At 46.7% G+C, this 72,089-nt stretch overlaps 1 protein-coding gene across 1 annotated transcript; it reads right to left on the bottom strand.

The window, feature by feature from the left end:
- Positions 1 to 13,628: 13,628 nt before the first annotated feature.
- LOC137521481 (indolethylamine N-methyltransferase-like) lies at positions 13,629 to 58,281 on the bottom strand. Its single transcript, XM_068240803.1, has 3 exons — positions 58,061 to 58,281; positions 16,542 to 16,749; positions 13,629 to 14,399 (listed from the first exon to the last, which is right to left on the bottom strand). Exons 1-3 carry the CDS (start codon positions 58,209 to 58,211, stop codon positions 13,967 to 13,969), a joined length of 792 nt encoding a protein of 263 aa, XP_068096904.1. The 5' UTR covers positions 58,212 to 58,281; the 3' UTR covers positions 13,629 to 13,966.
- Positions 58,282 to 72,089: the final 13,808 nt, after the last annotated feature.

Raw genomic sequence — 72,089 nt, 5'->3', positions numbered from 1 at the left:
TAAAAACACGACAACGAAAAAAGTCCTTTATTGTTCTAAATTAACCAGGGATACTTACCTTGCGAAAATCCTACGCCAGTATCCTTAGGAGTGGTCCCACGCCAGTATCCTCTTAGGATATCTCACCACCCTTCCACACCGACGAACTCCCGCCACTGGATGGTCACAGTCAGCCTCTGTATCTGTATAGCAGAGGCTGAGAACACGAAAATGTTGCCTTTGAAACAAGAAATTTCGGCAAACAGTGATGCGATCAAAATGGCCACTGGGAAATTCCGGAACGCTGGAGGCCACACTAGAGTGGCGAAAGCAGGCATTTTTCACATAGATGGTGGGTCCAGGTGACCAGAGCAAGAGGTGCCCTGGTCCCCTGGACCCACCTATTTATGTGAAATAACGCTCAATCTGACACTCTGAGGTGGCCTCCGGGGAACGGGGATTCCCCAGAAGCCATTTTGTTTGCTGAAAATTCTTGTTTTAGCAAACAATTTTCGTGTTTCTAGCTTATGCAAAACAGATTGCAGAGGCTGTCTATAGCCATTCAGCCCCGGGAGTTGGGCGAGTGTGTGGGACCACTCCTGAAGATACTGGCGTGGGACCACTCCTGAGGATACTGGCGTGGGACCACTCCTGAGGATACTGGCGTGTGATTATTGCAAGGTAAGTATCCCTGGTTAATTTAGAATAATAAAGGACTTTTTTCGTTGTCGTGTTTTTATTTCTTTTTTTAACTCTCTGCTGAAATGGGTAAGGGGTACCGTGTACCCCTATACATATTTCTCCTGGGGAGGGGGCGGCTTCCGGAGTCTGCTTGTTAAAGGGGACCCCCGGATGGCACCATGAACCCCCCAGGACGTCGGCGGCCCCCACCTCCTCCTGGGGCATCGGAGGTGGGGAAGAGCCCCTTGTCCATGGATTGGACAAGGGCTCTGGGGGAGAGGGGGAGGTTGGCCGCCCCTCTCCTCCAGAGCCCCCCCATACCATGGACCATGTGGGCTGGTATAGCTCAGGGTGCGAAGCCCCAGTCGGCCGGGGCTCCGCATTCTGGCTATCCCAGCCTGCATGGGGGACAAGGGGTTAAGGAGGCTTGGGAGGAGGGACCCCATGCTGTCTGTTTTCATGAAATGTATACAATATGTATACAGAACTCGGAATGCAGTAACCTGTACTGCAGCACTGTCATTTTACACAGTTTAAAAAACATTTTTCCTATGAAACTTTAAAATCGTTTATTTCAAAAACTATAAGGTCTTTTCACAATTTTTTTTTTTTACCATGTTCCTACTCATCTGCTTAATACGCATGCCAAATGATAGCATGTAAGGGGGCGGAATTTAGCACTATTGACTTCAATGTAAATGCGAATTCGGTACTCGGAATTGCTGAATTTTCGAGTTTCGAGTGCTTACTCGGAACTGCCAAATTCCGATGGCAAACTCGAAATTCAGAATCCGAGAGCTCAGCCCTAACCACAGCACCCAGCATGGCATTACAGCACAGTAATGGGGGGGTGGGGTATGCTGGGTGCAATGGTGCCTCTATGAGGGCATGCTGGTTGCTTTGATGCCATGCTAGGTGCTGTGATGCCTTTATGGGGGAATTCGAGGAGCTGTAGTTCTTCTATGGGGACATGCTGGGAGTTGTGCTGGGGTGGAAACATGGGAGGGGGTCCACTAGAAAGTCAGGGAATTATATTTTGTATTAATGGAGAGGAGGGCTTCATCCAACATTTTGCTGGGCAGGCCTACTTTGACCGCTGTTAAGTTCATGTACATTTGGCTCCACCCATGACCACACCCACATTCCTGTGCATGGCCACACCCATTTTTCGACTGGAGTGCACAAAAGTGCTCCCCGATCACTTAGGATTCTAGCAACGCCCCTGCTCAAAGATGTTTTTTGAAAGCCTAGCTTCAGGCTGGAGATACACAGCCATTTCAATAACTTTTCCCAGAAAGTGGTGGTTGAAGGCAGGTCTGTAGCAGCTCAAAATATTCATATGTAATTGAGTAGAGACCTGATGATTGCTTCTTTCAGGCACGTAGGAAACTGCCCTGTTAGCAGTTTACTTTTCTATGAAATGTTGGATTGCAGGTAGTCTGGTGAAGGTTTAGAACGATATTAGAAGGTTTAGAAGGATATTTGAGATATCTTCTTTGGTAATTACCTTCTAGCCAGACCATGGCATTAGGTTGTTTTTACATCCATTATGAAACTCTACATTGGTTTTTGGTGTGTTATAGGCTAGACTTGTATATTGATTGTATATAAAGTATGTGTGTGCTTGGTTAGTTAGTTAGGTTTTCTGTGGTCTATAGTTTCACCAAATGTTTGCTGTGTTTTCCCTTACATCTATTTGAAAATAGTGCACTATCATTAAGAAACCCCTTTTCACTACTTCTGTGTCTGGTCTTCTCTATTTGCTGCAAATAGGGGTTATCTGGTTTGTATCTGTGCAACCTGTGACACCTGTGATGTCCACTTGACTCTGTTCACCGACTCAGCTTATAAATCTATAGGCAGAGGTGCCCATTGTGTGGATTGTGATCTACCAGTAGATCACAAAAAACTTTTGTGTGCAAGTGATGTACATGTTGTACTCTGTCTGTTCCAGGGCCGGGCCGAGGCAGAGGCTAAAGAGTGTCTGGCCTCAGGGCGCAGTGTAGGAGGGGGCGCACAACTCACTCAGCTATCATTCCCCTATTGAATTTGAAGCAGAGATAAATAAGAAAAGAGGATACATGGCAGTGACTGCAAGCCAGATAACTTGAGATTAAGGTGTTGTGGGCCCTGTGGCCCTCTTAGTCTAATAGCAATCAGTGTGTGACAGCTGAGGTGGGAGGGTGGAGGGGCGCACTTTGGTGTCTCAGCCTTGGATGCTGGAGGACCTTGGGATATCCTGTCCTGAAGTTTTGTACAGCAGTGTAGAGGATTATGAGCTAGGTGGGGAGCTACACATTTAGAAGCATTATGCTGCTGAACATGATATTGTGACTCTGGTCAAGCATTGTTCTATTTGGTATAAGCAAAGAGGATGCTATGATATGCATTAAATCAACTAGCGGCTTGTAGGAATCACCGATGGACTGCCGCTGAGCATGTGCTGCAGTTGTGGCTTGCATCTGCGGGTAGATTTTACCTGGTATATAATTTTCAATTGGTAATTTTCAAAGTAGCTCAAAAGCTGAAAAAGTGTGGGCACCTCTGCTATAACCTCTATGATATTGTGTTTGTCAGAGAACACCCTCTAGTGACAGTTAATTGCATTGCACTTATATGAGAGAATTCTGTGAATTCAAAATGCAATGCATTGGCAGATGAAGCAGCTAAGCAAGCTTCTTACACATGGTGACATCATTCCCTTTCCAAATCATCCTTATTCAGCAATGCTGAGAGGAAAAGAAAGAGTGGTACTATTTAAGGGACACCTGAAGCGAGAGGGATATGGAGGCTCCCATATTTATTTCCTTTTAAAGGACATCCGAGGTGAAAATAAACTGATGAAAAAAACAATTGTATCTATCCTCCTTCTCCTAAATATGACTTTTTTTTAGATATCCCACAGTTTTATTTTATATTTACATCTAATTTTTTAAGTTTTTACTGTTTTATTGTCTCTGCTCAATGACACCTTCATTGAAGTATGCTGGAGCTCAAATCTATGAATTTTTGCCCCTTTTTATCTCGTTCCTGCTCAAGGAAGCCATTTACTGACAGGAAAGTATTTTATGGCTGTGATTACTTATCGGTGAGGGTTATGCTATAGTCTGACCCAGTCCGACCAGGTCCTGACCCAGATCGAGACTGTCAGTTGCATACCTGATTTTTATCTCTTTCAGGCAGAGAAGGAATTAAAGGAACACAGCCTAGTTATTTGTGTGCTTGGCGCTGTACATACACATGTCTATCTCATCAGGTCACATGTCACCTTGGTTGTCCTTTATCCATTTCTGCCGCCCGGACGTGATGCTCACGTCCAGGCGGCTGCTCTGCTGCGGTGCCGCGCTTCGGCACGCTCCCGCGCACCCGTGCTGTCCCCGGTAGCCCTGGGATCAGTGAACGGGAACATGGCTGGGAACGTGTCCCCAGCAAAAAAAACGAAGCGCTCTTACAAGAGGCTTCAGTCTTTCTGCATGTAAAATCTTCCGCGTCCCCCTTGTGCTTCCAGTGATCGAGAAGCACAAGGAGAAAAAAATAAACTCAAGGTGGCCATCTTGTGGCCAAATAGTAAAACTACATCTACATATTTTTTACATTACAATTTACACATATAAAGCACATTGCATGGACTTGCCTGCATAGGCAGTGTTTGTTAATAATCAGTGTGGATTGCAGCCACACTGTATTTGCTTTTTCTCCTGTGGTGTGGTTCAATCCTCTATTTTGCCCTATGTTGTGCATTTAAGGGATTTTGGATAGATTTGTATTAATTAACCCCCTTGGCGTTATGATTCTTTATGGATTTTAGGGTCTAAAAGTGGTGCAATTTTTTTGCACCCTTTCAGACCCTAAAACCTGGGAAAAATCATTCTGCCAGGGAGATCTGCAGCAGTTCTGCATTCACTCACCTCCCTGGCTCCAGCGCTGCAGTTAGGCCTCCATCCTCCGGGTGGCGCTGCAACTCCAAAGTGAAATTGCGGGCTGTCGTCATGATGACAGCTGGCGATCTCACCAGCAGGAAGCAGAGCCCCAGAGGAGAGGAAGAAGAATGCCGGCCGACGTCGGGATCCACGGGAGGTATGTAGAAACGCTCCCGCTGCGCGCATTGCTCTGCATTCAGCCTCCCGGCAGCTACCCTGAGCAGAGGTCGGGATTACCGCTCTTAGCTGCGGTTTTCTGCCCCGACCCTAGCTCGGGATAACTGCCAAGGAGGTTAATGAATTTTAAATGTTTATGAATAAATTTGTATTTTTTTATATATACCTCCATGCACCCAAGAGCCAATTCTTTTTCTTATTGTTCTGTGATCCATTAAAGGAGGTCTGGAAGGAGCAGCCAGAAAGGTAGGAAGAGAACCAGGTCAGAGTCGAGTCACAGATACCGCTGAGTGTAGGATTTGGAGCAGGGGGGATGGTTGGTAGAGGAGAGGTACCCTTCAGCCTTAGTTACTTGCTCCTTTGGCAAATGTGGATATTTTATTATATATATGTTGCTAGAATTCTTTAAGGTTCTTCTCCAGGACTCTCATTTTGATCTACTGCCTGATTGGCTGTTGATTGTAGTCTGGCACCTTTTGTACTGACTGCCATCATGTCTGATTGCTTGAGTAGACACTAGAAGTAGTACCCATGCTCTTCATGCACTCCTAAGCAGCTACTGTACCTCCAGTGGTGTCACTTCACTGCATCACCCAGCTGAGTTTATCAACATAGATGGAGCCAAACACTCTTGAGGTTTCTCCTTGCTCATTATTAGCTGGAGGCTGAGCTACTATAGCTTTGAGGTGGGGTGGGTTTCTTGCTTTTTGAAGAGCTGAACATTGGAAAGATTTGAGCCCTGTGGTAACTGAGCCAAAAGGCTTAGACTTAATGGGCAGTGCTAATTCACATTGCCTCATATGTTAATTAAGTCTTACGTAATGTTAGTCAGAATTCAGAAATGCAGTGGGTTGTGTTATCGTGTTTTAACTACTTTACAACCGCCTCATGCCAATGGGCGTCAAGTCCTGGGGCTGCAGTTTCCCAGGGAACGGCCACGCGCATGCGCGATCGTTCCCTGCCGCTTCACGGAACGGAGTTCCGTGAATAGCCTGCTAGCCGCCAATCGCGGCTAGCAGGCTGCTTGTAAACGTAAGGGGAAAGAAATCCCTTTTGTTTACAAGCGTACAGCGCTGCTGGGGGTCGCATCGCTGTATGAGATCGGCGATCCACGACCTCTGATTGGCCAGGGAGCGCCCTCTTCTCATAGGCTGATGCCTATGAGAGGCGGAACAGGATGAATCGCTGTCCTGTTCCAATCCTAGTTCACGGAGGGAAGGAGGGAAGGGGAGGAAGGGGGACGGGGAGAGAGAGAGAGCCTCGCTGAGGCATGTGAAAAAAAAAAAAAATAAACAAAGCCTGCAGCGATCGGACCCCTCCGGCGGCATGTCCCCTAAGGGACAAAAAAAGGAGGTGAGTCCGATCGCTGGGCACCTGAGCTGGGCTGTGCAGAAGGCTGAAAAGCCTGCACAGCCCAGCAATGCAAAAATGAGCCTGGTCTTTAGGGGGGTTACCACTGTGGTCGTCAAGTGGTTAATAAATGTGCAGTGTATCGCAGCTCACTGCAAAATTTGGAAATCAATCCAAATGGTGCTGGATATAGACCATTGTGCCCCTGGGCTGGTCTTTCTCCCCTGCTACGAGCCCCCCAACTCCTCCCCCCCTCCCCACACTACATACGCAACAATGTTCATTCTCTATGCCATGTAAATTTGTCTTATGTTCTAGTCTGTCTTTATCTCATGTACTACTGCCATTGCCATGTATACCACCAATTCCAGTCAGCGTACGAGGTGAATAGAGATGGCCCGAACAATTCGCCGGCGAACGGTTCCAGGCAAACTTTCGGTGGTTCGCGTTCGCCAGCGAAGGCGAACTTTTGCAGAAGTTCGGTTTGCCCCCATAGTGCGCCATTAGTGTCAACTTTGACCCTCTACATCACAGTCAGCAGGCACATTGTAGCCAATTAGGCTACACTCTCTCCTGAAGCCACTCCCTCCCTTATAAAAGGCAGGCAGCGCTGGCTATTACACTCACTCGTGCACCTGCAGTAATTAGTGAAGGGACAGCTGCTGGCAGACTCTCACAGGGAAAGATTTGTTAGGCTCTTGTCAAAGCATTTTCTTCAGTCTTGAGGTGTTCTTTAGGATGGGAAGGATGGTAGAACCGTGATTCTCTAGAAATATCCATTCATTATTACCAAGGATTACTGCCAAGCATGCCTTTACTTTACTCACAGTAATGCTCATAGGGTAACTTTCTGGTTAGAAACTAGTATACAGCTCCACCACTCTGCTACCTCTTCTAGCTTGTTCTATTCCCCCCTCCCCCATTGTTTCCTGTACAGCTGGTGCAGGCCCGGATTTACAACACAGGAGCCTATAGGCACAGATGACCCCGCCCTCCATGAACCTACAAACACCCGGCGAACTGCAAGTGTGCTGGCTGTCCAAGCTGTCACTTCTCCCTTTACTTTCCTTGCCCATCTACAGCTACAGGTGCCCCTTAGTATTATGTAGACAGAGCTATCCTCATTATTAAGTAGCTAGAGGTGCCCCAAAGTATTAGGTAGCTAGAGGTGGCCTTGACTAAAGGGAGATCTGGTCAGTGGAATGCTGAGAACTGGGTGAGTAACCTCTCTTTTACACTCAACTCGGGATCTTGCATAAGGAAGGAGGGAGGTTTTTTTCAAAACGACCTTATAGTTTTTGAGAAAATCGCTTTTAAAGTTTCAAAGGAAAAAAAATACACATTTAAAAACCCGCCGACTTTAACGGTTAATAGCAAATCCACCTTAAATGCTAGAAACCCTACATTTGCAGGTTATGTTAAGGAGATCATTGGGAATAAACAATTTTTCACAAAGACCTCTTAGTTTTTGAGAAAATCGATTTTAAAGTTTCAAAGGAAAAAAGTACACTTTTAAATGCGGTAAATGTCACTTTTAGTAACAAACCTAACAGTAGTGTAATTTTACATGCAACAAAAGAAAGAGCAATACATTTCCTGGCGGGGTTTCCAGGGGGTCCATACGCAGCTGCAGCGTTGGCCAGGGATCGCTATACAGCCGCAATATGGCTGTATGAAGATCCCTGGCATTTTTTCCTTTTTTCCACATTTTTTTTTATGTTTAGAGTGGGGGAATTTAAAAAAAAAATTATGTGGGGTCCCCCCTCCTGAAACTTTTTAACCCCTTGTCCCCCATGCAGGCTGGGGTAGCCAAAATGTGGAGCTCCGACCGATTGGGGCTTCACAACCTGACTATACTAGCTGCAAAAAAGGTCCCTTAACCACTTGAGGACCGCCCCCAGCCGATGGGCGGCGGCAAAGACTGGGCCCAAACGACCGCAATACGCCCATCGGCGGGGGCGGCTGCGGGAGTGGCTATGCGGCGATCGCGTCATTCGTGACGCGATCAGCCGCCGGGGACTGGCTCCGCCCACCGCTCGTAGTAACCCGCCGGCCGTTCGGAAGCGCCGGCAGATTACTAGCACCCGGATCGCCGCATGTACTTAGTATAATAGGCTTTGTAATGTATACAAAGCCTATTATACTGGCTGCCTCCTGCCCTGGTGGTCCCAGTGTCCGAGGGACCACCAGGGCAGGCTGCAGCCACCCTAGTCTGCACCAAAGCACACTGATTTCCCCCCCCCTGCCCCCTGATCGCCCACAGCATCCCTCAGACCCCCCCCTTCCCACCCCCCAGACCACTGTTTGCACCCAGTCACCCCCCTAATCACCCATCAATCACTCCCTGTCACTATCTGTCAACGCTATTTTTTTTTATCCCCCCCCCTGCCCACTGCCCCCTCCTGATCACCCCCCACCCCTCAGATTCTCCCCAGACCCCCCCCCCAGACCCCCCCCCCCGTGTACTGTATGCATCTATCCCCCCTGATCACCTGTCAATCACCTGTCAATCACCTGTCAATCACCCGTCAATCACCCATCAATCACCCGTCAATCACCCCCTGTCACTGCTACCCATCAATCAGCCCCTAACCTGCCCCTTGCGGGCAATCTGATCACCCACCCACACCAATAGATCGCCCGCAGATCCGACATCAGATCACCTCCCAAGTGCAGTGTTTACATCTCTTCTCTCCTCTAAACACCCACTAATTACCCATCAATCACCCATCAATCACCCCCTATCACCACCTGTCACTGTTACCCATCAGATTAGACCCTAATCTACCCCTTGCGGGCACCCAATCACCCGCCCACACGCTCAGATTGCCCTCAGACCCCCCTTTATCAATTCGCCAGTGCAATATTTACATCTGTTATTCCCTGTAATAACCCACTGATCACCTGTCAATCACCTATCAATCACCCCCTGTCACTGCCACCCATCAATCACCCCCTGTCACTGCCACCCATCAATCAGCCCCTAACCTGCCCCTTGCGGGCAATCTGATCACCCACCCACACCAATAGATCGCCCGCAGATCCGACATCAGATCACCTCCCAAATCCATCAATTACATCTATTCTCTCCTCTAAACACCCACTAATTACCCATCAATCACCCCCTATCACCACCTGTCACTGTTACCCATCAGATTAGACCCTAATCTGCCCCTTGCGGGCACCCAATCACCCGCCCACACGCTCAGATTGCCCTCAGACCCCCCTTTATCAATTCGCCAGTGCAATATTTACATCTGTTATTCCCTGTAATAACCCACTAATCACCTGTCAATCACCTGTCAATCACCCCCTGTCACTGCCACCCATCAATCATCCCCTGTCACTGCCACCCATCAATCAGCCCCTAACCTGCCCCTTGCGGGCAATCTGATCACCCACCCACACCAATAGATCGCCCGCAGATCCGACATCAGATCACCTCCCAAGTGCAGTGTTTACATCTCTTCTCTCCTCTAAACACCCACTAATTACCCATCAATCACCCCCTATCACCACCTGTCACTGTTATCCATCAGATTAGACCCTAATCTGCCCCTTGCGGGCACCCAATCACCCGCCCACACACTCAGATTGCCCTCAGACCCCCCCTTATCAATTCGCCAGTGCAATATTTACATCTGTTATTCCCTGTAATAACCCACTGATCATCTGTCAATCACCTATCAATCACCCCCTGTCACTGCCACCCATCAATCACCCCCTGTCACTGCCACCCATCAATCAGCCCCTAACCTGCCCCTTGCGGGCAATCTGATCACCCACCCACACCAATAGATCGCCCGCAGATCCGACATCAGATCACCTCCCAAGTGCAGTGTTTACATCTCTTCTCTCCTCTAAACACCCACTAATTACCCATCAATCACCCCCTATCACCACCTGTCACTGTTATCCATCAGATTAGACCCTAATCTGCCCCTTGCGGGCACCCAATCACCCGCCCACACACTCAGATTGCCCTCAGACCCCCCCCTTATCAATTCGCCAGTGCAATATTTACATCTGTTATTCCCTGTAATAACCCACTGATCATCTGTCAATCACCTATCAATCACCCCCTGTCACTGCCACCCATCAATCACCCCCTGTCACTGCCACCCATCAATCAGCCCCTAACTTGCCCCTTGCGGGCAATCTGATCACCCACCCACACCAATAGATCGCCCGCAGATCCGACATCAGATCACCTCCCAAGTGCAGTGTTTACATCTCTTCTCTCCTCTAAACACCCACTAATTACCCATCAATCACCCCCTATCACCACCTGTCACAGTTACCCATCAGATTAGACCCTAATCTGCCCCTTGCGGGCACCCAATCACCCGCCCACACCTCCTGATCACCTCGCTAGTGCATTGCTTGCATCTATTTTCCCCCTCTAATCACACCTTGAGACACCCATCAATCACCTCCTGTCACCCCCTAGCACACCTACCCATCAGATCAGGCCCTAATTTGCCCCGTGTGGGCTCCTGATCACTCGGCCAAACCCTCAGATCCCCCTCAGACCCCCTTCCGATCACCTCCCCAGTGCATTGATTGCATCTATTTTTCCCTCTAACCGCCCCCTGAGACACCCATCAATCACCTCCTGTCACCCCCCTAGCACTCCTATCCATCAGATCAGGCCCAAAACATCCTGTCATCTAAGAGGCCACCCTGCTTATGACCGGTTCCACAAAATTTGCCCCCTCATAGACCACCTGTCATCAAAATTTGCAGATGCTTATACCCCTGATCAGTCATTTTGAGAAATTTGGTTTCCAGACTACTCACAGTTTTGGGCCCGTAAAATGCCAGGGCAGTATAGGAACCCCACAAGTGACCCCATTTTAGAAAGAAGACACCCCAAGGTATTCTGTTAGGTGTATGATGAGTTCATAGAAGATTTTATTTTTTGTCACAAGTTAGTGGAAATTGGATTTTTATTGTTTTTTTCACAAAGTGTCATTTTTCACTAACTTGTGACAAAAAATAAAATCTTCTATGAACTCACCATACCGCTAACGGAATACCTTGGGGTGTCTTCTTTCTAAAATGGGGTCACTTGTGGGGTTCCTATACTGCCCTGGCATTTTAGGGGCCCTAAACCGTGAGGAGTAGTCTAGAAAACAAATGCCTCAAAATGACCTGTGAATAGGACGTTGGGCCCCTTAGCGCACCTAGGCTGCAAAAAAGTGTCACACATGTGGTATCGCCATACTCAGGAGAAGTAGTATAATGTGTTTTGTGGTGTATTTTTACACATACCCATGCTGGGTGGGAGAAATCTCTCTGTAAATGGACAATTGTGTGTAAAAAAAATCAAAAATGTGTCATTTACAGAGATATTTCTCCCACCCAGCATGGTTATATGTAAAAATACACCACAAAACACATTATACTACTACTTCTGAGTACGGCGATACCACATGTGTGACACTTTTTTGCAGCCTAACTGTGCTAAGGGGCCCAAAGTCTAATGAGTACTTTTAGGATTTCACAGGTCATTTTGAGACATTTGGGTTCAAGACTACTCCTCACGGTTTAGGGCCCCTAAAATGCCAGGGCAGTATAGGAACCCCACAAGTGACCCCATTTTAGAAAGAAGACACCCCAAGGTATTCTGTTAGGTGTATGATGAGTTCATAGAAGATTTTATTTTTTGTCACAAGTTAGCGGAAATTGATATGTATTGTTTTTTTTTTCACAAAGTGTCATTTTCCGCTAACTTGTGACAAAAAAAAAATCTTCTATGAACTCACCATACTCCTAACAGAATACCTTGGGGTGTCTTCTTTCTAAAATGGGGTCACTTGTGGGGTTCCTATACTGCTCTGGCATTTTAGGGGCCCTAAACCGTGAGCAGTAGTCTAGAATCCAAATGCCTCAAAATGACCTGTGAATAGGACGTTAGGCCCCTTAGCGCACCTAGGTTGCAAAAAAGTGTCACATGTGGTATCGCCGTACTCAGAAGAAGTAGTATATTGTGTTTTGGGGTGTATTTTTACACATACCCATGCTGGGTGGGAGAAATATCTCTGTAAAAGGACAATTGTGTGTAAAAAAAAATCAAACAATTGTCATTTACAGAGATATTTCTCCCACCCAGCATGGGTATGTGTAAAAATACACCCCAAAACACATTATACTACTTCTCCTGAGTACGGCGGTACCACATGTGTGGCACTTTTTTGCACCCTAAGTGCGCTAAGAGGCCCAAAGTCCAATGAGTACCTTTAGGATTTCACAGGTCATTTTGCGACATTTGGTTTCAAGACTACTCCTCACGGTTTAGGGCCCCTAAAATGCCAGAGCAGTATAGGAACCCCACAAATGACCCCATTTTAGAAAGAAGACACCCCAAGATATTCCGTTAGGAGTATGGTGAGTTCATAGAAGATTTTATTTTTTGTCACAAGTTAGCGGAAAATGACACTTTGTGAAAAAAAACAATTAAAATCAATTTCCGCTAACTTGTGACAAAAAAAAAAAATCTTCTATGAACTCACCATCCTCCTAACGGAATACCTTGGGGTGTCTTCTTTCTAAAATGGGGTAATTTGTGGGGTTCTTATACTGTCCTGGCATTTTAGGGGCCCTAAAGCGTGAGGAGTAGTCTTGAAACTAAATTTCTCAAAATGACCTGTGAAATCCTAAAGGTACTCATTGAACTTTGGGCCCCTTAGCGCAGTTAGGGTGCAAAAAAGTGCCACACATGTGGTATCGCCATACTCAGGAGAAGTAGTATAATGTGTTTTGGGGTGTATTTTTCCACATACCCATGCTGAGTGGGAGAAATATCTCTATAAATAGACAATTGTGTGTAAAAAAAATAAAACAATTGTCATTTACGGAGATATTTCTCCCACCCAGCATAGGTATGTGTAAAAATACACCCCAAAACACATTATACTACTTCTCCTGAGTACGGCAATACCACATGTGTGGCACTTTTTTGCAAACTAACTGCGCTAAGGGGCCAAAAGTCCAATGAGCATCTTTAGGCTTTACAGGGGTGCTTACAATTAGGCACCCTCCAAAATGCCAGGACAGTGAACACACCCCACAAATGACCCCATTTTGGAAAGTAGACACTTCAAGGTATTCAGAGAGGAGCATAGTGAGTCCGTGGCAGATTTCATTTTTTTTTGTCGCAAGTTAGAAGAAATGGAAACTTTTTCTTTTTCTTTTTTTTGTCAGAAAGTGTCATTTTCCGCTAACTTGTGACAAAAAATAAAATCTTCTATGAACTCACCATGCCTCTCACTGAATACTTTGGGATGTCTTCTTTCCAAAATGGGGTCATTTGGGGGGTATTTGTACTATCCTGGAATTTTAGCCCCTCATGAAACCTGACAGGTGCGCAGAAAAGTCAGAGATGCTTGAAAATGGGAAAATTCACTTTTGGCACCATAGTTTGTAAACGCTATAACTTTTACCCAATCTAATAAATATACACTGAATGGTTTTTTTTTAATCAAAGACATGTAGCAGAATAACTTTCGCGCTCAAATGTATAGGAAATTTTACTTTATTTGAAAAATGTCAGCACAGCAAGTTAAAAAAGTCATTTTTTTGCCAAAATTCATGTCTTTTTTGATGAATATAATAAAAACTAAAACTCGCAGCAGCAATCAAATAGCAGCAAAAGAAAGCTGTATTAGTGACAAGAAAAGGAGGTAAAATTCATTTAGGTGGTAGGTTGTATGACCGAGCAATAAACCGTGAAAGCTGCAGTGGTCTGAATGGAGAAAAAGGCTCTGGTCCTTAAGGGGCGAAAAGACTGTGGTCCTGAAGTGGTTAATGCCGATTTTTGTTCCGGCCCTGTCCAGGACCTAACTATATATACTTCCTCAACTGCATGGTTTTCGGCCATGAACATAATAATAACTACCAAAGTCAGTGACATCCATACTGAGCTTTTTAAGACGTGGAGCCACCTTCACTTTCACTATCTCATAGCCAGCCTCTTTAAATGCTCTCTCCAGTTCTTCCCTAGTTAGGGACAGACAGGAAAACTGCTTCTGACCAATGTAGTAGAACCGGCAATTCAGTACACTCTGAATAACTATGTGACCTCCTGGCTTAATGAAGTCTTTCAGTTTCCTTAGAACATCAGTGAAGGATTCCACATCTTTGCAAGGTGCCTCCAAGCAGAGACAGCTGATTAAGCAATCAGCCTGAGGCATCTCCACAGGATCAAATGGATTACTTTTCAGTGCATCACATTTCAGAACTTTAGATACAGTTCTTCTTAACTTTTCTTCTTTTTTCTCCAAATTTTCACTGTCAATAGAGGTTGAAACTAGGTTATTTTTATTCCAATGCTATCACACTTATAAACATGGCCTACAGAATGAGATTTATACCTTAGCAGCAAGCAAGAAATCAGTCTAATGTTATGCTGGGCATACACGGAGCGTTTTATGCGCCGGATCGAGCCAGCGGCTCGATGCCGGCGCGTCACTGCTCGTCCGCGCGCGTGGATCGATCCCCGCTCGTCTCTGCGGGCATGCCTTATCAGCCGCTCGATTCCCTGCTATTGTCCGCCCGCGGTGATCGAGCAGGGAATCTATCCAGCAGGTCATCGGACCTGTCAGATATTATCAATCGAGCCATCAGCGGCTTGAATGATAAGGAAGAAACTGCTCGTGTATGCCTAGCATTACACACTTTGATATTGTGGGTCTCACCATCATCACCATCATCAACTAGCGGAAGTAGGACTAGGACATACCATTACTGCAAGATGTTAGGTAGTACTATGATAATGACTCTGTGTACTTTTATTGTCAGAGGATCAACACTATAGTCAAGTAACAAATGTTTTCAGAAATAAGTCAATATCTTCTACAGTTCTCTCCTGACAGGTGTATGTCAAAATGTCAAAATCCCATTCAGACACATGGTTTATTAGGTACAGACTAACCAGCAAGCTCATGGTGACCCAGAACTCATTGGAGTGTGTAAGGGACTACAATGGTCCTAAAAGCTTTTATCTGAACCAGGGCGCCTCTTTCCCTCCATTGTGCATAGTACACCCCCATACATATTCTGTCCGAGGGGTGGAGACAGAACATCTGTTGGTTCTACCATGGTAGATATTGGTCCCTTTTACAGATATCTACCATGGAGAGAAACTGCAGCGAGGTCCTTTCAGGACCACCGCGAGTGGAGTCGGGTTTATGGTCTCCACCTGCTTCCTGTGGTCGGTTGCCCATTGCAACCCCCCTTTGTGAGTAGCATTTCATCTATTTCTCCAAACACCAACTGACATACTGCACTACTGGGCTCCCATCTTTTGTTTCCTGTGTCTTTCTCTATAGGGTGCCAAGAAACCCCTACCACAAGCCTACGGTAGAGATTAGATTCTGAGCCCTCTGAGGGACGGTTAAGAAATAAGACAGTATACTCTGTACAGAGCTATGGAAGATGTCGGCGCTATATAAATACTAAATAATGATAATTATAACATTTCTGGCGATCAATCTGGTATCCGTCTTCGAAATGGGCCTAATTGACTACTAGAGTATAACTCATTAGAAATGATTTTGCGTCAGCAGAGATTGCTGGTGAATCCCTGTCCTTTCTTCATGGATCACATCACTGCAGTCCCCATATCCCTAATTTGACTGAAGATATTTTTTTAATCTTCACTTTAAAATAACTTTTCAGCATTTTGCTACTGAAAATGTACCAAAAAGTAGGTGAGAAAATACTATCAAAATTATTTTAAGCATTTTCTTGCTTGCTGGTGGCTAAAAAGGCATTTTATTGACACCTAGGAAAAAGTTCTCGAGAAAAAGGGACTTGCATATGGGCCCAGGAGAAAAACTGTGAATTATAAGATACATTGGTATGACTCAATCCCTATGTAACTATAATAAAGCTGTTACACAAATGCATATATATATATATATATATATATATATATATATATATATATATATATATATATATATATATATATATAGTTTGGTTGCTAAAACCTAATCAGGAGACACCCCCCCTTATTCAAATAACTTGTTCTCCTGAGTTCATGTTACATCTTATCTTAAAATAACTATTTAGCATTTGACAATTGAAAAAGATTAAAAAGTAGGTACAAAAGTAGTATTACACTTATGTAAGTATCTTCTTGCATGGTGGGAGCTGTAAGATTATTTTATTAGTAAGGTTTGAAAATATCTCTTTTGAAAAAAACTTAGGAGAAAAGTTTTCTCCTAGGAGATAATGTTTCCTATTCTGTTTAAAATAACTTTTCAGCACTCGCAATTGAAAAAGTACAAACAAGTAGGTGGAGAAGTATTGTCAAAATGATTCTGACTATTTTCTTGCTTTCTGGTGTATTAAAAAGCATTTTATTGATAAGATGTGAAAATATCACCTAGGAGAAAACTTAGGAGAAAGCACGGTCTTGTAACATACCTGTTACCCTCCAGCTCACACACAAACTTGACAATATGAGTCCAGTCCAAGGCATCAGGATCTTTCCTTAGCCACTTTTGTAGCTGTATTCGATTTTGCTCAAGGAAATCAGAGGTGATAATATTGCTGAATACTTCACAAGCAGACAGAAGATGGTAAATTGTGGGTCCAGCTCCAAAATCAATTAGTAAATCTCCTTTAATTTCACCTAGTGTAAAAAAATAAAAATAAAAAAAAATAATAAAGTCAAACACACTTCCAATACTTCCTACATCATCCCCTACCTGCTCCAGAAGTTACAGGAGATGGAATGACTAATGACAGGCTATAATACAAAGACTGAGTGACTGATGACTGACTATAGGTAGATTAACTATTGTCTTGTTAAAAAAAATTATTATGGGCTTTACATGTTACAGGAAGACTCTTTGACCTCACCGGTTACAGGCAAATTCAGTAACAAATGATTTCATGGCAGAACTGATGGCTGACATGTTTGCAGTAGTTCGGCAAGTTGCATTAGTTCACAATTGCATTCGTTCAGCAAGATTCAGGTGAGAGGGTTTGGTCAGACATAATCGTAGACTATATCACGAGCAGGGGGCACCACGTGCAGATTTACCTCTTACATTGCCCTCCTCCCTAACCACTTACCTTCATCTGAATACTGGAAGCTGCAAAAAAAGAAATGTAAAACCACAAACACTGATGCACAAGAGAGATGGGGGCTCCAGGCTCCACCACCGGCTGTGACCCCCAAATCCCCATGTGACACCAAGAGGGAGAGTGCAGAGAAGCCCCGGTACTCCCACCACCAGGAGATTCACCCACACTACCTCTAGCTAAAAGCTGAATGCAAAACCCACGAGAAGCAAATACTCACTCCCACCAAGCAATCTTCCATTTAATACGGCCAACAAACAGCCTGTCAGCCAATCAAGTGTAATGGTATACACCCGTGTCTGCAGTTTCAAATCTAGCAGGAATTGCATAAGTTCAGCAACATTCAGGTGAGAGGGTTCAATCAGACATAATCATAGATTATGTCACCAATAGGGGGAACCACTGTCACTGGCCAGGACCCCCAAATCCCTATGCGACACCAAGAGGGGGAGTACAGTGCAGGTAAGCAATGATACTCCCACCACCATGTTATAGAAAAGCACAGCTTTCTTATAAAAGGATGTACTAAGCTCACATGTCATGATAAGTTGACACAACCCCAGAAATGTTATGATGGATAGAGTGACTGCTGACTAGAACCCATAAAAAAGCCATTAGGAGTTGCTACTTTTTCCTTTGGGATGAAATGGGCAAATAAGTTATTTTTACTGTAATTCACTAGGTTTAGTTAGCTAGAGACAGGCACATGCACATGGGGTGCATGAAGGGCCGGTTCAAGGGGCCCTGAGGCCCTGGGGCAAACTACAGCATTGGGCCCCCGCACACACCGCCACCCCAAACCCCCCCCCCCCCCCCCGGCCACTACTGTTCTGCTCCCCGGGGCCCCAGCAGCACCGACCTTCTCTATGACCCGGCGCGTCATGTGTAACACACGCCGGGTCATAGAGTGGGATGGAGACAGCGTGTCTCCGAGTGCAGCCACGGCCCGCCCGCTCATCCGCCGGCACTAAAAGGTAATTGTGGCTGTTCATATCCTTTCAGCAGGGCCCGGGGAGTGGGGGGAGCAAAAAATATAGCAGGGTCGGCGCTGCTGGGGCCCCAAATGCCCCTTTTGCCTCTATGGTAGCGCCGGCCCTGGGTGCATGGTGGAAGGAGTGGGCTTGCATATGTAGTGGCACATGCTTTTTTGCATGAGCTTTGGCTTGGTGATCGTAATGTGCATGATCTGCAAAGCAGCCCCTCAGGCCTACACTTTTTGAACACTCATGGCCAGATTGTTCTCTGTTTTTAAATTGTATGTTGGATTTTTATGACATATTTATGTGAAATGGTTGATTTGTGCTCTGATCAATAAACATTTTTTACTCTAGAGACCTCTGCAGCTATTTTTTGACTGTCTTTTACTGGAATTTCTGTCTAAAGGTGGCCACTAACATTTTGTATTGAAAAATCGTTCGAGCGATCAGAAAATTCTGATCGGAAGAAAAATCGTTCACTACACCATCAATGAACCAAGCTTTGCTTCCTATCTATCACTACCAACAAGAAAATCCAAATTTTGATTTTACAAAAATCCAATCGGACGACTATTTTTATAAACGTTTGTAAATAATCTCCATTGATGGGCACAATCAATTACAACCAATCCAATCAGAATTTCTATCGCTCAAATGATTTTTCGTGAGAAATTGGACCGTTAGTGGCCACCTTTATTGTATACTTGCAGGATATTAGGACTACTGTTGATGTTTCAGTTTGTGGTAACCCTAAAAATGTCTGTATTTGGTTTGCTGCAGCAACAGGTCACTTCAGTTGCTAAAATGTTTACAGAGAGTTGGTAAAATGCAACACAGTGGCAAACATGCCCCATCCCAACTGTTTTGGAACATATCACTGGCATCAAATTCAAAGTGACCATATAGTTTTCAAAAATCAGTATCGTTCCTCAGGCTTGGTATCTGCTGTGCACTGACTATTTTCGATAAATTGTAGTATTTGTCCAATTGCAGCAGAGAAGGAGAATGCCAGGCACCACTACATAAAAGCCCGTTATTGTGGCTGGGTTACATGTTACATGCACTTGCCTCTGACGGCACATGTTATTGCCTGTGATGAAGCAAGGTTAAACCTTGTGAAACAGCTTTCAGACTTCCTTCCCCCGCTGCTGTCTCCCACTGTAACCCAGCCACAGTAAAGGGCTTTTATGTAGCATTGCATGGCCTTCTCCTTCTCTGCTACAATTGAACAAGCACTGGACAAGAGCATGCTACAGGTGAGCCCAGGTATGGTTTATCCATCCCTGCTGCATACTAGTGCCAGTATGCTTTTTTTATTTTATTTCACTAAATGTAGGGTTTACATGTTTATTAAATGTGTATACTTTTGGGGGTGCAGAAGGCACTTACTTACCTAGGGGGTCTGCTCAGTAGCCCCTCGTCTATATGGAGGCCTCCATTTTCTATCCCCTTGTCAGGTGTGTAACTAGACTTACTAGGGCCTCCCTGCAAAAATGATAGCATGGGACCCCCTTGGTCTCCATGCAGGTCACATGATCGGGAGCCAGCAAATGGGGCAAATGGGGAAAAAATTACACAAGTTCCTGCACACAGTTGTTGTGAGTGAATAGGGAGAGTTTTTTGCTAATTGGCAGCACTTGAGGTTGGAGAGAGGGAGGAGGAAGGGCCCCCAAAGCCTCTGGGCCCCCTTGCGATGGTGGGGGTTGCAGGGGTTATTGCTACGCCCATGCCCCCAGTGCCACTGAACCATAGATTCCCACAGTTTTGTGCTATGCCTCTGGCAGCTGCAATGCATGGACATATTGATGTGATTACTTCTTCTGTGTGGGAGATGTAATCACAGGCGTTGGGATCACCATAGCAGCTAGCAGCCATATCACCTGCTATGGGGCCTATAACCAAGGGGGTCCTGGTGGTCTTGGCCTCATGGAGAGACCCGCAGTGGGCCCCTTAATTGTAGAGTAAGCGAGCGGAGCATTGTAAATAAGACACATACCTCCTTGGGCTCCACCCACTAGATCTTCCTTCCTCCTAGTGTCAGAGACTCTAGGACTACAGCGTCCTCACTTGTCACTAGAGGGACTGCTAATCTGGCTACGTATACTTTTTGAGTGGAGGGGTGATAATCTGGCTACCTATACTTTTGTGGGGAGGGGCTAATCTGGCTACTTGTTCTTGGGGGGGGCTAACCTGGTTACCTATACTGGGGGCCCCTCTGCTACCCATGCTGCGGGTACCTCTAGTCACTTATAATGTGTCTTCTTGTACTAAGGGTGACCTAATACTGGGGGTATCTCTAGCTTTCTTTACTGGGGGGCTACCTGGAGCACAAATGTATCTTATAAAAAATGGGGTGGAGCCTAAATCAAATTTTTGCTATGGGGTCTGTGACAAGGTGTCACAGTGCTTTACAGAAAGGGTCTGGGAGGGGGTTTATATTTCACCCAGACTCCAGCACTGTATTTTCTAAAAAACTCCAGGAAAGTGTAGATTTTATTTTACCTGCAAGTAATGTGGAAAAAGGAAATCCAGTTAGGGTCCTGGAGTTGGCCAGGGAAGAGCAGGGTGGGTTCCCTGGCCATCCGGTCCAGTCCGGGATGTGTTTCAGCCTGTGTTGTTACACAGGTGAGTTATTTAGTCTAGCAGGTCTGAGATTGGGAGGGGCTCTGCATTTCAGTCTGACACTGAAGGCTGAGAGGAAAGGAGCCCTTGGCCTGCTGTGAGCTGGTGAGAAATTACAGCTAATGTAAGTTGCTCTGCATTTGTTTCCTTTTGCTAAAAACAGACTGTTTTTGTTTAAGACTAGTTAGCATTACCTAGTGAGGTGTTTAGGAGCCAGACGGCTAGGATTTGTTGTGTGTTTGTTTATTTTTTTCTGAGCAACTAGCTAATAAAGCACAGGCATTGGCCTGCTTGCACTTGCACCTGCCTGAAGTATTCTTATTTCTGCACTCAAGACCCCCTGAGTGTGGGTAGCACCCCAAACTTGGTGGAGGATGCGGGCACTAGGATCCGCTACAGTGTGCAAAGAATATCACTGCAGAAGCGTGGGGTAAAGACAGAAAAAAAATATTTTTTTTTTGGCATGCAAATTATATGCACCTGAAATGGAGGATCTTGTGTTGCGTTTAGCACAACTGAGTGCAGCACAGCAGGAAGCCAACAATGTGCAGCGAGAGACAAATTCTCGGCTTCAAGAAGCCAGTGACAGACAGCAGCAGGCACTCCAAGATGCGAATGTCAGGCACCAGGAAGCTCATCTGGAGACAGTCCGCCTTCTCAGGGCACAGATTTCAGCTCTGTCAGATGCAGCTGAGAAGGACAGGTTAGCCCAGTCACAAGCGGCTGAAAGGGACAGACAAGTACATGCTGAAGCAACAGCCGCACTAGCTGAGGCAGCGGAGCAGGACCGAAAAACTTTGAAAGAAGTTCTGCAGCAGCTGTCTCAAAGAAGTCAGGAGAATCTATCCAGTGGTGTTACCCCAGGGATTGTATGAGCAAGCCATTTCCTGCAGAAAATGACCCCTCATGACGATGTAGAGGCCTTTCTCCATACGTTTGAACGCACAGCTCTGCGGGAGGATTGGCCCAAAACTCAGTGGGCAGGCCTGGTTGCACCATTTCTAACTGGAGAGTCACAGAAGGCGTATTTTGACTTGACTCCTGAAAGTGCACACTATTATGATAAATTAAAGAAGGAGATTCTTTGCCGACTGGGCGTTACTGTAGCAGTAAGGGCTCAGCGAGTTCATCGGTGGTCGTATCAAACTGACACGTCTCCTAGGTCTCAAATGCATGACCTCTGCCACCTGGTACGAAAATGGCTACAACCAGAAACCCTGACAGCACCACAGATTGTCGAGCGTGTGACCATGGACCGTTTTCTCACAGCACTACCCCACACCTTGAGAAAATGGGTCAGCCACGCAGATCCACAGACTGCAGATCAAATGGTTGAGATGATTGAACGATATCTAGCTGCAGAAGGGTATCTTGCAGGAGACAGACAGTCAGAAAGTCAACGGCCAAAGAAGAGGCTGCCCGGGGCAACAGACAGGTATGCTGGAGCTCGGGGGTCCCGGAGTGGTCGACTGCAGCCTGAAAGAGGGGGTTCCGCAACTGCTACAGCCCCAAGCTCATCCGGACTACCTATCTGCTGGCGCTGCCGAGAGCCTGGGCATATAGCCGCAAACTGCCCTTCCACTGCTGAGCCCATGAAATGTGACACAGCTCGGCGAGTGTCATTCTTCGCTCGCCCAGCATTTCTTTCTACCACAGGCACACATATGGCTGCTGTTAAAGTTGGAGGCAAGGCGGTACAGGCGCTGCTGGATTCTGGGAGTCTGGTCACGCTGATAGATGCCAAATTGATGGACACAAACCCGATCCTGGGACAGCAGGTTACAGTTCAATGCATCCATGGGGATGTGAAGATCTACCCAACAGCCATAGTGGAATTTGAGACCCATGTCGGGACTGCCTTTCATATTGTGGCTGTATCTGAGGCTCTAGCTTACAGTGTTATCCTGGGACGTGATTTCCTACTGTTCTGGAAGTTGTGGGAAGCTAAGTCTCTGGACTCTGCCAGCACAGGTGTTTTCCTAGAAGGAGACTCAAAAGTAGAGTTTGACTATGTGAGGGATGAAGTCCCAACTCCAAAAGTAGCCCCCCCGGAGCCTGATGATTTCCCTTTAGAGGTGTTTGCAGAAACATCAGGGGAGACTCTGGTGACACAGGAAGACGTTAACCTGCCAGATTTGGAATGCTCCCGAGACCAGTTTGGCACTGCCCAGTTACAGGACCCTACCTTAGCTAGAGCCTGGGAGAATGTGACTGTGATTAATGAGAAAACACAGTCTGGGCATCTTGAGAGAGTTGTTCCCCACTTTGCAGTTAACCATGACCTTCTGTACCGGGTAGATAACTTAAATGGGGAGGTTGTTGAGCAACTGGTCGTACCTCAGTCACACCGCAGGGTGGTACTGGATCTGGCCCATAAGAATCCACTAGGGGGTCACCTTGCTACAGAAAAAACTCAACAAAGAATTCTGAGGAGGTTTTATTGGCCTGGGGTGTTTGCAGAGGTTAGGCGCTATTGTGAGTCTTGCCCAGAATGTCAATTGACATCCCCTGCCCCTCATTACCGGGGTCCTTTGGTGCCTCTGCCCATTATAGAGGTACCCTTTGAAAGAATTGCCATGGATTTGGTAGGACCCCTGGTAAGATCGACACGGGGACATCAATACATCCTAGTGGTTTTAGACTATGCCACCAGATAGCCTGAAGCTGTACCTCTGCGAAACACCTCAGCGAAGCTAATTGCTAGGGAACTAGTTCATATGTTCGCCAGAACTGGTATCCCCAAAGAGATCTTAACAGATCAGGGGACACCTTTCATGTCGAAAGTAATGAGAGATTTGTGCAAGCTACTTGGGATAAAGCAACTAAGGACATCAGTCTACCACCCTCAGACTGATGGTTTGGTTGAACGCTTTAACAAAACTCTCAAAGGGATGCTGAAAAGGGTGGTTGAAGCAGATGGGAAGGATTGGGACTGTCTGTTACATTACTTATTGTTTGCTGTGCGCGAGGTACCCCAGTCTTCCACTGTTTTTTCCCCATTTGAACTCTTGTATGGGCGACATCCTCGGGGACTCTAGGACATAGCTAAAGAGTCCTGGGAAGAAGAGCCCTCTCCCCATCGGTCTGTGGTGGAGCATGTCCTACAGATGCAGGATCGCATTTCAGCAGTGATGCCAATCGTAAGAGAACATATGAGACAGGCTCAGGAGGCTCAAAGCCGCATTTATAATCAGGATGCTCGACTTCGGGTTTTTCACCCAGGGGATCGGATATTGGTTCTTGTGCCCACTGCAGAAAGTAAGTTTCTAGCAAAATGGCAGGGACCCTATGAAATCGTAGAAAGAGTTAATGATGTAAATTACAAGGTCTACCAGCCCAATAAGCGGAAAAAGGAACATATTTATCATGTAAATCTGTTAAAAGCCTGGAAGGAGCCACCAGTTGCTATGGCGGCTGAGGTGCTCAGCATCCCACAGCAGGGAGGAATCCCTGATGTAAAAGTATCTGAAGCTTTGACGGGTCCCCAAGCTCAGGAAGTAAGGGAGTTCCTCCTTAGGAATTCTGATGTGTTCTCGGATAAACCTGGTTGTTCCCATGTCATTGAACATGACATTGTCACGGACCCTCAAAAGTGCATCCGGTTGAAACCATATAGGTTACCGGAAGCCCTCAGACAGGCAGTGGCTGAGGATGTGCAACGAATGTTGGACTTAGGTGTCGTTGAAAGGTCCCATAGTGAGTGGAGCAGCCCCATCGTGTTAGTGCCGAAACCTGATGGATCGTTACGGTTTTGCAACGATTTTCGGAAACTAAATGACATCTCAAAGTTCGATGCGTACCCCATGCCACGGGTGGATGAACTAATTGAGAGGTTGGGGCCGACAAGATACATTACTACTCTACATTTAACCAGGGGTTACTGGCAGATTCTGCTTACACCAGCAGCTAGAGAAAAGACGGCATTTGTCACCCCACAGGGCCTATTTCAATATGTTAGAATGCCGTTTGGGTTGCACGGGGCCCCAGCCACATTCCAAAAGTTAATGGATGAAGTCCTCAGACCACACCAACAATTTGCATCAGCTTACTTAGATGATGTGGTTATATTTAGCCAGGACTGGGAGAGTCACTTACCCAAGGTTCAAGCAGTGGTAAATTAAATCCGACAAGCTGGGTTAACAGCTAACCCAAAGAAATGTGCCATAGGCCTTGAGGAAGCCCGGTATTTGGGCTACATTATTGGTAAAAGTCTCATTAAACCACAAGCCCAGAAGGTGCAAGCAATTAAAGAATGGCCCCAACCTCACACCAAGAAACAGGTCAGAACGTTCTTGGGTATGGTTGGGTACTACCAAAGGTTTATCCCAGATTTTGCCACTGTGGCTGCTCCACTTACAGATCTAACTAAGGGGAAAAGCTCAGGGGGAATCGCCTGGAATAAAGATGCAGACCTCGCGTTCAGCAAACTTAAGATGATCCTATGCAGTGAGCCAGTTTTGATTGCACCCGATTTTAAAAAAGAATTTGTGGTTCAGACGGATGCCTCTGATGTGGATTTAGGGACTCTTCTGTCACAAGCAGTGCATGGGGAAGAGCACCCCGTTATATATCTGAGTAGGAAACTGTCCCCAGCTGAGCGTAACTATAGTATCGTGGAACGAGAGTGCCTTGCCATTAAGTGGGCACTGGAGGCTTTGCGGTATTATTTGCTTGGCCGACAGTTTCGGTTGGTGACAGATCATTCCCCCCTAACTTGGATGTCTCAAGCCAAGAACAATAATGCGCAGGTAACTCGCTGTTTTTTGTCCCTACAAGACTTTAGTTTTTCAGTAGAACACAGAGCAGGAAAACTACAAGCCAATGCTGACGCTCTGTCTCGAACATATTGGGCTCTATTCATAAAACATTTGTGGCGAAAAAACTCCTGGAGGGAAAATACCGCAGCGGTATTTTAGACTTCTGGGTGGTACTTCATAAAAATCTTGCCAGCTGCGATGCAAGTGCGGAGATCTCCCGCTGAAGGCTGGCGGTAAGCTGTCGGAAGGCATGCGAAACACTTCAGCCGGCAAAGTCCCTCCGTGCACTACTCTCTCTGGGAGGTCTGTCCCATTCACTTGTATGTAATCCGCCAAATCAGAGGAAGCGGTATTTCCCGTCCACATACCGCTTCCTCTAAACTTTATGAATGGCCATTTTGTTACTTTTTTCTAGATTAATCTAGAAAAACACTGGAGAAGGCGGAAATTTCTCGCTCTGCTGGGGGATTGTAGATTTTCATGCGGGAACAGCTTTTATGAATGCCCACTTTGCTAAATGGACAGGAAAATCCGCTGTTTTGAGCGGAAAACTTGCGGTAACCTTTTATGAATAGAGCCCCTTGTATGGTTGGGAACAGTGTCTGACCCCACAGGCTCGAACAGAGGGGGGGGGGGATATGTGACAAGGTGTCACAGTGCTTTACAGAAAGGGTCTGGGAGGGGGTTTATATTTCACCCAGACTCCAGCGCTGTATTTTCTAAAAAAAACTCCAGGAAAGTGTAGATCTTCTTTTATCTGCAAGTTATGTGGAAAAAGGAAATCCAGTTAGGGTCCTGGAGTTGGAAGCAGGAAATTTGGGCACATGAGACAAGTGGACAAAAAGGGCGCCCCATTCACTCCCATTATAAATATCGTTTAATGGGCGCCGAACAGGGAAAAAAGGGCTCTGGAAATTTTTAACGGTTTACAAATGGCGCCCGGAGATTTTTAATGTTTTATAACTGTGCTTGTGATGATTTAACTTTACAAAATGAGCCCGTGACGAATAACGTTTATAAAAATACTAAACATATTTATCCTATTTAATTAAAACATTATTTAACATTTTAACCCTTACTGTTTGTAAAACATTATTATTCACAAAATAAAGCGATCAGTACCTAATGTAAATTCCAATATATTTTTTACAATCACTATTTGTAAAACATTTCTAAAACATTATTATCCACCCAAAAAAATGATTTACATTTTTTTATTAAAATTTTTTATTTATTAATGTTTGTAAAACATTAATATCCATAGGGGGTCTTAGGTTTAGGCACCACCAGGGGGGTCTTAGGTTTAGGCACCACCAGGGGGGTCTTAGGTTTAGGCACCACCAGGGGGGTCTTAGGTTTAGGCACCACCAGGGGGTCTAGGGGTTAGGGATAGGTACAGGGAGGGTTCTGTGTGAGAGTAGGGTTAGGTATAGTTTTAGTACAATTTTAATAATACTAATCAACAGTTATTATGAATGTAATTATATTAATATCATTGTTATAAACAATATTTTCACATTTTATTATAATAATAAACGATAAATCAAGATTATTCATAACAATATATAATTATAATGTTTAAACAAATATTACTGTTTTTTTAACAAACGTAATTATAAGTTTCAGTTTAGAAACAGGGAAGATTAACGTTTTAAGAATTGCCGATTTCATACACATTATTTAATGATTTATAAATTGTTAAAACACTATTTGTAAACGAAATTCTACACAATATTTTTATAAACGATAATACTGCTTATCGTTTACACCACGCGCCCTTTTTTCCCGACGCCCTTTTTTGATGTACGCCTGGAGTTGGCCAGGGAAGAGCAGGGTGGGTTCCCTGGCCATCCGGTCCAGTCCGGGATGCGTTTCAGGCTGTGTTGTTACACAGGTGAGTTATTTAGTCTAGCAGGTCTGAGATTGGGAGGGGCTCTGCATTTCAGTCTGACACTGAAGGCTGAGAGGAAAGGAGCCCTTGGCCTGCTGTGAGCTGATGAGAAATTTAAGCTAATGTAAGTTGCTCTGCATTTGTTTCCTTTTGCTAAAAAAAGACTGTTTTTGTTGAGACTAGTTAGCATTACCTAGTGAGATGTTTAGGAGCCAGACGGCTAGGATTTATTTTGTGTTTGTTTATTTTTACTGAGCAACTAGCTAATAAAGCACAGGCATTGGCCTGCTTGCACTTGCACCTGCTGGAAGTATTCTTATTTCTGCACTCAAGACCCCCTGAGTGTGGGTAGCACCCCACAGGTCCCATAATTTCTAGCTGCACCCCTGGATGTAACCATATCTATGACCTACATTTCCCAGCATGCACTGCATTGGGGGCAGAGGAGCAGCATGCAGGTATGTAAATGTCTACTGCTCCCCCAGAAGCCCACACATTTAACAAACCTCCCTTAGGGGAATATATGTTTAAAACATCTTCAGTTGAGCACCCAGGTGCTCAGTATACTAAATGCTATAAAGTACAAATTTTAGACTAATATAAAAAGCAACCTTTATGTGTACCTGAGACAAAAACAGTCTCAGGTTTTATACTTACCTGGTGCTTTTTTATGCCCCCTTAATGTTGCTCGGTCCCTCCCCATGTCCCTCTTGACCCCCGCTGGATGGGCCGAGTGCCCCTTCACTGCATACACCCACTCGCGAGTATGCTCCTGGTGCACTCCTGTGGCTGGAAGCGTTCTGCACCTGCGCAGTAACTACTGGGCTACGGGAGCGCAACGGGGTGGGGGGGTGCGTGGTCGGCCAAGCTATCATCCAGCAGGGGATAGGAGCTACCTGGGGAGACAGCGAGGGACCGAGTGGCCTTAAGTAGCTTAACCATTTATGCCTCCAGGACTAGTACCTACGTCCAGGAGGCCACGTGCGCGTCCGCGCGCTCCCGCGGCCGATCGCGCGCGTGCACGCGCACTCCCGGCTGCGGATTCGGTAGCCCAGGAATCAATGTATCGGGCTATGGTGCCCGATCACTGATTCCTCTCCCCCGCTGAAAAAGCGAGGGGGAGAGGAAGCTCTGTCCCTCTAAGCGTACATTGTACACTTAGAGTGACGTCATGTAAACAAACTCAAGATTGCCATCTTGTGGCCAAAAAGTAAAACTACAAGTAAAAGTAAAAAAACATTACAATACACAAATATTTCCCCAAATAAAACACTATTTATATCCCACCCTCCCAAAAATGCCCACATAAAATGTTTAATAAAAAAAAAAAAAACATTACTATAAAAAAAAAAACACATAAATATTTACCTAAGGGTCTAAACTTTTTAAATATTTATGTAAAGATGAAATATTTCTCTCTATTTTTTTTTTATAAGCTTGTAAGTACTGATGGATGCAAAACGGAAAAAATGCTCTTTTATTTCCAAATAAAATATTGTCGCGATACATTGTGATAGGGACATAATTTAAACGGTGAAATAACCGTGACATATGGGCAAATACAATACGTAGGTTTTAATTATGGAGGCATGTTTTATTTTAAAACTATAATGGCCGAAAACTGACAAATAATGAATTTTTTCATTTTTTTTCTTATTCTTACTGTTAAAATGCATTTACAGTAAGGTAGCTCTTAGCAAAATGTACCCCCCAAAGAAAGCCTAATTGGTGGCGGAAAAAACAAGATATAGATCAGTTCATTGTGATAAGTAGTGATAAAGTTATAGGCTAATGAATGGGAGGTGAACATTGCTCGGATGCATAAAGTGAAAACGACTGAAGGCTGAACTGGTTAAAGATGCCCAAGGTAAGTATAGAACCTGGGACTTTTTTCGTCTCAGGTTCCCTTTAAACAATAACAACTTGGCATACAGTTGACAATGCTGTAGTGATTTGTTGTTCGATATGCATGCTGCATTGAAACATAGCTGTCTGTTACAAATCATCCGTGGGTTGCAGCCCTGAAAAATGTAAAGCAGCCCAGAGGCATTACTAGGGTTGGTGTCACCTAGGGCGGCAACTCATGGTGTCACCCCTCTGTTCCACCATGGACCTCCTATACCACACAAAAAAAATCAGTAACAGTGGTGCTCATCCGGATTCTGGATATCCGAACTACCCAGATAATCCGAAGTTTTTCAGCTATCCGACCTCGGATCCGGATTCCGGATATTTGGGCAAATCTGAATAGCACTATGTGGATATTTATCCGCAACCCGGATATCTGGTCGGATATCCGTCAGATATCCGAATCCGGGTACTGTAACCATGGAGATAATGTCCATGATGTCATTGAGCCAATCAGAGGGCTCCCAGCACAAGCCCTAGCAAGAGGGGAACTCTGGCCAGCCCCCCCTGTATATAAAGCGGCAGCCATGATGGAAAAAATTGTCCTTGCTTTGTGACTGCTCACTGAGAGACATCTCCAGCTAAAGCAAGTGCTTTCTAGTGTGTTAAACCTAGCGTTTTTGCACATTAACACCTGTACTATACCACTCTTTTATTGTTGTTTAGTTAGCTAGCTTGTATTTTGATTTTAGTTAGTGTGTGTGACAGTCTCTGCTGCAGCAGCTCTGCTACCGTCTTTCCCCTAAAGTAAGACATCCTCTGATTATAAGGCCTACCTCAAATTTCATATATTCTCTAAATATAAGGCATCCTCCAAAAATAAGACCTAGTCCCAGCCCACAGTACATCACCAGCCGCAGCCCACATGGCACCCCCAGCCGCTGCCCACATGACACATCCACTATCTGTAATTAGATTAGTAATTAAATATTTATCCTACTGCTGTCTATGCAAGGACTCTGGGACACTCGCCATTCATGCCATTTTGTGCTTTTCAAGCTCCGATATTAAAGCGCTGTAAGTGGATGAAGCAGTCTGGGAGGTGGGATCATGCTCCGTTTTTTGGACCAATCACTGCAACCGCTGCTACACAGCGAGTGCAATGATTGGCCTAACAATGGAGCCATGATCCCGCCTCCCAGACTGCTCCATCCGATTACAATGCTTTAATATCTGAGCTTGAACTGTCCCACGCTACATAGCTTCTTACACAGGCAGCCAGCATGGGGACACATCATGTAGTGCCCATCAGGCACTTGTCATGTGTGCAGGGATGACATGACAGGTGCCTGATCGGCACCGTAACAGTACAATAAACAGCAGGCAGAGGCGGCCAGCATGGGGACACATCGTGTAGTGCCGATCAGGCACTTGTCATGTCATCCTTGCACACAGAAGGTTTATCAACTGTGTGCAGGGATGACATGACAGGTGCCTGCAAAAAATTCCAGAAGGTCCACACACTCTAAAGTACCAAGTCCTGTTTATTCAAACACATGACAAACTATTCCACAAACCAATGAGTCGTTTTGGGGCCCTGTGGGGTCCACTTTGTCAAGGCTACAGTACTGTAGCCTTGACAAAGGGGACCCCACAGGGCCCCGAAACCAGTGCTGGGCCGAAATTACGCATTAGCGTAATTACGCATCGTAATTCACTACAAATGCACCGTAAGCGTTACGTGTAAGGTTACGGTATTACGCGTAATTAATTACGCGTAGATCGCAGGGTTACGTTTTACGCGTAACAAATTACGCGTAAGACAGTAAACTCCCATTGAAATTACACAGTCTGCCGTAATCGCGTAATATTACGCTCCCGTATAATATAAAAAAGCCGCCGACTTTAAGGGTTAATAGCAAAGCCCCCTTAAGTGCTAAGAGCCTCAAATTTGGAGAATATATTAAGGAGATCAGAAGGAATAAGAGGAAAAAAAAATTTTTCAAAAAGACCTTATAGTTTTTGAGAAAATCGATGTTAAAGTTTCAAAGGAAAAATATATACATTTAAAAACCCGCCGACTTTAACGGTTAATAGCAAAGCCTGCTTAAAATTTAGGAACACCAAATTCACAGGGGATATTAAGGGGATCAGTGGGAATAAGAGGAAAAAAAATTTTTTCAAAAAGACCTTATAGTTTTTGAGAAAATCGATTTTTAAGTTTCAAGGGCGAAAATGTCTTTTAAATGCGGAAAATGTCAGTTTTTTTTGCACAGGTAACAATAGTGTTTTATTTTCATAGATTCCCCCAAGTGGGAAGAGTTTTACTTACTTCGTTCTGAGTGTGGGAAATATAAAAAAAAAACGACGTGGGGTCCCCCCTCCCAGACCTCTTTAACCCCTTGTCCCCCATGCAGACTGGGATAGCCAGAATGCGGAGCACCGGCCGCGTGGGGCTCCGCACCCTGACTATACCAGCCCGCATGGTCCATGGATTGGGGGGTCTCGGAAGGGGAGGGGCAGCCAAGCTTTCCCCTCCCCCTCCGAGCCCTTGTCCAATCCAAGGACAAGGGGCTCTTCTCCACCTCCGATGGGCGGTGGAGGTGGAGGCCGCGATTTCCTGGGGAGGGGTTCATGGTGGCATCTGGGAGTCCCCTTTAAAAAGGGGTCCCCCAGATGCCCACCCCCCTCCCAGGAGAAATGAGTATAGAGGTACTTGTAGTACCCCTTACCCATTTCCTTTAAGAGTTAAAAGTAAATAAACACACAAACACATAGAAAAAGTATTTTAATTGAACAAAAAACATAACCACGAAAAAAGTCCTTTAATATTCTTAATTAACCATTAATACTTACCTGTCCCTTTAAAAGCCAGTTCCCACGCAATATCCTCGGAAATATACTAATCAGTTACAATGTAACAAAGTTATTCAATGTAACAACTTTGTTACTTTGTAACACCACCGCACCCGACGTCACTCGCCTCTCACCCGCCGGCCGCCGCATACACACTAAGTCCCCGCCGGCTCCCGCCGTCCACTCCGCCCACACCTGTCACCCATATACATGCTGGCACCCATGGGTGCCAGCATGTATATAGGTGACATGTGGGAGAGGCGGGGAGGGCAGCGGAGCCGGCGGGGACTTAGCGTCCCTTCACCCGACAGAGCTCTGAGCTATATTAGCTCAGAGCTCTCCAAAGCATCTTTGTATTTGGGCTCCAAGGAGCCCCATTGGTCCTTAGCAGACCAATGGGGTTCCTTCAAATCAGAAGGAACCCCATTGGTCTGCTAAGGACCAATGGGGCTCCTTGGAGCCCAAATACAAAGATGCTTAGAGAGCTCTGAGCTATAGCTCAGAGCTCTGTCGGGTCCTGCAGCGCAGACGTGGCGGCGGCGGCGGCGGTGAGTGACGTCGGGTGCGGTGGTGTTACAATGTAACAAAGTTGTTACATTGAATAACTTTGTTACATTGTAACTGATTAGTATATTTCCGAGGATATTGCGTGGGAACTGGCTTTTAAAGGGACAGGTAAGTATTAATGGTTAATTTAGAATATTAAAGGACTTTTTTCGTGGTTATGTTTTTTGTTCAATTAAAATACTTTTTCTATGTGTTTGTGTGTTTATTTACTTTTAACTCTTAAAGGAAATGGGTAAGGGGTACTACAAGTACCTCTATACTCATTTCTCCTGGGAGGGGGGTGGGCATCTGGGGGACCCCTTTTTAAAGGGGACTCCCAGATGCCACCATGAACCCCTCCCCAGGAAATCGCGGCCTCCACCTCCACCGCCCATCGGAGGTGGAGAAGAGCCCCTTGTCCTTGGATTGGACAAGGGCTCGGAGGGGGAGGGGAAAGCTTGGCTGCCCCTCCCCTTCCGAGACCCCCCAATCCATGGACCATGCGGGCTGGTATAGTCAGGGTGCGGAGCCCCACGCGGCCGGTGCTCCGCATTCTGGCTATCCCAGTCTGCATGGGGGACAAGGGGTTAAAGAGGTCTGGGAGGGGGGACCCCACGTCGTTTTTTTTTTATATTTCCCACACTCAGAACGAAGTAAGTAAAACTCTTCCCACTTGGGGGAATCTATGAAAATAAAACACTATTGTTACCTGTGCAAAAAAAACTGACATTTTCCGCATTTAAAAGACATTTTCGCCCTTGAAACTTAAAAATCGATTTTCTCAAAAACTATAAGGTCTTTTTGAAAAAAAATTTTTTCCTCTTATTCCCACTGATCCCCTTAATATCCCCTGTGAATTTGGTGTTCCTAAATTTTAAGCAGGCTTTGCTATTAACCGTTAAAGTCGGCGGGTTTTTAAATGTATATATTTTTCCTTTGAAACTTTAACATCGATTTTCTCAAAAACTATAAGGTCTTTTTGAAAAAAAATTTTTTCCTCTTATTCCTTCTGATCTCCTTAATATATTTTTCAAATTTGAGGCTCTTAGCACTTAAGGGGGCTTTGCTATTAACCCTTAAAGTCGGAGGCTACCTAACATTGATCCATGCGTCAACTTTTCCGCTTGGCAGCATGACCTTACGCATTAATTGCTAGCAGGATTTTACGCGTAAGCCTACAACGTAATAACCTGCACTACGGTATACTTACGCGTAATTGCGTAAGTGCTATACGTAATTACGGACATGTAACGAAATTTACTGTCTATGCCGTAAGCGTAATTTCGTAATGCGTAATAGCGTAAAATTACGCGTAATGATCCGTAAGCGTAGCTTTCTCCATTACGACCAGCACTGCCCGAAACGACTCGTTGGTTTGTGGAATGGTTTGTCACGTGTTTGATTAAACAGGACTTGGTACTTTAGAGTGTGCGGACCTTCTGGAATTTTTTGCGTATTACAAACACTGGTCCAGCACCTCACCAGTGGTGTGCGACTCTTCTCTCTGTGCACTATGACAGGTGCCTGATCGGCACTGTAACAGTACAATAAGCAGCAGGCAGAGGCGGCCAGCATGGGGACACATCGTGCAGTGCCCATCTGGCACTTCATGTCATCCTTGCACACAGCAGGTTTATCACCTGTGTGCAGGGATGACATGACAAGTGCCTGATCGGCACTGTAACAGTACAATAAGCAACAATAAGAGGCAGCCAGCATGGGGACACATCGTGCAGTGCTGATCAGGCACTTGTCATGTCATCCTTGCACACAGCAGGTTTATAAACTGTGTGCAGGGATGACATGACAGGTGCCAGATCGGCACTGTATCAGTACAGTGAGCAGCAATAAGAGGCTGCCAGCATGGGGACACATCTGCAGTGCCAATATAACACATCCCCTGAATAAGCCCTAGCACACTTTTTGGAGCAAAAATTATTATAAGACACTGTCTTATTTTCAGGGAAACACGGTAGTAGGTGTCTGTGTCTGTGTGTGCTGTTTGTGCACACAGGCCAGGCCTGTGCTATTAGCCTTAGCTACAGTATAGGTTAGGGAATAGGATCACTGTATTATTGTGTAGTTATTTAGTACTGCAGTGCTAGTTGTTAGAGTAGTACTGTCTGTGTTAGCTTACTACTACAGATTACTGCATTTCTGCTGTGCTGAGTATCAGTGTGTGTGACAGATAGACCGCTAGTGTGCACACTGTGTTCTACTCTGCTGTCTGTCACTCCATGCTGATTCATTAAAGCCTAACACCGATTTCACCAATTTCAATAAAGTGCAAGTACCCCACATCCATCTGGTGACATCATCACACAAACTTGCACTATGTCTGCTGGCACTGACAGCTGGGGGATTGGCAGCAAGGCCAAGAAGAGAGGGAACATTGCTGGCACCGTCAGCAGTTCTGCCATGCCAGTGTCCATTCCGCCGCTAGCCACTGGCCGTGGATGCACTGGGCGCCCAGCTGTTAGGGGGAGTCATGCTGCAGGGGCGCAGAAGCCATTTTTCAGCATGGTCGGCGGCGCAAATTGGAGGAGAAAGCCTGTGATGCAGCTGATGGTGGATGAGCTGGCCACCACCAGCTCTACAACAGAGAGCTCCACCCCCCACCACCACTCCTGTTCGCAGGAGCAGCAGCAGCCGCCCAGCAGTGCATGGGGACTCGTTGGTCATCATGTCGACCCCAGCGGGCAGCCTACCCTCAGTCAGCGCGCTCTGTAGTCCAGACACCGCGAGTGCAATCAGGGCTGTTACCAGTGACTTTGAGGAGGATATTCTGGGCACAATGGGGTATGTGGAGGAGTCACAGATGGTGACGGTGATTGTTGGGGGGGAGTCCTTGCCTGATGTGTCAGCAGAAGAGGAGTTTGGGGGATCATCAACATCCCAGCAATTGTTTGAGGAGGGGGAGTATGATGCTGATAATAATGACATACCTCCCAACTTTTCGAGATGAGAAAAAGGGACACTTAAGCCACGTCCCTGCCACACCCCTGGCCATGCCCTCACCACGCCTCTAGTCACGCATACCATAAAGATTTTATAAGAAACATATTTTTTTTTTTTAATTCAAACCACACTGGTCCTTTCTATCCTGGTTCAGGAGGGTAAGGGTGCCTGTGGGTGGGGAGGGTGCCCGTGGGTGGGGAGGAGGGTAAGAGTGCCTGTGGGTGGGGAGGAGGGTGAGGATGGCCGTGGGTGGGGAGTAGTGTTGGGCGAACATCTAGATGTTCGGGTTCGGGCCGAACAGGCCGAACATGGCCGCGATGTTCGGGTGTTTGACCCGAACTCCGAACATAATGGAAGTCAATGGGGACCCGAACTTTTGTGCTTTGTAAAGCCTCCTTACATGCTACATACCCCAAATTTACAGGGTATGTGCACCTTGGGAGTGGGTACAAGAGGGAAAAAAAATTAGCAAAAAGAGCTTATAGTTTTTGAGAAAATCGATTTTAAAGTTTCAAAGGGAAAACTGTCTTTTAAATGCGGGAAATGTCTGTTTTCTTTGCACAGGTAACATGCTTTTTGTCGGCATGCAGTCATAAATGTAATACATATAAGAGGTTCCAGGAAAAGGGACCGGTAACGCTAACCCAGCAGCAGCACACGTGATGGAACAGGAGGAGGGTGGCGCAGGAGGAGAAGGCCACGCTTTGAGACACAACAACCCAGGCCTTGCATGAGGACAAGAAGCGTGCGGATAGCAATTTGCATTTTGTCGCCATGCAGTCATAAATGTAATACAGATGAGAGGTTCAATAAACAGGGACCGGAAACGCTAACCCATCACAGATGTTCATTGTTCATGTTACTTGGTTGGGGTCCGGGAGTGTTGCGTAGTCGTTTCCAATCCAGGATTGATTCATTTTAATTTGAGTCAGACGGTCTGCATTTTCTGTGGAGAGGCGGATACGCCGCCGATCTGTGACGATGCCTCCGGCAGCACTGAAACAGCGTTCCGACATAACGCTGGCTGCCGGGCAAGCCAGCACCTCTATTGCGTACATTGCCAGTTTGTGCCAGGTGTCTAGCTTCGATACCCAATAGTTGAAGGGTGCAGATGGATTGTTCAACACAGCTACGCCATCTGACATGTAGTCCTTGACCATCTTCTCCAGGCGATCGGTGTTGGAGGTGGATCTGCACGCTTGCTGTTCTGTGTGCTGCTGCATGGGTGTCAGAAAATTTTCCCACTCCAAGGACACTGCCGATACCATTCCCTTTTGGGCACTAGCTGCGGCTTGTGTTGTTTGCTGCCCTCCTGGTCGTCCTGGGTTTGCGGAAGTCAGTCTGTCGGCGTACAACTGGCTAGAGGAGGGGGAGGATGTCAATCTCCTCTCTAAAGTCTCCACAAGGGCCTGCTGGTATTCTTCCATTTTGACCTGTCTGGCTCTTTCTTCAAGCAGTTTTGGAACATTGTGTTTGTACCGTGGATCCAGAAGGGTATAAACCCAGTAATTGGTGTTGTCTAGAATGCGCACAATGCGTGGGTCGCGTTCAATGCAGTCCTAGGCCGAAGAGGTCATAGCCTAGGGTCACAAAACCTGTTTATTTGGGCAATTTCAATGGTGGCGAGTCTGACGTACATAAATCGCAGCAATGGCCGTTAGCAACGTCTGAATCTCACGAAATGTCTCATGCAGGTAGAAGACATATTGTTAGACTTGGGCTCCAAAGATGGGTTCCCTACATCTCTGCAAACCAGAGTTACAGGGCTCCAAATTTGGTAAAATCACCCATAGGCTTTCATTGGGCCTCCTATTTACAGTTCCAAAATCTCACATCTTTTCAAAGGGCAATTACTCAGCAGTGGCAAATTTTCTAGCATTGTAGGGACCCTTAGGGGGAACATGACTGGTGAGTTTCGGGCCCCTAGGCCAAAGAGGTCATAGCCTTGGGTCACAAAAACCTGTTTATTTGGGCTATTTCAATGGTAGTGATGGTGGCGTACATAAATCGCAGCAATGGCCGTTAGCAAAGTCTGAATCTCACAAAATGTCTCATGCAGGTAGAAGACATATTGTTAGACTTGGATTCCAAAGATGGGGTCCCTACATCTCTGCAAACCAGAGTTACAGGGGTCCAAAATTGGTAAAATCCCCCATAGGATTTCATTGCCTCCCTATTTCACTTTCCAAAATCTCACATCTTTTCAAAGGGCAATGGCTCAGCAGTACCAAATTTTCTAGCATTGTAGGGACCCTTAGAGGGAACATGACTGGTGAGTTTCGGGCCCCTAGGCCGAAGAAGTCATAGCCTAGGGTCACAAAAACCTGTTTATTTGGGCTATTTCAATGGTAGTGATGGTGGCGTACATAAATCGCAGCAATGGCCGTTAGCAACGTCTGAATCTCACGAAATGTCTCATGCAGGTAGAAGACATATTGTTAGACTTGGATTCCAAAGATGGGGTCCCTACATCTCTGCAAACCAGAGTTACAGGGGTCCAAAATTGGTAAAATCCCCCATAGGATTTCATTGCCTCCCTATTTCACTTTCCAAAATCTCACATCTTTTCAAAGGGCAATGGCTCAGCAGTACCAAATTTTCTAGCATTGTAGGGACCCTTAGGGGGAACATGACTGGTGAGTTTCGGGCCCCTAGGCCGAAGAGGTCATAGCCTAGGGTCACAAAAACCTGTTTATTTGGGCTATTTCAATGGTAGTGATGGTGGCGTACATAAATCTCAGAAATGGCCGTTAGCAAAGTCTGAATCTCACGAAATGTCTCATGCAGGTAGAAGACATATTGTTAGACTTGGATTCCAAAGATGGGGTCCCTACATCTCTGCAAACCAGAGTTACAGGGGTCCAAAATTAGTAAAATCCCCCATAGGATTTCATTGCCTCCCTATTTCACTTTCCAAAATCTCACATCTTTTCAAAGGGCAATGGCTCAGCAGTACCAAATTTTCTAGCATTGTAGGGACCCTTAGGGGGAACATGACTGGTGAGTTTCGGGCCCCTAGGCCGAAGAGGTCATAGCCTAGGGTCACAAAAACCTGTTTATTTGGGCTATTTCAATGGTAGTGATGGTGGCGTACATAAATCGCAGCCATGGCCGTTAGCAACGTCTGAATCTCACGAAATGTCTCATGCAGGTAGAAGACATATTGTTAGACTTGGATTCCAAAGATGGGGTCCCTACATCTCTGCAAACGAGAGTTACAGGGGTCCAAAATTGGTAAAATCCCCCATAGGCTTTCATTGGGCCTCCTATTTACCGTCCCAAAATCTCACACCATTTCAAAGGGCAATGGCTCAGCAGTGGCAAAACTCACCAGTCATGATCCCCCTAAGGGTCCCTACAATGCTAGAAAATTTGGTACTGCTGAGCCATTGCCCTTTGAAAAGATGTGAGATTTTGGAAAGTGAAATAGGGAGGCAATTAAATCCTATGGGGGATTTTACCAATTTTGGACCCCTGTAACTCTGGTTTGCAGAGATGTAGGGACCCCATCTTTGGAATCCAAGTCTAACAATATGTCTTCTACCTGCATGAGACATTTCGTGAGATTCAGACTTTGCTAACGGCCATTGCTGCGATTTATGTACGTCACCATCACTACCATTGAAATAGCCCAAATAAACAGGTTTTTGTGACCCAAGCAGGGGCGTAGCAATAGGGGTTGCAGCGGTAGCGACCGCATCGGGGCCCTTGGGCCAGAGGGGCCCCCGAAGGGCCCTCCCTCAACTACAGTATTAGATCTCTATTGGTCCTGTGCTCATAATAATCACTTCTATAGATGCTTTGAATAGTGGTAATCATTAACAAACTGTTCCCCATCCCCTTCTTGTACCTCTAACACTGTAGTTGCCATTGGCAGGTTTTGGTGCGCCGTAACAATTATTATGTGTAGAGTGCTTGGGGGGCCCCATTGTAAAACTTGCATCGGGGCCCACAGCTCCTTAGCTACGCCACTGGACCCAAGGCTATGACCTCTTTGGCCTAGGGGCCCGAAACTCACCAGTCATGTTCCCCCTAAGGGTCCCTACAATGCTAGAAAATTTGCCACTGCTGAGTAATTGCCCTTTGAAAAGATGTGAGATTTTGGAACTGTAAATAGGAGGCCCAATGAAAGCCTATGGGGGATTTTACCAAATTTGGAGCCCTGTAACTCTGGTTTGCAGAGATGTAGGGAACCCATCTTTGGAGCCCAAGTCTAACAATATGTCTTCTACCTGCATGAGACATTTCGTGAGATTCAGACGTTGCTAACGGCCATTGCTGCGATTTATGTACGTCAGACTCGCCACCATTGAAATTGCCCAAATAAACAGGTTTTGTGACCCTAGGCTATGACCTCTTCGGCCTAGGACTGCATTGAACGCGACCCACGCATTGTGCGCATTCTGGACAACACCAATTACTGGGTTTATACCCTTCTGGATCCACGGTACAAACACAATGTTCCAAAACTGCTTGAAGAAAGAGCCAGACAGGTCAAAATGGAAGAATACCAACGGGCCCTTGTGGAGACTTTAGAGAGGAGATTGACATCCTCCCCCTCCTCTAGCCAGTTGTACGCCGACAGACTGACTTCCGCAAACCCAGGACGACCAGGAGGGCAGCAAACAACACAAGCCGCAGCTAGTGCCCAAAAGGGAATGGTATCGGCAGTGTCCTTGGAGTGGGAAAATTTTCTGACACCCATGCAGCAGCACATAGAACAGCAAGCGTGCAGATCCACCTCCAACACCGATCGCCTGGAGAAGATGGTCAAGGACTACATGTCAGATGGCGTAGCTGTGTTGAACAATCCATCTGCACCCTTCAACTATTGGGTATCGAAGCTAGACACCTGGCACAAACTGGCAATGTACGCAATAGAGGTGCTGGCTTGCCCGGCAGCCAGCGTTATGTCGGAACGCTGTTTCAGTGCTGCCGGAGGCATTGTCACAGATCGGCGGCGTATCCGCCTCTCCACAGAAAATGCAGACCGTCTGACTCAAATTAAAATGAATCAATCCTGGATTGGAAACGACTACGCAACACTCCCGGACCCCAACCAAGTAACATGAACAATGAACATCTGTGATGGGTTAGCGTTTCCGGTCCCTGTTTATTGAACCTCTCATCTGTATTACATTTATGACTGCATGGCGACAAAATGCAAATTGCTATCCGCACGCTTCTTGTCCTCATGCAAGGCCTGGGTTGTTGTGTCTCAAAGCGTGGCCTTCTCCTCCTGCGCCACCCTCCTCCTGTTCCATCACGTGTGCTGCTGCTGGGTTAGCGTTACTGGTCCCTTTTCCTGGAACCTCTTATATGTATTACATTTATGACTGCATGCCGACAAAAAGAATGTTACCTGTGCAAAGAAAACAGACATTTCCCGCATTTAAAAGACAGTTTTCCCTTTGAAACTTTAAAATCGATTTTCTCAAAAACTATAAGCTCTTTTTGCTAAATTTTTTTCCTCTTGTACCCACTCACAAGGTGCACATACCCTGTAAATTTGGGGTATGTAGCATATAAGGAGGCTTTACAAAGCACGAAAGTTCGGGTCCCCATTGACTTCCATTATGTTCGGAGTTCGGCCATGTTCGGCCCGAACCCGAACATCTAGATGTTCGCCCAACACTACACGTGACCCGTTCGGCCAATCACAGCGCTAGCCGAACGTTCGGGTAACGTTCGGCCATGCGCTCTTAGTTCGGCCATATGGCCGAACAGTTTGGCCGAACACCATCAGGTGTTCGGCCGAACCCGAACATCACCCGAACAGGGTGATGTTCTGCAGAACCCGAACAGTGGCGAACACTGTTCGCCCAACACTAGTGGGGAGGAGGGTAAGGGTGCCCGTGGGTGGTGAGGAGGGTGAGGATGGCCGTGGGTGGTGAGGAGGGTGAGGATGGGTGCCACTGTAAAAAAAAAAATGATCGAGGCGCCAGCCGCGGGTAAGTGGGATGCGGGACGCGTGCATCCCATTACTACCTCCCTCCCTCCCTTGGAATCTGGCCCCTGTGTGTCCCCCGTTAGCAGAGTGCGGAGCGGGCTGTCATTACCTGCGTCCATGCGTACCGATGTCCAGCTTCATTCAGCCTTCCTGCTTCCTGTGACGTCACAGGAGGCAGAATGAAGCTGGACATCGGTGCGCATGGACGCAGGTAATGACAGCCCGCTCCGCACTCTGCTAACGGGGGACACATAGAGGCCAGATTCCGAGGGAGGATATTCTGGGCACAATGGGGTATGTGGAGGAGTCACAGATGGTGACGGTGATTGTTGGGGGGGAGTCCTTGCCTGATGTGTCAGCAGAAGAGGAGTTTGGGGGATCATCAACATCCCAGCAATTGTTTGAGGAGGGGGAGTATGATGCTGATAATAATGACATACCTCCCAACTTTTTGAGATGAGAAAAAGGGACACTTAAGTCACGTCCCTGCCACACCCCTGGCCACGCCCTTACCACGCCTCTAGTCACGCATACCATAAAGATTTTATAAGAAACATATGTTGTTTTATAATTCAAACCACACTGGTCCTTTCTATCCTGGTTCAGGAGGGTAAGGGTGCCTGTGGGTGGGGAGGGTGCCCGTGGGTGGGGAGGAGGGTAAGGGTGCCTGTGGGTGGGGAGGAGGGTAAGGGTGCCCGTGGGTGGTGAGGAGGGTAAGGGTGCCCGTGGTAGGTGAGGAGGGTGAGGATGGCCGTGGGTGGGGAGGAGGATGGCCGTGGCTGGGGAAGAGGATGAGGGTGCCCGTGGCTGGGAAAGAGGATGAGGGTGCCCGTGGCTGGGGAGGAGGATGAGGGTGCCCGTGGGTGGGGAGGAGGGTGAAGATGACTGACCGTGGGTGGTGAGGAGGGTAAGGGTGCCCGTGGGTGGTGAGGAGGGTAAGGGTGCCCGTGGGTGGGGAGAAGGGCCGTGGATTAGGAGGAGGGTAAGGGTGGCTGTGGGTGGTGAGGAGGGTGAGGATGGCCGTGGGTGGGGAGGAGGGTAAGGGTGCCCGTGGGTGGTGAGGAGGGTGAGGATGGCCGTGGGTGGGGAGGAGGGTAAGGGTGCCCGTGGGTGGGGAGGAGGGTAAGGGTGCCTGTGGGTGGGGAGGAGGGTAAGGGTGCCCGTGGGTGGGAAGGATGGCCGTGGGTGGGGAGGAGGGTAAGGTTGCCCGTGGGTGGTGAGGATGGCCGTGGGTGGGGAGGAGGGTAAGGGTGCCCGTGGGTGGTGAGGAGGGTGAGGATGGCCGTGGGATGGGGAGGAGGGTAAGGGTGCCCTTGGGTGGTGAGGAGGGTGAGGATGGCCGTGGGTGGGGAGGAGGATAAGGGTGCCCGTGGGTGGTGAGGAGGGTGAGGATGGCCGTGGGAGGGGAGGAGGGTGAGGGTGCCCGTGGGTGGTGAGGAGGGTGAGGGTGCCCGTGGGTGGTGAGGAGGGTGAGGATGGCCGTGGGTGGTGAGGAGGATGAGGATGGGTGCCACTGTAAAAAAAAAAATGATCGAGGCGCCAGCCGCGGGTAAGTGGGATGCGGGACGCGTGCATCCCATTACTACCTCCCTCCCTCCCTTGGAATCTGGCCCCTGTGTGTCCCCCGTTAGCAGAGTGCGGAGCGGGCTGTCATTACCTGCGTCCTTGCGTACCGATGTCCAGCTTAAATTCAGCCTTCCTGCTTCCTGTGACGTCACAGGAGGCAGAATGAAGCTGGACATCGGTACGCATGGACGCAGGTAATGACAGCCCGCTCCGCACTCTGCTAACGGAGGACACACAGAGGCCAGATTCCGAGGGAGGATATTCTGGGCACAATGTGGTATGTGGAGGAGTCACAGATGGTGACGGTGATTGTTGGGGGGGGAGTCCTTGCCTGATGTGTCAGCAGAAGAGGAGTTTGGGGGATCATCAACATCCCAGCAATTGTTTGAGGAGGGGGAGTATGATGCTGATAATAATGACATACCTCCCAACTTTTTGAGATGAGAAAAAGGGACACTTAAAGAGACTCCGAGCAGTGCAGAAACTATGGAAAGATGCACATCATTTTAAAGCTCTCTTTCTCCTCTTTCCAATGATATATAAACCACCACCCTACGTCTTTTAGTTTTCGCTATTTTCGCGATTGAAATTGCCGCGACCGCGATTTCGATCGCGAAAATAGAGAAAACTAAAAGGTGTAGGGCAACGATTTAGGTGTCGCCAGAAAGAGGAGAAAGAGAGCTTTAAAATGATATCCATCAAGCCATAGTTATATTGTATTACACAGGACGACACTTTCCCCAGTGTCAGCAGCTCCATTCTGCTGAATGCAGCTGCTGACTTTGACAAAAAGTCGCCCTGTGTAATACAATATAACTATGGCTTGATGGATATCATTTTAAAGCTCTCTTTCTCCTCTTTCTGACGACACCTACATCGTTGCCCTACGCCTTTTAGTTTTCTCTATTTTCGCGATCGAAATCGCGGCCGCGGCAATTTCAATCACGAAAATAGCGAAAACTAAAAGGCGTAGGGTGGCGGTTTATATATCATTGGAAAGAGGAGAAAGAGAGCTTTAAAATGATGTGCATCTTTCCATAGTTTCTGCACTGCTCGGAGTCCCTTTAAGCCACATCCCTGCCACACCCCTGGCCACGCCCTCACCACGCCTCTAGTCACGCATACCATAAAGATTTTATAAGAAACATATGTTGTTTTATAATTCAAACCACACTGGTCCTTTCTATCCTGGTTCAGGAGGGTAAGGGTGCCTGTGGGTGGGGAGGGTGCCCGTGGGTGGGGAGGAGGGTAAGGGTGCCTGTGGGTGGGGAGGAGGGTGAGGATGGCCGTGGGTGGGGAGGAGGGTAAGGGTGCCCGTGGGTGGTGAGGAGGGTAAGGGTGCCCGTGGTAGGTGAGGAGGGTGAGGATGGCCGTGGGTGGGGAGGAGGATGGCCGTGGCTGGGGAGGAGGATGAGGGTGCCCGTGGCTGGGGAAGAGGATGAGGATGGCCGTGGGTGGGGAGGAGGATGAGGGTGCCCTTGGGTGGGGAGGAGGGTGAAGATGACTGACCGTGGGTGGTGAGGAGGGTAAGGGTGCCCGTGGGTGGGGAGGAGGGCCGTGGATTAGGAGGAGGGTAAGGGTGCCTGTGAGTGGTGAGGATGGCCGTGGGTGGGGAGGAGGGTAAGGGTGCCCGTGGGTGGTGAGGAGGGTGAGGATGGCCGTGGGTGGGGAGGAGGGTAAGGGTGCCCGTGGGTGGTGAGGAGGGTAAGGGTGCCTGTGGGTGGGGAGGAGGGTAAGGGTGCCCGTGGGTGGGAAGGATGGCCGTGGGTGGGGAGGAGGGTAAGGGTGCCCGTGGGTGGTGAGGATGGCCGTGGGTGGGGAGGAGGGTAAGTGTGCCCGTGGGTGGTGAGGAGGGTGAGGATGGCCGTGGGTGGGGAGGAGGGTAAGGGTGCCCTTGGGTGGTGAGGAGGGTGAGGATGGCCGTGGGTGGGGAGGAGGATAAGGGTGCCCGTGGGTGGTGAGGAGGGTGAGGATGGCCGTGGGTGGGGAGGAGGGTGAGGGTGCCCGTGGGTGGTGAGGAGGGTGAGGGTGCCCGTGGGTGGTGAGGAGGGTGAGGATGGCCGTGGGTGGTGAGGAGGGTGAGGATTGGTGCCACTGTAAAAAAAAAAAATGATCGAGGCGCCAGCCGCGGGTAAGTGGGATGCGGGACGCGTGCATCCCATTACTACCTCCCTCCCTCCCTTGGAATCTGGCCCCTGTGTGTCCCCCGTTAGCAGAGTGCGGAGCGGGCTGTCATTACCTGCGTCCATGCGTACCGATGTCCAGCTTCATTCAGCCTTCCTGCTTCCTGTGACGTCACAGGAGGCAGAATGAAGCTGGACATCGGTACGCATGGACGCAGGTAATGACAGCCCGCTCCGCACTCTGCTAACGGGGGACACACAGAGGCCAGATTCCGAGGGAGGGAGGTAGTAATGGGATGCATGCGTCCCGCATCCCACTTACCCGTGGCTGGCGCCTCGATCATTTTTTTTTTCACCCTCACTGCCCACTGCTGCCTGGGACTTGGGGGGCTCATACCGTGATAGCGGGAGAGCCCCCCAAAATCGTGACAGTCCCGACGAAAACGGGAAGGTTGGGCCCTCTGTAATGATGACGAGATGAAGGACCAAGACTACCATCCACAGGAGGGGGATGTTAGTTTTGAGTCTGAGGAGAAGGATGTGTCGGTGGGTCTGTCATGGAGGATCAGCAACACTGACTTTGGAAGTAGCAACAGTGGGCGTGGAATGCGGGACCCACAGCCTGCTGCTTCATCTTCTGCCGCTACCACCAGCCGCACCACTCAACCCCAGGCCCCAACCACCGCAGGCCCAACCACCGCAGGGAGAAAAAAAGAAGCAGCAGCCCATTCAGGGCGTAAGGGCAAATTTCTATCCCCAATCTGGCAGTTTTTTTATCTGCCCTCAGTGGACAGCCAGTTTGTAACTTGCAACGTGCGCCAGATGAAGCTGAGCAGAGGTTGTAACCCCTCCAACTACGGCACCTCCAGCTTCATCAACTATCTGGCCAAAAAACATCATCAGGAGCATGAGGAGTTCAAGAGGCTGAAGGAAGCTGGCGCTAGCAGTGGTCAGACAACAATAGTCACCACCAGAACCCCCTTTGCCACTCCTGCCGACACTGAGACCTGTTCAGGCAGCCAGTCCTCAGTGGTCTCCTCTGCTCCCTCCTCGGCTTCCCAAGCAAGCCAAAAAGCGACACCAGACCCTGCTGAGTGAGTCGTTTGTGGTCAGGGCTCAGCCTCCCGGCAGCCGTCACGTCCGCCAGCTGAATGGCCCCAGCCGGCACTACTTTGCATGCACGGCCATCCCAGTACTGCACCGATTCGCGATGGCCAATGTGCAACGTAGCCTAGACCATGCGGTGGGGGAGCGGGTCCATGTGACCATGAACTCATGGTCAAGCCGGTTCGGGACAGGCCGCTACCTGTCCTTTACCGCTCATTGGGTCAGTTTGGTGGAAGGGGGTGAGGAGGGGACAGCATCAGGCACAGCAGCAATACAGTGGGTGGTGCCACCCCACAGCAGGGTCAGGGGAAGTGCAGCAGGTTCCTCAGATCCGGTTCCACTCTCCGGCAAACCCGCTGCCAAACACCCCCGCCTCAGCAGCAGTGTGAAGGCCTGCCACTGCCAAGTGCTGCTGGAGATGGTCAGCCTGGGGAAGCACAGACTAACGGCAGACCATGTCCTGGCCAAACTTCAAGAGCAGGAGAGGAGTTGGCTGACCCCCAGAGGCCTGAGAGTTGGAGAGGTGGTGTCTGACAATGGGGCCAACCTTGTTGCTGCCATCCACCAGGGAGACCTCACCCACATCCCCTGTCTGGCCCATGTCCTGAACCTGGTGGTGCAGATTTTTTTGAGCACCTACCAAGGGATAGACAAAGCGGCTAGGAAAACGGTGGGTCATTTCTGCCACTCGGGTGGTGCCTCAGCGTCCCTGGAAGGCGTGCAGAAGCAGCTGAACCTGCCACAGCACCGTCTGATCATAGACGTTCCAACATGGTGGAATTCCACCCTGGCCATGTTGGAACGTCTGGTTGAACAGAGGCAGGCTGTCAACCAATACCTGGCCAAAGCCACCGCCGACGCCACTGTGCTCGGGACCAGCACCACCCACCTCCCGGACATCATCCTTAGTGCTGAGTGGGGCAAAATGCAGCTGGTGTGCTTGGTGCTGGCACTAGTGTTGGGCGAACATCTAGATGTTCGGGTTCGGGCCGAACAGGCCGAACATGGCCGCGATGTTCGGGTGTTCGACCCGAACTCCGAACATAATGGAAGTCAATGGGGACCCGAACTTTTGTGCTTTGTAAAGCCTCCTTACATGCTACATACCCCAAATTTACAGGGTATGTGCACCTTGGGAGTGGGTACAAGAGGAAAAAAAAAATAGCAAAAAGAGCTTATAGTTTTTGAGAAAATCGATTTTAAAGTTTCAAAGGGAAAACTGTCTTTTAAATGCAGGAAATGTCTGTTTTCTTTGCACAGGTAACATGCTTTTTGTCGGCATGCAGTCCTAAATGTAACACATATAAGAGGTTCCAGGAAAAGGGACTGGTAACGCTAACCCAGCAGCAGCACACGTGATGGAACAGGAGGAGGGTGGCGCAGGAGGAGAAGGCCACGCTTTGAGACACAACAACCCAGGCCTTGCACGAGGACAAGAAGCGTGCGGATAGCAATTTGCATTTTGTCGCCATGCAGTCATAAATGTAATACAGATGAGAGGTTCAATAAACAGGGACCGGAAACGCTAACCCATCACAGATGTTCATTGTTCATGTTACTTGGTTGGGGTCCGGGAGTGTTGCGTAGTCGTTTCCAATCCAGGATTGATTCATTTTAATTTGAGTCAGACGGTCTGCATTTTCTGTGGAGAGGCGGATACGCCGCCGATCTGTGACGATGCCTCCGGCAGCACTGAAACAGCGTTCCGACATAACGCTGGCTGCCGGGCAAGCCAGCACCTCTATTGCGTACATTGCCAGTTTGTGCCAGGTGTCTAGCTTCGATACCCAATAGTTGAAGGGTGCAGATGGATTGTTCAACACAGCTACGCCATCTGACATGTAGTCCTTGACCATCTTCTCCAGGCGATCGGTGTTGGAGGTGGATCTGCACGCTTGCTGTTCTGTGTGCTGCTGCATGGGTGTCAGAAAATTTTCCCACTCCAAGGACACTGCCGATACCATTCCCTTTTGGGCACTAGCTGCGGCTTGTGTTGTTTGCTGCCCTCCTGGTCGTCCTGGGTTTGCGGAAGTCAGTCTGTCGGCGTACAACTGGCTAGAGGAGGGGGAGGATGTCAATCTCCTCTCTAAAGTCTCCACAAGGGCCTGCTGGTATTCTTCCATTTTGACCTGTCTGGCTCTTTCTTCAAGCAGTTTTGGAACATTGTGTTTGTACCGTGGATCCAGAAGGGTATAAACCCAGTAATTGGTGTTGTCCAGAATGCGCACAATGCGTGGGTCGCGTTCAATGCAGTCCTAGGCCGAAGAGGTCATAGCCTAGGGTCACAAAACCTGTTTATTTGGGCAATTTCAATGGTGGCGAGTCTGACGTACATAAATCGCAGCAATGGCCGTTAGCAACGTCTGAATCTCACGAAATGTCTCATGCAGGTAGAAGACATATTGTTAGACTTGGGCTGTAACTCTGCAAACCAGAGTTACAGGGCTCCAAATTTGGTAAAATCCCCCATAGGCTTTCATTGGGCCTCCTATTTACAGTTCCAAAATCTCACATCTTTTCAAAGGGCAATTACTCAGCAGTGGCAAATTTTCTAGCATTGTAGGGACCCTTAGGGGGAACATGACTGGTGAGTTTCGGGCCCCTAGGCCAAAGAGGTCATAGCCTAGGGTCACAAAAACCTGTTTATTTGGGCTATTTCAATGGTAGTGATTGTGACGTACATAAATCGCAGCAATGGCCGTTAGCAAAGTCTGAATCTCACGAAATGTCTCATGCAGGTAGAAGACATATTGTTAGACTTGGATTCCAAAGATGGGGTCCCTACATCTCTGCAAACCAGAGTTACAGGGGTCCAAAATTAGTAAAATCCCCCATAGGATTTCATTGCCTCCCTATTTCACTTTCCAAAATCTCACATCTTTTCAAAGGGCAATGGCTCAGCAGTACCAAATTTTCTAGCATTGTAGGGACCCTTAGGGGGAACATGACTGGTGAGTTTCGGGCCCCTAGGCCGAAGAGGTCATGGCCTAGGGTCACAAAAACCTGTTTATTTGGGCTATTTCAATGGTAGTGATGGTGGCGTACATAAATCGCAGCAATGGCCGTTAGCAAAGTCTGAATCTCACGAAATGTCTCATGCAGGTAGAAGACATATTGTTAGACTTGGATTCCAAAGATGGTGTCCCTACATCTCTGCAAACCAGAGTTACAGGGGTCCAAAATTGGTAAAATCCCCCATAGGATTTCATTGCCTCCCTATTTCACTTTCCAAAATCTCACATCTTTTCAAAGGGCAATGGCTCAGCAGTACCAAATTTTCTAGCATTGTAGGGACCCTTAGGGGGAACATGACTGGTGAGTTTCGGGCCCCTAGGCCGAAGAGGTCATAGCCTAGGGTCACATAAACCTGTTTATTTGGGCTATTTCAATGGTAGTGATGGTGACGTACATAAATCGCAGCAATGGCCGTTAGCAAAGTCTGAATCTCACGAAATGTCTCATGCAGGTAGAAGACATATTGTTAGACTTGGGCTCCAAAGATGGGTTCCCTACATCTCTGCAAACCAGAGTTACAGGGCTCCAAATTTGGTAAAATCCCCCATAGGCTTTCATTGGGCCTCCTATTTACAGTTCCAAAATCTCACATCTTTTCAAAGGGCAATTACTCAGCAGTGGCAAATTTTCTAGCATTGTAGGGACCCTTAGGGGGAACATGACTGGTGAGTTTCGGGCCCCTAGGCCAAAGAGGTCATAGCCTAGGGTCACAAAAGCCTGTTTATTTGGGCTATTTCAATGGTAGTGATGGTGACGTACATAAATCGCAGCAATGGCCGTTAGCAAAGTCTGAATCTCACGAAATGTCTCATGCAGGTAGAAGACATATTGTTAGACTTGGATTCCAAAGATGGGGTCCCTACATCTCTGCAAACCAGAGTTACAGGGGTCCAAAATTGGTAAAATCCCCCATAGGATTTCATTGCCTCCCTATTTCACTTTCCAAAATCTCACATCTTTTCAAAGGGCAATGGCTCAGCAGTACCAAATTTTCTAGCATTGTAGGGACCCTTAGGGGGAACATGACTGGTGAGTTTCAGGCCCCTAGGCCGAAGAGGTCATAGCCTAGGGTCACAAAAACCTGTTTATTTGGGCTATTTCAATGGTAGTGATGGTGACGTACATAAATCGCAGCAATGGCCGTTAGCAAATTCTGAATCTCACAAAATGTCTCATGCAAGTAGAAGACATATTGTTAGACTTGGATTCCAAAGATGGGGTCACTACATCTCTGCAAACCAGAGTTACAGGGGTCCAAAATTGGTAAAATCCCCCATAGGATTTCATTGCCTCCCTATTTCACTTTCCAAAATCTCACATCTTTTCAAAGGGCAATGGCTCAGCAGTACCAAATTTTCTAGCATTGTAGGGACCCTTAGGGGGAACATGACTGGTGAGTTTCGGGCCCCTAGGCCGAAGAGGTCATAGCCTAGGGTCACAAAAACCTGTTTATTTGGGCTATTTCAATGGTAGTGATGGTGGCATACATAAATCTCAGCCATGGCCGTTAAGAACGTCTGAATCTCATGAAATGTCTCATTCAGGTAGAAGACATATTGTTAGACTTGGATTCCAAAGATGGGGTCCCTACATCTCTGCAAACCAGAGTTACAGGGGTCCAAAATTGGTAAAATCCCCCATAGGCTTTCATTGGGCCTCCTATTTACCGTTCCAAAATCTCACACCATTTCAAAGGGCAATGGCTCAGCAGTGGCAAAACTCACCAGTCATGATCCCCCTAAGGGTCCCTACAATGCTAGAAAATTTGGTACTGCTGAGCCATTGCCCTTTGAAAAGATGTGAGATTTTGGAAAGTGAAATAGGGAGGCAATGAAATCCTATGGGGGATTTTACCAATTTTGGAACCCTGTAACTCTGGTTTGCAGAGATGTAGGGACCCCATCTTTGGAATCCAAGTCTAACAATATGTCTTCTACCTGCATGAGACATTTCGTGAGATTCAGACTTTGCTAACGGCCATTGCTGCGATTTATGTACGTCACCATCACTACCATTGAAATAGCCCAAATAAACAGGTTTTTGTGACCCTAGGCTATGACCTCTTCGGCCTAGGGGCCCGAAACTCACCAGTCATGTTCCCCCTAAGGGTCCCTACAATGCTAGAAAATTTGGTACTGCTGAGCCATTGCCCTTTGAAAAGATGTGAGATTTTGGAAAGTGAAATAGGGAGGCAATGAAATCCTATGGGGGATTTTACAAATTTTGGACCCCTGTAACTATGGTTTGCAGAGATGTAGGGACCCCATCTTTGGAATCCAAGTCTAACAATATGTCTTCTACCTGCATGAGACATTTCGTGAGATTCAGACTTTGCTAACGGCCATTGCTGCGATTTATGTACGTCACCATCACTACCATTGAAATAGCCCAAATAAACAGGTTTTTGTGACCCTAGGCTATGACCTCTTCGGCCTAGGGGCCCGAAACTCACCAGTCATGTTCCCCCTAAGGGTCCCTACAATGCTAGAAAATTTGGTACTGCTGAGCCATTGCCCTTTGAAAAGATGTGAGATTTTGGAAAGTGAAATAGGGAGGCAATGAAATCCTATGGGGGATTTTACCAATTTTGGACCCCTGTAACTCTGGTTTGCAGAGATGTAGGGACCCCATCTTTGGAATCCAAGTCTAACAACATGTCTTCTACCTGCATGAGACATTTCGTGAGATTCAGACTTTGCTAACGGCCATTGCTGCGATTTATGTACGTCACCATCACTACCATTGAAATAGCCCAAATAAACAGGCTTTTGTGACCCTAGGCTATGACCTCTTTGGCCTAGGGGCCCGAAACTCACCAGTCATGTTCCCCCTAAGGGTCCCTACAATGCTAGAAAATTTGCCACTGCTGAGTAATTGCCCTTTGAAAAGATGTGAGATTTTGGAACTGTAAATAGGAGGCCCAATGAAAGCCTATGGGGGATTTTACCAAATTTGGAGCCCTGTAACTCTGGTTTGCAGAGATGTAGGGAACCCATCTTTGGAGCCCAAGTCTAACAATATGTCTTCTACCTGCCTGAGACATTTCGTGAGATTCAGACGTTGCTAACGGCCATTGCTGCGATTTATGTACGTCAGACTCGCCACCATTGAAATTGCCCAAATAAACAGGTTTTGTGACCCTAGGCTATGACCTCTTCGGCCTAGGACTGCATTGAACGCGACCCACGCATTGTGCGCATTCTGGACAACACCAATTACTGGGTTTATACCCTTCTGGATCCACGGTACAAACACAATGTTCCAAAACTGCTTGAAGAAAGAGCCAGACAGGTCAAAATGGAAGAATACCAGCAGTCCCTTGTGGAGACTTTAGAGAGGAGATTGACATCCTCCCCCTCCTCTAGCCAGTTGTACGCCGACAGACTGACTTCCGCAAACCCAGGACGACCAGGAGGGCAGCAAACAACACAAGCCGCAGCTAGTGCCCAAAAGGGAATGGTATCGGCAGTGTCCTTGGAGTGGGAAAATTTTCTGACACCCATGCAGCAGCACACAGAACAGCAAGCGTGCAGATCCACCTCCAACACCGATCGCCTGGAGAAGATGGTCAAGGACTACATGTCAGATGGCATAGCTGTGTTGAACAATCCATCTGCACCCTTCAACTATTGGGTATCGAAGCTAGACACCTGGCGCAAACTGGCAATGTACGCAATAGAGGTGCTGGCTTGCCCGGTAGCCAGCGTTTTGTCGGAACGCTGTTTCAGTGCTGCCGGAGGCATCGTCACAGATCGGCGGCGTATCCGCCTCTCCACAGAAAATGCAGACCGTCTGACTCAAATTAAAATGAATCAATCCTGGATTGGAAACGACTACGCAACACTCCCGGACCCCAACCAAGTAACATGAACAATGAACATCTGTGATGGGTTAGCGTTTCCGGTCCCTGTTTATTGAACCTCTCATCTGTATTACATTTATGACTGCATGGCGACAAAATGCAAATTGCTATCCGCACGCTTCTTGTCCTCATGCAAGGCCTGGGTTGTTGTGTCTCAAAACGTGGCCTTCTCCTCCTGCGCCACCCTCCTCCTGTTCCATCACGTGTGCTGCTGCTGGGTTAGCGTTACCGGTCCCTTTTCCTGGAACCTCTTATATGTATTACATTTAGGACTGCATGCCGACAAAAAGCATGTTACCTGTGCAAAGAAAACAGACATTTCCCGCATTTAAAAGACAGTTTTCCCTTTGAAACTTTAAAATCGATTTTCTCATAAACTATAAGCTCTTTTTGCTAAATTTTTTCGGGTAACGTTCGGCCATGCGCTCTTAGTTCGGCCGTATGGTCGAACAGTTTGGCCGAACACCATCAGGTGTTCGGCCGAACCCGAACATCACCCGAACAGGGTGATGTTCTGCAGAACCCGAACAGTGGCGAACACTGTTCGCCCAACACTAGCTGGCACCCTTCCTGGAGACCACCAACATGGTCAGCTGGGACCGTGCGTCGCTGTGTGAGTGGGTGACTATGGTGTGCATGTTGGACAAGGCCCTCTATGCTCTGCTGGAAGAGGGAGAGGCATTCTTGATCCAGCAGGAGCAGCAGCCACCTGCACAGTCCACCTCTGTGCAGCAGGAGGAGGAGGAGGAAGAGGGGGAGGACTTGGAGTTGGAGGAGGTGGAGGTCCCTGAGGATGAGGAGGCACAGCCGAGTGCAGCTGCAGTGGGGCTGGGGTGGAGAGAGCAGGAGGAGGCTCAGGAATCAGAGGAGGAGGACAGCACTGTCGGCTCTGGGGTGATGAAGATTATGTGTCAGCAGAGATGGCAGCCCTCTTCCCCATGGCAGCGCACATGCTGCAGTGCCTGCGCAGTGACCCAAGGGTGAAGCAGATGCATGGTCAGGAGGACATCTTGATCACCCTAATGCCAGACCCACGGCTGAAGGGGAAGCTGCATCAGTTTCTGCTTGCAGGAGAAGACCCTGTGTGCCGAATGAGGGACTTGCAGCGGTCCCTGGTTCAGTGCTTGGAGGAAGCCTTCCCCCAGACTTCCACTCCCCCTGCCGTCACTTCCGCTTCCGGAAGTGACGTCAGCCGCTAGAGCGAGAAGGCGGCGATGGAACGCAAGGAAGAAGGTATGTATCCTGCCGCCGCTGCTGCCCACACACCTTCACTAGCTGGAGGGGAGCGCAGAGGGGAGAGCCCCGAGGTGAGGGAGAGGGGGGAACTTCCCCTCTCCCCGCCGACTGTGGGCAAGGCTTTCCCCTCATGCTGCCACCCCTCCAGCCCCCAAAAAACGGCCACGAGCGGGCCCCAGGGGAGGGGGGGGCCCGCTCTGAAAATCTGCAGGGGGGCCCAGTGGGGCTTAGTTACGCCCCTGCCCCAGTGACCTGCTACCCGCTTCCCACTAGCCCCAGTGACCTCCTCCCTCCCCCCACTAACCCCAGTGACCTGCTACCTGCTTCCCACTAACACCAGTGACCTCCTCCCTCCCCTTACTAGCCCCAGTGACCTGCTACCTGCTTCCCACTAGCCCCAGTGACCTCCTCCCTCCCCCCCACTAACCCCAGTGACCTCCTCCCTCCCCCCATTAACCTCAGTGACCTGCTACCTGCTTCCCACTAACCCCAGTGACCTTCTCCCTCCCCCCACTAACCCCAGTGACCTCCTCCCTCCCCCCACTAACCCCAGTGACCTGCTACCTGCTTCCCACTAACACCAGTGACCTCCTCCCTCCCCTTACTAGCCCCAGTGACCTGCTACCTGCTTCCCACTAGCCCCAGTGACCTCCTCCCTCCCCCCCACTAACCCCAGTGACCTCCTCCCTCCCCCCAGTAACCTCAGTGACCTGCTACCTGCTTCCCACTAACCCCAGTGACCTTCTCCCTCCCCCCACTAACCCCAGTGACCTCCTCCCTCCCCCCACTAACCCCAGTGGCCTGCTACCTGCTTCCCACTAACCCCAGTGACCTCCTCCCTCCCCCCACTCACCCCAGTGACCTCCTCCCTCCCCTTACTAGCCCCAGTGACCTGCTACCTGCTTCCCCACTAGCCCCAGTAGCCTCCTCCCTCCCCCCACTAACCCCAGTGACCTCCTCCCTCCCCCCACTAACCCCAGTGACCTGCTACCTGCTTCCCACTAACCCCAGTGACTTCCTCCCTCCCCCACTAACCCCAGTGACCTCCTCCCTCCCCCCACTAACCCCAGTGACCTCCTTCCTCCCCCCACTAACCCCAGTTACCTCCTCCCTCCCCTTACTAGCCCCAGTGACCTGCTACCTGCTTCCCACTAGCCCCAGTGACCTCCTCCCTCCCCCCACTAACCCCAGTGACCTCCTCCCTCCCCCCACTAGCCCCAGTGACCTGCTACCTGCTTCCCACTAACCCCAGTGACCTCCTCCCTCCCCCCACTAACCCCAGTGACCTACTCCCTCCTCCACTAACCCCAGTGACCTCCTCCCTCCCCCACTAACCCCAGTGACCTCCTCCCTCCCCCCACTAACCCCAGTGACCTCCTCCCTCCCCTTACTAGCCCCAGTGACCTCCTCCCTCCCCTTACTAGCCCCAGTGACCTGCTACCCGCTTCCCACTAGCCCCAGTGACCTTCTCCCTCCCCCCACTAACCACAGTGACCTGCTACCTGCTTCCCACTAACCCCAGTGACCTCCTCCCTCCCCCCACTAACCCCAGTGACCTCCTCCCTCCCTCCACTAACCCCAGTGACCTGCTACCTTCTTCCCACTAGCCCCAGTGACCTCCTCCCTCCCTCCACTAACCCCAGTGACCTGCTACCTTCTTCCCACTAGCCCCAGTGACCTTTTCCCTCCCCTTACTAGCCCCAGTGACCTCCTCCCTCCCTCCACTAACCCCAGTGACCTGCTACCTTCTTCCCACTAGCCCCAGTGACCTTTTCCCTCCCCGCACTAACCCCAGTGACCAGTCCCTCCTCCAGAATGAGGCAGGATCAGTATGACAGCGCAGGCAGCCAGCCGCTATAGTAGTGAAGTGAGTCCAGACAGGCAGAAGTGTCATCATGAACCGAGGAATTAATATATATATATATATATATATATATATATATATATATATATATATATATATATATATATATATATATATATATATATATATATATATATTGTAAGTGTGTATATATTATATCATATAGCATATTGGTGCTTCATAGGTCTTTTTTCCATGAGCAGCTGAAGGCGGTGAATTCACCACCTGTCAGGTGCACCTGCATCATCCAGGCACTTCCTGGTATTGTTGCTCTTACCTAGTAGCTATGTATTTGTAGCTTCTCCGAATCAAAATTTAAATTAGCTGTGACCGCGGGTGAGGGGGGGTTAACATACCCATGCGTCTGCCCCATTTGATGGGTTTCATTCATGGCATATGTTGTGTACCATGTCAAGCTGGAGGGAGGAATTGTGGGGGGACGTGGTATACAACATATGCCATCAATTGAGCGCATCAGATGAGACGGCTGCATGGGTATGTTAGCAGCTGTCTAATTTAAGTGCTAGCAACAATACTTGCTAGCAGGTGAACAGGAACACACCATCCTTGTCACCCCCTCCCCCCACTTAATTCAGTTCTATTATGATATATGGGGGGGGGGGCTTTGCAGAGGGGGTTGAGGGAGGGGGGCCCAAATCTGCTACTTTGCTTAGGGCCCAATTTGGCCTTAATCCGGCTCTGCCACCACCACCAGGGTCCACACAAAACTGTATCTTCTGCTGCCACTACCAGCTATTACGCCACTACAATAGCTGCATCTACCTACTCCTCCTGCTGCTCCTGTCTGTGGTACCCACCACCACCAGGGTCCACACAGAAACTATATCTTCTGCTGCCATTTCCAGTCTGCCACTGCCACCAGCTATTACGCCACTACAATAGCTTTCATTTTTTTTTTATGTCTGAGCTGAAAACTGTGATGTCCCTGTTGTGCGGTTGGACTCTGGACACAATGTGGGCTGCACGACCGCTGTCTGGAACCTAGTCCTTATGTTAATTTACAGCCATTTTTTTGGGTGTATTTTAAGTCCCCACATAATCAATTTGTGTTTCTCTTTAAAAAAAAACATTCACAGTACATGCCTCATTTACCCTAAAAAATGTTTTAGAGGCAATTTAAAGGCCACTTTCGGTTTTCTATCCGGATATCCGAATCTGCCCGGATATCCCGGATAATGCGTTCGGATATCCGCATGTACGCGGATATCAGAACGTTCGGATTCGGATATCCGATTCGGATCCGGATATCTGGGTATCCGGATCCGAATCAATTCGGATTTTAAGCAATGTGTTCTCACTTATAATTAATAAAGCAGTGTGCTCCACAAAACATACGCATGCAATGTGCCCCTGTATATAATAAAGCTGTACCCCTCCTCCCTTCAAAAAACAGAAGGCAGCATATCCACATGTATAACATGGCAGGTTCCCAGCCCAAAAACACAAGTAAACAGTGCATCCCCATAAACAGGGCTGGTTCTAGACTTTTTGCTGCCTGAGGCAAACTTGTGAGGATGCGCAAATACCACCCCCCCCCCCCCCGCAGCAGATATGAAATTGCATGTGAGGAAGTGTCGCATTGCTGCGCTGCTTCCTGGCCAGCCACCCCTCCCCCAGTGACTCCACCAACCCAGTCATCAGCATTTCCTTTTTTTACCTGAGGTGAAAGTTTCATGAAGATTCTTCAATACAAAAGACACCCACTCTTCAACCATTGCTCCCTGTTCAGGGTTGTAGTATGTATTGTAGTAATCTACAGGGTCAAATTGATCAATGTAGGTTTGTGATGGTGTATATAAGGTCTCCATGCTGATGAGTTCTTTTGAAAGTGAGACAGATGTTTTCTGACTCGAAGATAAATCTGGACTGTTACTAAAGTGTATGTATGACCTTCTTTATATACAGAATGGTAGGAAGGGCTTTGCAATGTTTGCATAATAGAAAATGTTTTACTTATCTGAACTCTTGCTCAATTAGGCAATTGTAAATAGCTGTAATTTGGCAGCAGAAACCTAACTGCATGGTAGTAGAAAAACTAGTTTCAATATATTGTAAGATAAAGCAGTCCAGGCAGCACAAAACATTTTATACAAAACACACCTTATCTGAATTTACAGATAAAATGTTTACTTGTTCTTTTGACCTCCAGGTTTCTCTGATTGGATGTTTTGGACATAGAGTCTGATACGAAAGAAAGGTTTTTAGAATAGTAATACGAGGTTATCATTTTCTGCTCCCTCAAATCAGTAGGCGGGCTTGATTCACAAAGCGGTGCTAACTGTTAGCACGCCTGTGAAAAGCCCCTTAGCACGTCTAAAAGAGGTTTCCGCGCGCTAATTTGAGCGTGAACCGCATCACGCGCAAAGTTATGCTCGCAAAACTTTACGCGCGCACTACACTCCGCGCGAAGTGCCAATTAAAGCCTATGGGACTTAGCGCGCGCATAGGACTTTGCGCATGCAAAACTTTGCGCGCGGTACTTAGCGCGCGATCTGATTGAGAAAACCGGTGCTAACCTACTTAGCACCCTGGTTAGCACGCCTAAAGACTTTAGACGTGCTAAGTAGGTTAGCACCGCTTTGTGAATCAAGCCCATTGTGTATGGCTCTTTGTAGCCAGCTTGTTAATGGACTGCGTTCGGGTCATCTACATTACTATCATAATTAAAATAATGCATTTATATATATACCGTATGTATTTTTATACAAATGTTTGTTTTTATGTACTGTTGCATTGTATTATATTGTATTGCATTGTATTGTAATGTATTGCAAGGGGGAAAGGCCCCCTACATGTTTCTAGTATGTCTCTTTAAAGCGAATCCACCATAAAAATGTCACCATAAAAATCAAATTTCAACAGCAACTGGTCTGAGTGTATTAAGTGATAAAGATGCTAATCTTGCATTCAAAACGTTGTCTGCTGTTATGGTTTGGAGTTATCAAATACCTTAGGAGCACTGGCCCTTTAATAGCCATTGCCATTCAGTTGCATGCTGGGGGTTCTTTTTATCTATAAGATATCCCTCCTCTTCCCTTTATTTCCCTGCCTAGCTGGAGCATGATCCTCTGCTCACTTGTGTTTACAAGCAAGGCTGAGGTGACTCAGCGATTGAAGGAGAAAAGAAAAAAAAGTTAAGGGAAGAAATTACATCAGTATTTAGCCTCAAACTGTGGGCAAAATACATGGTTTCCACCAGGAACAGAATTCTCTTCATTTACTATATAAAATTCACTGAAATCAAAACATGGACAGTATAATACATGTGTTATGTAAATAGATCAAGTATTTATCTACTTATATATGTGTTTTCTTCCCTGGCATAGTATGGTTAATCCTACTGCTTTAAGAACAACACCACACCTATTTCAGGTGTGGTGCAGAGGGGAGGAGTTTTGGGTATTTAAATGTTTGTACTGAGATGAAACTTTAGCTACAACTAAGGACCAAGGAGGGTCTCGTGCTGTCATGTACCATTACTGTGTATTTTATCAATCACCAATAAAGTATTTTGATTCTTAAATCACATCAAAGGAGTGCGGACAACTTTGCTTTGATATGGCTGTTGGGAGTAGTGTTCCTGTCTACAGCACCTTTTTTACCCCACACAACGATGTGGTGAGGTGAAGCAGCCCCTTTTCCTCTTGTAAAACACACCTGGGCCCATATGCAATTCATCTTTTCACCTGAGTTTTCTCCCAGGTGATATTTTCACAACAAGTAAATAAAATGCCTTTTATACCGTCAGCAAGCCAACAAATACTCAAAATAACTTTGGCAGTACTTTTCACTTTGTATTTTGGAAATTTTTCCATCACAAAGTGCTAAAAAGTTATTTTAAATCGAAGATGAAAAATTATCTCCAAGAAGAAAACTCAGGAAAAACAAAGTTAATTGCATATGGCCCTGGGCCCTTATGCAATTCACTTTTTATTCCAAGTTTTCTCCTAGGAGATAATTTTTCATCTTCGATTTACAATACATTTTAGCACTCTGCAATGGAAAAAGTACCAAAAAAGTGGGGTAAAAAAGTACTGCCAAAATTATTCAGAGTATTTACTTGCTTGCTGGGGGTTTAAAAGGCATTTTACTTTACAAGTTGTGAAAATATCACCTGGGAGAAAACTTGCATATGGCCCCAGATGTTGATGCCTTATGGAGGCCATACATGGTACAATTTTTTCATACAATCTTACCATTTCTATGTAATATAAGGGAACTGCCTAAATTATCCTTTCAGTATATTCACTTAATTTACCCTTATACTACATAGAAATGGTAAGATTGTATGAAAAAATTGTACCATGTATGGCCACCATTAGTTAGATTGTTAAACAGCAAGATAGAAAAACACCTCCAGTATTTTCTCTAATAAAGCTATATTTGTCCAAACAACTCATCCTTTGAAAATTGGTGTAATAAATAATATTGTTGGCCATACTTTAGCAGTAAAATGTAAGAGCAGTGGCAGGGTGTCCATCAGGTAGGTGGGGAATAAATGGACGGAATTTATGTCGCACAATAATTGAGCTGCTTTAAACATTAGTGTTCAAGGAAAATATGTTTTTTATTCAAAAGAACAAAATGACAGTTGCAGCGCTTCAAAATGAATTACCTAGTCAGGCTGCAAGATATAAAAGGGGTTGAGCTCTCCACCCCTACGTTTAAAAAATACAAAAGACAATAATATCTGCGCCAAATACAGTCAAATACTATACTTTTTATTTTCTAGTTAAAACCGATAAATTAAAATCAATTGGTTAATTATAACAGCCTCCGCCTGATAGACAATAAAGGAAGAATGACACCCTTGTGCGAATTGATATCATAACCCCACCACCATAAACCTCCTTTATGATTCCGCACTCTGGCGTTTTCTATCCACCTAAACTAAATCTATCAGGTCAATCGCTTGATTAGTTCTTATCAGGGACAAAAACTTCCTGTTGGTGTATCCAAATGTATACTTCGCCAGATAATATACCCAGCTTTCAAAGTCATTAATAGACGTTTTCCACTTTATTCCATGGAAGTTGCAGTAAATGTTATCAGCAATAATTGCAGAGGTGCACCTCGTTTCAACTCACTTTTGATGTATCGATCCAAAAAGGAAAGAGGAGGGTCTCAGATACCTCGTAATTTAGAGATAGTATAGTTCCTTTTTACTCTTCTCAGCAGTGGGGAATCTCGGCCGAAGGCTCACCCACGCGTCGTTCAAACAAACGCTCTCGCTGTATTCCGTGTTCCGGACCCAACAAATTGGCAGAACCTCCGGCGTACTCTACCGGATATTCGGGTGACGTCACCACTCTCAAGGCCAATAAGCCGACATGTTTCAGTAGGCACGCCTACCTTCCTCAGGGCTACTCTTCATTGGGTCCGTCGCTTCTTATACTCTCTCCTTCTCTCCACCTCTCCTCCCTTTCCGTAATTTGCATAAGTGTCCATACTCTCTTACGGAATTCCGTTTCATCGTATGCGTCCATACTCTCTTATCCTGTTGGTTGTTTACTGAATTCCGTCTCATCCTTGCGGGATTCCGTTCTTCACACTTTACATCTACTCAAATCCAAACAACTCCACGTCTGAATTTAACCCTTTAGGAGCCAGGCTGTTCAGAGTGTATATCCACTTCGTTTCTGCTCTGGACATTTTCTTAATAAAATCTCCTCCTCTCCATTCTTTCTTAACATTTTGAATAGCAAAAAATCTAAAATCTCGTAAACTGCCTCCATGCACTTCCAAAAAATGTTTACTTAAGGGATATTTCTTATTTTTACTTTTTATGTTATTAATATGCTCCCCTATTCTTGATAAAAATTTCCTTTTCGTCCTCCCCACATATTGTTTATTGCAGCCACACTGTATCACATATATCACTCCAATGGTGGTACAATTCAAGCTACCCATTATATCAAACCTCTCATTAGTAGCTGTAGATATAAAGTTGGTAATCGGAGTTTCATATTTAGTGTTCCTGCAGGGCATACAAAACCTACATCTTTTAAAGGAACCTGATTTCATTTTTGGTTCATTTCCACATTCTACAACTGTGGGTGCGATCATATTCTTGATGTTGGAAGCTTTTTTAAAAACAAACTTTGGTTTTTCCGTTAAAATCCCATTAAGAGTCTTGTCTTGTTGCAATCCACAGGGAAAGCTTATTGACTGAGAAAAATAAGACCAAAGATAAAGAGGTGCCACCACTTTGTATAAAAATTCAATATAACCAACAAACCAAATCCATACGGAATATAGTGGAAAAATACTGGCACATATTGCAACAAGACAAGACTCTTAATGGGATTTTAACGGAAAAACCAAAGTTTGTTTTTAAAAAAGCTTCCAACATCAAGAATATGATCGCACCCACAGTTGTAGAATGTGGAAATGAACCAAAAATGAAATCAGGTTCCTTTAAAAGATGTGGGTTTTGTATGCCCTGCAGGAACACTAAATATGAAACTCCGATTACCAACTTTATATCTACAGCTACTAATGAGAGGTTTGATATAATGGGTAGCTTGAATTGTACCACCATTGGAGTGATATATGTGATACAGTGTGGCTGCAATAAACAATATGTGGGGAGGACGAAAAGGAAATTTTTATCAAGAATAGGGGAGCATATTAATAACATAAAAAGTAAAAATAAGAAATATCCCTTAAGTAAACATTTTTTGGAAGTGCATGGAGGCAGTTTACGAGATTTTAGATTTTTTGCTATTCAAAATGTTAAGAAAGAATGGAGAGGAGGAGATTTTATTAAGAAAATGTCCAGAGCAGAAACGAAGTGGATATACACTCTGAACAGCCTGGCTCCTAAAGGGTTAAATTCAGACGTGGAGTTGTTTGGATTTGAGTAGATGTAAAGTGTGAAGAACGGAATCCCGCAAGGATGAGACGGAATTCAGTAAACAACCAACAGGATAAGAGAGTATGGACGCATACGATGAAACGGAATTCCGTAAGAGAGTATGGACACTTATGCAAATTACGGAAAGGGAGGAGAGGTGGAGAGAAGGAGAGAGTATAAGAAGCGACGGACCCAATGAAGAGTAGCCCTGAGGAAGGTAGGCGTGCCTACTGAAACATGTCGGCTTATTGGCCTTGAGAGTGGTGACGTCACCCGAATATCCGGTAGAGTACGCCGGAGGTTCTGCCAATTTGTTGGGTCCGGAACACGGAATACAGCGAGAGCGTTTGTTTGAACGACGCGTGGGTGAGCCTTCGGCCGAGATTCCCCACTGCTGAGAAGAGTAAAAAGGAACTATACTATCTCTAAATTACGAGGTATCTGAGACCCTCCTCTTTCCTTTTTGGATCGATACATCAAAAGTGAGTTGAAACGAGGTGCACCTCTGCAATTATTGCTGATAACATTTACTGCAACTTCCATGGAATAAAGTGGAAAACGTCTATTAATGACTTTGAAAGCTGGGTATATTATCTGGCGAAGTATACATTTGGATACACCAACAGGAAGTTTTTGTCCCTGATAAGAACTAATCAAGCGATTGCCCTGATAGATTTAGTTTAGGTGGATAGAAAACGCCAGAGTGCGGAATCATAAAGGAGGTTTATGGTGGTGGGGTTATGATATCAATTCGCACAAGGGTGTCATTCTTCCTTTATTGTCTATCAGGCGGAGGCTGTTATAATTAACCAATTGATTTTAATTTATCGGTTTTAACTAGAAAATAAAAAGTATAGTATTTGACTGTATTTGGCGCAGATATTATTGTCTTTTGTATTTTTTTTATTCCTCTGAGGTTTGGCAAAAAACAGTTATTTCTTCCTATGACCAAATGAGAGCAGCCATATACTGCTTGTCATCAATACACAGCCAAGCCGCTATGCATCTCCTCCCCTCAGCCTGTGAAAACTCCACCCCCCTCTTCTCCTCTCCTCCCCCTCGCCTCTGAAATCTTCTGCATGATTCAGCAAAAGCCTCCTCCTTCCCAGACTGAGTTCCCATGAGCACTTGCAAAATGGGACTCAGAATGCCTAGGTACTAGAGGAGATGGGGTCGTGGATACATTCATTTATATGCAATTAGGTAATAAATAAATTACACAAAAAAAAAGCATTTGGGGGGAATAATGCCCAATAAACTATATGTAAGGGGCAGAAAAATGAAGGCAGCAAAAATGTGTCTCGGATCCACTTTAAGTAAACTGTATAAATCAATGTAATGTAAGCTTAAAAGTAACCTAAACTGATAGGGATATGGATTTTTCCTTTTAAAACAATACTAGTTGCCTGACTCTCCTGTTGATCCCATGTTTCTAATACTTTCAGTCACAGCCCCGCAACAAGCATGCAGTTCAGGCGATTCAGCCACTACTGCAGCCAAAGAGATCAGCTGGACTGCCAGGCAACTGGTATTGTTTAAAAGGAAACATCCATATCCCTCTCAGTTTAGGTTCCCTTTAACAGCGTTGTCTGCATATATTCAATTTATGCTCCTTTACTGAATGAACCACTATTGTCCCTATTCGATTAACTTTTCTCCTAAGTTTTTTCCCATTCTTCTTTTTATCTACAAAATATTTTTTCAGGACCTGGTCCCTGAAAAAATAGCTAGTAAAGATGTAAGTATAGTCAGTTAGTATATAGGATTAGGCTTAGACAGAAAAGAACTAAAGTGAGGGGGTCATATTCTCAGCCAAGCTACTCTTTATGCTCATTTTCTTAGCAGGAGTCTGCATTTTTATATCCAGGACATCTGTTGTCTCTTACAACTATCCGTTGCTATGGATGATCTCACTCATGGTGCTAGATGCAGGTATAAGAGACAGCAACATTCAAGGATGCAAAAACTCTTAAAGGGCCAGTGTCATGGAGGAGGCTATAAAGCAGTTGCTTGTTGCTAATGTGGCCCGTCAGCAAGCTAAAGTGGCACAGAGGGACATGGCGGGGTTCATACATTAAATGTGTACAGTTCCATTCCAGTCCTGTTAGTTTCCATCAGTTTTATATCAGTTTTCTATGGCTGTTTTCCCACGTGCAATGTGTACAGTTCCATTCCTGTCAGGTAAAACTGATTGAAAACCAATGCAAACTGACAGGAAAGGACTGAAACGGAACTGTACACATTTTGAGACATTAAAGCACAATCAGAGCTGGTCACTCACTTCCTGCAAAAGATGACACCTCATGATGATGTTGAAGTTTAATTCAACACTTTTAACCCTTTTTTTTAATTTATCCACATCTTTCCCATCTTATTATTTTATTTGGCTGTGCAAGTGTAAGGGGAGGGGTTGTATGAACCCCCTCATACTAGTACGTGGTGGAAGTGCCAATCAATTAGAGGTGGTGGGGCTTGCATGTATGCTGTAACCCCCCCCTCCCCCCATGCATGTTCACTAACATAAAACATGATTACGTGGTGCAGCGTGGCGCTGAAGAAGATCTACTGTAAGTGCCCGACACTTGGATCCAAGAGGCCTCACAACATGCTGCATTAGATTCCGAGGTTGTTCAGGTACTGGAAGCTTAGTGGTAAGAGCATGGTGCCAGAGGGGATTGAAGTGTTGGACTTAAGGTGGCCACTGACAGTCCAATTTCTTGTGAAAAATCGTTCGAGTGATCAGAAATTCTGATCGGATTGGTTGTAAATAATCTCTGGATTATGAACGATTATAAACGATTGGATTTTCGTCGAACAAAAATGTGGACTTTCTCGTTGGTTGTGATAGAAAGAAAGCAAAGGTTCGTTGATGGTGTAGTGAACGATTTCACTTCCGATCAGAATTTCTGATCGCTCGAACAATTTTTCGCTAGAAATTGAACCGTTAGTGGCCACCTTTAGTCTGACACTTGGATCAGAAGGCCCTGACACCGTGTCAGACTAGATCGGTATGGAAAGCAGAAGCCAAAATGACATCAGGAGCCGTGGAGAGTGCTAGAAGTGTCTGCTGCTGATGTTTTGCCTTGTTTTATAACCCAGGATTTATGCATACATTTTAAAAAGAGCGCCTGTTAATTTAGGTGCCGGCTTTTGCTGATAGTTAGAATATAGTTAAAATGACCCATATTCCATTACCTATACCTCACTCTAATCACCCCACACACACAAACCTCTGCCTAAAGCTAACCTCCCCCCTAACTTTGCCTAACACTAACCAAGCCAAAATCCAAACACTGCGTCATAGCCAATTCACAATTTGGCTACATAATAACCCAACCCCAAGTGCCTAATTACTTACCTGTGAAATTGAAAACGATATCAGCGCTCAAACAGAGGAACAGTAAAGCTGCCGGAGGTTTCCAATCCACATGGAAGAAAACTGATGAAAAGCAATAATCCTCAGCGCTATATCCTTGATTCCCAAAGAGCTGTATCCTGCAGTTACCAAGTGCAAAACAGGTGAGAAGTGGGGCCACCACAAATATATAAATCACAATCAGGCTCTGTTCTTCAGTAAAACACGGATAACACTTTATTAAAGTGAACCTCCAGACTAAAAATCGACTCAGCAGCACTGAAAAGGCCTGGTGTTTCTTTAACAGTTTCACAGCATCAGAACTTTGTTTCTCTTATACAAGCCTCATTTTTAGCTGCACAGAAGAAAACTGCCCGGGCAGTTTTCCCCTTTTGCTGTGCAAAGCATGATGGGATTTCTGATGTTGTTGTTCTCGTTCTGCTGTTTTGGTGCAATTTTTTTTTTGTTTTACATTTTGAATTTGACATTTGAAGCCTAGTGTGTGCAGCTGGGAGGGGTTATCAGGACACAGGACAGTTGGAACTGTGTCTCATGCTCCCTGTCACCTCCTTTCAACCAAAAAGATGTCTGCCCCCATGACAAAGATGACAGCGCCCATGAATCACAAACATTTGCCTGTTCTTTTAAAATAGGGTGAGTAAAACATTATATTACCTATCTATTCTAAGTAACATAACTAATTTAACTTAATAACAGTATGTTTGTTTAGGCTGAAGTTCCCCTTTAAAGACAATAAAACATATAACTCACATCGAGGGTCCCTACACAGCGGACACCAACAATGATAAAGGAAGGAGAACAGGCTATTCTAAGCGCAATTATCGTTGTTGTGGTCCACTGTGTAGGGACCCTCGATGTGAGTTATATGTTTTATTGTGTTTATCGATAGGATAGGAAGTGTTATTCCCTTTTCACTGAAGAGCAGAGCCTGACTGTGATTTATATATTGGTGGTGGCTCCACTTCTCACCTGTTTTGCACTTGGTGACTGCAGGCTACAGCTCTTTGGGAATCAAGGATATAGCGCCGAGGATTATTGCAATTTTCATTTGATTATTACTTACCCCCCAGTCCCGCCATAACCATAAATGACACTGTGGTCTATGGCAGTGCACAATTTACAATATACAATTAGCAATGGTAGTATATAGGGCACCACTCGGTTGATAAATATAAAGAACACGAAAACAAAAACATAAAAGTTTTACAGGCCCATAGTAAATCTGTGACAACCAAGCTTATAAAACATAGCTTTTCATTTTGACCTTAAAATTGGCAGAGAAAAGACCAAATATCATAAAAGTCCATGTGTCAACATATTTGATATCACAGATAAGGCTGACGCATGCTTTGCAGCCTTTTGACCAGCCACTTTTTCAGAGGCAAAGCGTTGAGGTTTCAATAGTTGTGACAACCGGTTATAAAAACATAGCATGTAGAATCAATTGTACATCCAGAATTAGGTATGCATCAAGCATCCTTTTTGTCTCATCAGACCATAGATCAATGTATTCTGGACTAAAATCAGTCACTGGGTAGGCATTAGATATGAGCCTGATATAAGTATGGAGTAAAGGTGACTGAGGGACCCACGGATCGTAGATATCTGTGTACTACAGTTTCTATGTGTCTGGCATGGCTGGCTGGAGTACAATCTTCCCTGCCCCATTCACACCCCTTAGGAAAAGGAAATGGAAAGGTGATTGGAGGCAGGGGCGTAACTAGACATCACTGGGCCCCCCTGCAAAACTTTGGATGGGGCCCCCCACGAAACTTTGGATGGGCTCCCCCCACCCCCCTCGCTTTCTGCACAGGAAGGACCAATGTGTTTTCCCCATGCAGATAAAAACACTTAGACTTAACCTCTTGAGGACTGCAGTGCTAAACCCCCCCTAGTGACCAGGCCATTTTTAGTAAAATGTGCCACTGCAGCTTTAAGGCAAAGCTGCAGGGCCGCACAACACAGCACACAAGTGATCCCCTCCCCCCCTTTTCTCCCTACCACCAACCAACAGAGCTCTCTGTTGGTGGGGTCTGATTTCTCCCCCCATGTTTAATTTTTTTTTAATAAATATTATTGTTAGTGTTTTTTTAGTAAAAAACACTGTTTCTTTAAAGGTGTTCCCTCCCTCCCTCCCTCCCCACAGCCAGCCAATTACGGCGATCGGCTGTCATAGGCTTCTGCCTATGAGAGCCGATCACTCTCTTGTCCCCCAGGGGGACAGCCGTGTGACACGGCTGTCCCCAGTACAGTGCTGCTGCCGATCGCAGCGCTGTACACGTGAGTAGACGGCGATCGCGCCGTCTAACAGTCTCCCGAGCGGCAATAGCACCGCCCCCCAAGCAGGAGATGCACGCGCAGCCTGTGCGCGATCTCCTGCATTAGCTGGCCCCAGGACTTTACGCCAATCGGCGTTAGGCGGTCCTGGGGCTGCCGCCGTGGCCACGCCCATCGGCGTGACGCGGTCGGCAAGAGGTGAAAGGAAACGTCAGGCAATCTATGCTACCCCTAGATCTACTTACCCGGGGCTTCCTCCAGCCCCTTGCAGTCGACAAGTTCCTCGTTGCAGCTCTGCTCCCAGTACATACATACACACACAGCCTTATTATTTTACTACATAAGAGCACATGCTATATGGAGGAAAAACAATGACATGCTGAACATAAGATATAGTATTTACTGTAACTTTGGCAAAACATTCAGAATGTCACTGATTGATACTGTCATTACAAGAACGTGGACTCAGTATGAGACAAAAAGCTCTCAATGAAGCAGCAACAGTAAAGGTGGCCATACACTGGTCGATTTGCCAACAGATTCGACTAACAGATAGATACCTCTCTGATCGAATCTGATCAGAGAGGGATCGTATTGGCTGCCTTTACTGCAAACAGATTGTGAATCGATTTCAGCATGAAACCGATCACAATCTGTGGTGGTGCTGCCGCTGCCCCCCCCCCCCCCCCCCCGCATACATTACCTGCTCTGCCGGTGCGTGTCCCCGCTGTCACCGCTGTCTTCTTCTCCGCTGGGCTCCAGGTTCCGGCTGGCTTCACTTCTTTCTGTCCGGGGACATTTAAACAGTAGAGGGCGCTCTACTGTTTAAGCTTCCTGCTGGAACAGGAAAAAGTGAAGCCTGCTGGACTCGGAGCCCGACACAGAGACAGAGCAGCGGTGACCAGGGGACTCACGCCAGCGGAAACAGGTCATGTATTGCCGCTGTATTACATCGGTCGTCGGGCATTCGAACACCGCTATCGACGCACTCCCGACCTGCCGGCGATCTAGCAAAATCTTCCGCACAGGCGACTCGACGGGAATCGACAGGAACGATTGATTTCGGACGGAGATCAATCGTTTGCATTTGCGCAACGATTTCACAGCAGATTCAATCACAGTGATCGACTGCTGTATATCAGCAGGAAAATCGTTAGGTGTATGGGCCCCTTAAGACATCAATCTCCACTCCACTGTGTTGTAAAAGTAATCAAAGCCATAAGGTCATTAGCCTGTGTGTGATAAGAATCTAGGAATCCTTTCGGAGTGATTGCTGAAAAGGGAAAGTCTACAACTTTTTTTCAAAATGTGACTCCTTTGTTTGTAAGGTTGTACATGAAGTCATCAGAACTTTGCAGCAGTGAGAGTCAGATGTTTTTTACGAACCCTAGGGAGAAGGGACAGTGTACAAATTCCAAAGTGTGTATGAGTCCTTATCTGTGTTGTGGACACATGCAATCAATATAACAATGGTGCAAGAGCAGAATACATTTTCTCTCTCCATGCCCTTAGCTGTCAGTCTCTCAAACTTTTCCCCCCCACGGGCCCCCTGTGGCTTCTGGGCCCCCTGCGGAGGCATCCCTTGCAGGGTCTATTGTTACGCCCCTGATTGGAGGGAACATCACAGCAAGTCTGCCTCTTCCTGTCTGAAAATTTGAGTTTGGCCAAAAGTCATATATTTCAATGAATTTTTCAATGTAATGAGGAGTAATGAGGAGAAGAGCAGACAGTGTATGCGGATCCAGTATGGGCACACTTTAGTGCTTACGTTAGGTAACTTTGCCATAGGTCAGGTATCCTTTAACTGCTTCACCTCTAAGGGTTTTTCCCCTTAAACACCAGAGCAATATTCACATTTCAGCGCCTCGTCCATTCATTCGGCAATAACATTATCACTACTTATCACACTGAAATGATCTATACATTTTTTATTTTTTTTCACCTGAAAGCAGGCTTTGTTTGGGTAATACTGTTTGCTAATAATTATTTTATTTCATATGCATTTTAAAGTGAAAAAGAAGAAAGAAATAAAAAAACAACATTATTTCTCAGTTCGTAGCTAATATAGTTAAAATATAAAATAAAACATGCAACTGTAATTAAAACCCAAACTTTTTATTTGCCCATTTGTCCTGATTATTACACTGCTTAAATTATGTCCCTAGTAGAATGTATATCGACAGAATTCTATTTGGAAATAAAGGTGTATTTTTTCCATTATGTGATTTTGGGTACTCTAACAATAATGTAAGCCATTATTTGCAAAAAAAATAACAGTAATAGACCCTCATAGCATACATATTTTAGAAGTGAAGTTGTAACAATTTATGTATTGTCTTTTAAATTCTGTCACTTATGGGGGCGTGGCTAGCCATGGAGCAGTGAAGACGCACTAGCGCGCTGCTCTCCTAAACTCACTCGAATCCTGCTGTCCAAATTGTTCCGTGACCCCCCGATTCAGCTTCCCGTGACTCGGGGGTCAGCCTACACCACAAAGATGACCAAATACGGCGACCAGAGACACATGGGGACCACAGAAAAACTAGCGAGGTTCGCTCACAGCACCTCCCAAGATCGCGCCGATGGCATGGAAGCACAACACCCGCTTGAATCTACAGCGGCGGCGGAGGCCTGCGGAGATTACGCTGATGGGCATAGTAAGCAGCACGATCACGGTGAGACTGTTCCTATGCTCCACACTGATCCTAACCCACTCTCGGATCAACCTAGGGTGGCTGGCCATGACACGCAGCACACTGAAGCGGCAGGCCATAAGGGGGAAGAAGCTGAGGAGCCTTCTAGAGCAGAACTAATGGCAGCTATCAAATCTTTTCAAGTCGCAGTAACTACTAAGTTAGACTTTATTCATACAGAGTTATAATTTGTGAAGCATGATATGTCTAAGCTAAAGGAACGTACGGTGGAAACAGAACGCAGGATTAGTGGGGTAGAAGATGCGATAGGCCCGATGCAACAAGGCATCCAGAGGGTCACTACCACATCTAACACTAATGCAGGGAAATTGGACGATCTTGAAAACAGGGCCAGGAGGTGAAACCTACGCCTTGTGGGGGTTTCTGAGAAGGCAGAGGGCTCACAACCTGAAATCTTTTTTGAACAGTGGTTTCAAGAGGCTCTCCCAGATTTTCGCGCCTCCAGAACATATGCCATAGAAAG

Source organism: Hyperolius riggenbachi, chromosome 6, assembly GCF_040937935.1.
Source record: "Hyperolius riggenbachi isolate aHypRig1 chromosome 6, aHypRig1.pri, whole genome shotgun sequence".
NCBI lineage: Eukaryota > Metazoa > Chordata > Amphibia > Anura > Hyperoliidae > Hyperolius > Hyperolius riggenbachi.
The sequence above is the reverse complement of the archived record's forward strand: the minus strand, read 5'-3'. Positions and strand labels throughout refer to the sequence as shown.

What these genes read in the sequence shown, in the direction of transcription:
- LOC137521481 (XM_068240803.1), bottom strand. Translation starts at nt 58,211, where the DNA reads ATGGAGACCTTATATACACCATCACAAACCTACATTGATCAATTTGAC. An exon ending in TCATGAAACTTTCACCTCAG is followed by an intron (nt 16,750 to 58,060) that starts GTAAAAAAAGGA and finishes TTTTTACACTAG; the next exon opens with GTGAAATTAAAGGAGATTTA. An exon ending in TGTGAGCTGGAGGGTAACAG is followed by an intron (nt 14,400 to 16,541) that starts GTATGTTACAAG and finishes CTCTATTGACAG; the next exon opens with TGAAAATTTGGAGAAAAAAG.